Here is a 72,089-nt window from a genome sequence, read left to right on the forward strand (position 1 = left end):
GTCAGTCGAGTTGTCTGAATATGATATACAGTATGAGCCAAGGGGACAAGTTACAATCCAAAGCTTGATTGACTTTTTGGCGGAATTAACACCCACGGAAGGCGAGAAAACTCAGGGAGAGTGGGTCATGTCTGTTGATGGATCCTCCAACGACACGGGAAGTGGGGCAGGAATAACTATGGAAAGCCCGGATAAGATGGTCATCGAACAATCCTTGAAATTCGAGTTTAAGGCGAGCAACAACCAATCAGAAAACGAGGCACTAATCGCCGGATTAAGGCTCGCAATTGAATTAGGCGTTCCGAAATTGTTCATCAAAGGCGACTCACAGCTGGTTGTTAAACAGGTAAAAGGCGAATATCAAGTGAAAGATCCACAACTTTCTAAATACCTGGAAGTGGTACATAGATTAATGATGGAGATAGAGAAGATCAGAATAGAACATGTTCCAAGAAGTCAAAATGAAAGGGCTGACGTACTAGCAAAATTGGCCAGTACGGGGCGATTGGGTAATTATCAAACAGTCATACAGGAAACCCTTCCTCGCCCCAGTATTGACTTGGTGGAAGTTAAGTTAAAAGCAGTAAAGTCAGTGATTGAAGGTGAGTCTTCGTGGATGGAGTCAATCAAGACTTTCCTAAAAAATCCTTCGAAGGATAATGATCTGAACACAAAAGAAAAGCGTAGGGAGGCTAGTTTTTACACGCTGGTAGACGGTGAGCTATATCGGCGGGGAATTATGTCTCCTATGCTCAAATGTGTTGACACAAGAGATGCCCTGGAAATCATGGCGGAAGTTCACGAAGGAGTATGCTCTAGTCACATAGGTGGGCGATCATTGGCAGTAAAGGTATTGAGGGTAGGATTTTACTGGCCGACGATGAAGAAGGACTGTCTGGAATACGTCAAGAAGTGTGAAAAGTGTCAAGTTTTTTCTGACTTACATAAAGCCCCGCCTGAAGAGTTAACAACCATGATGGCACCTTGGCCATTTGCTATGTGGGGGACTGACATCTTAGGACCATTCCCAATAGCAAAGGCAAAAATGAAGTATATCATTGTGGCGGTTGATTATTTCACTAAATGGATTGAAGCGGAAGCAGTGGCGACTATTACAGCCGCCAAAGTCAGGAACTTTCTATGGCGACGAATTGTGTGCAGGTTTGGGGTCCCCATGGCCTTGGTAATGGACAATGTGACTCAATTCACAAGCAATGTCACTAGAGAATTTTGTGCGGAGATGGAATTGAAATGCGATTTGCATCAGTGGAACATCCCCAGACTAACGGACAGGCAGAATCAGCCAACAAGGTTATTTTGAAGGGCTTAAAGAAAAAATTGGATGAGGCAAAAGGTCTTTGGGCGGAGGAGCTCCCAGGCGTCGTATGAGCATATAACACGACTGAACAGACAAGCACGAAGGAAACCCCATATCGTCTAACTTATGGAACTGATGCCATGCTCCCTGTGGAAGTTGAAAACCAAAGTTTGCGAGTAACCCGATTTAATGAGGACGACAATGGGGAGAACTTGATAGCAAATCTAATCATGTTGCCTGAGGAACAACGGGAGGCACACTTAAGGAATGAGGCGGGAAAGGTGAAGGTGGCAAGGAAGTTTGCAACAAAAGTGGTCCCAAGAACTATGAGGGTAGGAGACTTAGTGCTTCGAAGGAAGACTATACCTGACAAGCATAGCAAACTTTCGCCCAATTGGGGCGGGCCATACAGGATAATTGGCGATGTTGGAGGTGGAGCTTATATACTGGAACAACTTAATGGTCAAAAGATTCCACGAACATGGAACGCCTCACATTTGAAGCAGTACTTTAGTTAAGTGGAACAACAAAAATGAATGAAGCCGCACTCTTTTTCCCTTTCTTTAAAAAGGTTTTTAATGAGGCGGCATATGTAAAAGAATGAAGGGACAATAGTTCCCATGTATGGAAAGTAATGAAAATATTATTTCAAGAGATTGTCTATTTTTTGATTTATACTACGAATTTATGCGGCGTAATTCGTATCAGGGTATAAAATACCGCGAATAATCCTTTCGGAATAAGAAAGTATCGCCATCAAGTATCAAAAGCCTTGGCAATTCCAGTGGCCACTAGAAACCAAGCCTCGTTGAAAAATCGACTAAGGTATATCAACCTAAACGTTAACAATTCAGTAAATAACAACTTCAAGGTCACAACAGTTAAACTAAAAAGAACTTCATTAAAGATAAGAAAAGGGCGTAGCCCATACATGTTTTAAGCAACAACAAACAAAAGGGCGCAGCCCAAAACAAAGCTTGACTTAAACAAAATAAAACAACAAAATAAATCAAGCTAGGTTCTCATTGTTGGCATTATTGTCTTGGCTTGCGGCGGCTTTTGGGTCCTTCTCCCCGTCATCCCCATTCTTGTCCTCGCCACGATCATCTTCACCATTTTCTTCCTCAGGTTCACTCTCAGAATCGAATTGAGGAAGGAGGTCAATATCAACATCATCATCGCCGACTACCTGCCCATCCTTAATCTCCTTCAAAAACCCGATACGGGAAAGGTCAAAGCCTGGTTCAACAACACTGATTTGCTCTTTAGCCTTGAGAAAGCCTTGAGCAAATTGAATGGATGCACGCCCTAGAATGGAGGCATTCAGGCGTTCATATTTTTCTTCCATCTTTCGGCACTTAGCCTGAGCAGCAGTGTGTTTGACATTAATGGCTGATGAGCAATATTTTACCCATTTTATATAGCCTTAATTTGTCATTATTAATGATTATTCGTAATTAATTGACCTTGCTTGACAGAGATTTCTATTATTTGGTCTAATTACGTTTATTCTTATTTTCAGGTTTTATTTGACATCAAGGGCATTTTGGAGAATTGCGGAATGAAGATTTGATTGTGCTGGAGTGAAGATTGTATTTTAGGAAATATTAGGATTTAATTTCGGAATAAATTAAGTTTGATATCTTTCAGATTCAAACTTATTTAGGTTGTTATTTTAAAACTCTATCTTTAGGATTTGTTAGGATTTATTGTTATCTTTTAGGATTTGATTTTGATTAGGGTTTGTGATCTCAGCTCCTATTTAAGGGTTTGTGTTGAGAGAAACAAGGACCTTTTGCCTTCTGCTATTATTTAATATAATTTTCATTTTTCAGTAATTATTAGAGCTCTGCTAGGGTTTATGCTTTTATTCCCTGCTTCCTCCAAATTAATTGCTGAATTCGCCCCATCCATGGAAGGCTAATTTCCTTCGAACGAATTCCTTTGCAAAGTATATCGCGCTCTTGAGGTATAGTGCTTAATAGAATTCGCCTGATTAGTTTTTTTCATCTCTACTTCTGACTTAGATTTGCTTAATTCCTTATGATTAGAAATAGAAGATGATGTATGTTCGCTTAGTTCATATTAGGGCGTAAAAGATTCTTAATCGCTTAGTTTAGGAATCTGTGAATTAGTTATCGCTTAGTTAATTAATTCTCACGAACTAGGAAACTAATAACAAGAATTGATCTTTAGATACCCGTGATTGAGCAGCGATATACTGAACAAAGGGATTCGTCCGTCTTTACGTATCATATTAATCTGTTTTTTACTTTCTGCTAATCTTTTGAGCTGAATCACAAAACCCCCCAGTGTGTGTGCGTTGTGCGTTCTTAATACTGAGTCTTTGTTGAAACGATAATCCTTGGGAAACGACCTAGGAGTCACTTCCTAGTTACTACAGTTTTCAAAATTAATTATTTGTATCGGGTACGGCCTCGATCAAATTTGGCGCCGTTGCCGGGGACTATCGTCTTTACCAAAGGTTCAATAGAGTTAGTATTAGTAGTATTAGTATTATTAGTAGTAGTATTAACAAGTTCGATCTCTGACGCAGGTACTGGATTTGTTGGTGAAGGTAAGGATTGGTTATTTTTGAAGGATAATTAGGCTGTAACTTCAAACGGCCATATCTTTTGCTCCAAAACTCGGAATTGAACATATTATATATGCTTTTGGGGTAGAAAAAAATTTTCCAATTCATCTATGACGGCTATGCCGTGAGATCGATTCTTAAAAACGCAAAAAGAGGCCTTCCGCCAAAAGTTTTTTTTAGGGTTTCGAAAAAAAAAAATTACTTTCAAGTGATTCTTATTCTATTTGGGATACTTAGTGTTGCATGACTAGGGCTAATCCTGGGTTTTTGCATCCATTTATTTCTGAAATAGATCGAGAATTTCATAGGTTAATTAGAGCACGTAGAGCTTTTGTTACTGATCCTCATTCAAGTGATTCTGATTCTGACCTTGATTTTGATTCTGATTTTGTTGCAGTTTCTGATAACATGGCTGAAGAAGGACCGCGAGAGAGAACATTAAGGGAGCTGGCTGCACCTGATTTCACCTACGAAAGCTTGTGTATCCAGTATCCTGAGGATGTACCATGTGTACTCAAAACTGGACTAATCCATTTATTGCCTAAGTTTGGTGGTCTTGCAGGTGAAGATCCTCATATGCATATCAAGGAGTTTCGTACTGTGATATCCACCATGAAGCCTCCTGAAGTTGACAAAGATCATATCTGTTTGAAGGCTTTTCCTCATTCCCTTCAGGGAACTGCAGAGACTTGGTTGTATAACCTGCCCCCTTCATCCATTGCAAGCTGGGACGACCTGAAAAGAAAGTTTCTTGAGAAGTTCTTCCCTGCCTCTAGGACAACTTCAATCAGAAAAGACATCTCCGGAATCAGGCAGCTACATGGAGAGACTCTACATGAATACTGGGAAAGATTCAAGACACTATGTGTGAGCTGTCCCCATCACCAGATTTCCGAGCAGCTCCTAGTTCAGTATTTCTATGAGGGTTTGCTCAACATGGAGAGACATCTCATTGATGCTGCTTGTGGAGGTGCATTGAATGACATGACTCCTACTGAAGCCAGGCAGTTGTTTGAGAAGATGGCTGCTAATTCTCAGCAGTTTCAAACAAGGAGTAATGATGTTGTTAAACCTGTTAATGAGATTGGGACAGATCCAAGGATGGACAAGCTTGAGAAGAGGATGGAAACCATTGCCAGCTTGGTTACTCAATTGGCCATGAACCAGAATAAACCTTCACAACAGGCAAAGGTTTGTGGCATTTGCACTAAAGACCATAATACTGATGTTTGTCCTTCTCTGCAGGAACCTACAGATGAGAATCCTGAAGCATATGCTGCCAACATTTTCAATAATCGACCTCAGCAAAATTATGATCTGTCATCTAACAGATATAATCCTGGCTGGAGAAATCATCCAAATCTTAGATGGTCTGATCAGTCACAACCTGCCCAAGCACCGTTTCAGAATAATGCTAGACCATATGTTCCTCCTCCAATGCAACAACAGGCTAACAACCCTGCTGCACCGCAATCTAAAGAATCTTCATTGGAGGATATGTTGAAGCAGATGACAGCCCAAAACATGCAGTTCCAACAAGACACCAGATCCTCTATTCAGAATCTGACAACCCAGATAGGACAGATGGCTACTTCAATAAACCAGCTACAGTCCCAGAATTCTGATAAGCTGCCCTCTCAGACGGTTGTCAATCCAAGAAATGTGAGCGCCATCACCTTACGGTCGGGGAAGCAAATTGATGCAGATCATGGACCAGAGCCAGAGCCTGAACCTGAAAAGGAGACAGAGACCACTGCCACAAGAACCTTCCAAGTACAACCACCTTCCATTCCTCTTCCATTCCCTCCGAAAGCTATGCCAAGCAAAAAGAAGGAAGAGACAGATAAGGGAATCTTGGAGATATTCAAGAAAGTGGAGGTGAACATACCTCTACTTGATGCACTCAAGCAAATTCCAAGATATGCAAAGTTTCTGAAAGAATTATGCACTCAGAAAAGGAAGCTGAAAGGAAATGAAAGAGTTCGCATGGGGAGAAACGTTTCTGCAATCATAGGTAAAGCTGGTAAACCTGCTCCTGTTTTTGATGTTCCTGAAAAGTGTGAGGATCCAGGTACGTTTTCTGTTCCTTGTGTCATAGGTGATACTAAATTTGAAAATGCCATGCTAGATCTAGGAGCTTCAATTAATGTGATGCCTATGTCTATTTTTAAATCACTTTCACTTGGACCTTTGAAACCTACGGGTGTTGTCATCCAATTAGCAAATAGGAGCACGGAACACCCTGTTGGATGGGTAGAGGATGTTTTGGTTAGGGTTGGTGAACTTGTTTTCCCTGCTGATTTTTATGTGCTTGAAATGGAAAAAAGATCTTCCCGTAATACAGTTCCTATCATTTTGGGGAGACCATTTTTAAAGACAGCCCGAACCAAGATAGATGTTTATGCTGGTACACTGACTATGGAATTCGGTGATATTGTGGTTAGGATAAACATTTTTGATGCTATGAAACATCCACCTGAAGACTATTCTGTGTTTTATATTGATTTGCTTGATGATATGCTTGATGAACATGAATCTGATTTCCTACATGATTCTGATTATCCTCCCCTAACTGGGTCATACACTTGTCATACATGTACTGCTACTGAAATGTGTGATTCTTGCATTGGTCAATTTTTGGACACTGTTGTTGTTGACTCAGATGTTAAGAAATCTGATTGCACTAACCCAGTTGTTGAAGTGCAGGCCGCAGAAACTATATCTGCTAGTTTGGTTCCATCTGTTTTGCAGGCACCCGTATTGGAGCTTAAGCCCTTACCAGATAACCTCAAGTATGCTTACTTGGAGGATGATAAGAAGCTCCCTGTCATTGTTTCCTCAACCCTTCATGAAAATCAAGAGGAAACGTTGTTGCAAGTACTAAAGAAGCACAAGAAAGCTATTGGTTGGACCTTAGCTGACATTCCTGGGATTAGTCCATCCATGTGCATGCATAGAATACTCTTGGAAGAAGGAGCGAAGCCAGTAAGACAACCACAAAGGAGACTCAACCCAGTGATACTTGATGTTGTGAAGAAGGAGATCACCAAGCTGCTACAAGCTGGAATTATATATCCGATCTCTGACCGCCCTTGGGTGAGCCCAGATCAAGTGGTACCTAAGAAGACAGGACTTACCGTAGTGAAGAATGAGAGGAACGAGCTTATCCCTACTCGAGTGCAAAACAGTTGGAGAGTCTGCATTGATTATCAGAGGCTCAATCAAGCAACTAGAAAGGATCACTTTCCTTTGCCCTTCATTGATCAAATGCTTGAGCGCTTAGTAGGTAAAAGTCACTACTGTTTTCTTGATGGTTTTTCTGGGTACTTTCAAATTCACATTGCTCCTGAGGACCAAGAAAAGACCACATTCACTTGTCCCTTTGGCACTTTTGCCTATAGGAGGATGCCCTTTGGCCTATGCAATGCCCCTGGTACATTCCAGCGGTGCATGGTAAGTATTTTTAGTGATTTCTTAGAGAGTTGCATCGAGGTATTTATGGATGATTTCACTGTTTACGGATCTTCATTTGATACATGTTTAGATAATCTGGATAAAGTTTTGCATAGGTGCATTGAAACTAACCTTGTTTTGAATTATGAGAAGTGTCATTTTATGGTAGAGCAAGGCATAGTTCTAGGTCATGTGATTTCTAACAAAGGTATAGAGGTGGATCCCGCCAAGATAGATGGTATTTCACATTTGCCTTACCCCTCTTGCGTGCGAGAGGTGCGTTCTTTTCTTGGCCATGCAGGTTTTTATCGCAGGTTCATTCAGGATTTCAGCAAGAAAGCCCTTCATCTCTCTAACTTGCTGCAAAAGGACGTAGCGTTTGATTTTGATGAGAAATGCAGAGAGGCGTTCGATTGCCTAAAGAAAGCCTTGACCACCACTCCTATCATTCAGGCACCTGATTGGACAGCCCCTTTTGAGCTCATGTGTGATGCCTCTAATTACGCATTGGGTGCTGTCCTTGCTCAAAAAGTGGATAAGTTACCTAGGGTAATATATTATGCTTCCAGGACTTTAGATTCTGCACAAGCGAATTACACAACCACTGAAAAAGAACTTCTAGCTATTGTGTTTGCTCTATATAAATTCAGATCATATTTGCTAGGTTCTAGGATTATTGTTTATACTGACCATGCAGCTCTAAAGTTCCTGTTGAAGAAGGCTGAATCAAAACCTAGGTTGATCCGATGGATGCTCTTGCTCCAAGAGTTTGACTTGGAGATTAGAGATAGAAGTGGAGCACAGAATTTGGTGGCCGATCACTTGAGTCGGATAGAGAGGGATGCTGATACTCTACCCATTAGAGATGACTTTCCGGATGAGCGGCTCTTTAATATTTTAGTTTCTTTTCCAGCACCCTGGTTTGCTAATATTGTTAATTATTTAGTTGCTTCTGTTTTCCCTCCATTTGCATCTCGAGCCCAGATTGCTAAGCTTAAGAGTGATGCTAAATATTATTGTTGGGATGACCCCTATTTGTGGAAGTTTTGCACTGACCAGGTTATTAGGAGGTGCATTCCAGATCATGAGATTGAATCAGTCCTTCAGTTTTGCCATGCTTCTGCAGTGGGCGGTCACTTTGGACCCCAAAGGACAGCACGCAAGGTGCTTGATTCTGGATTTTACTGGCCCACCATCTTCAAAGATGCGTCAAGGATTTGCAGCACTTGTGAGCCATGTCAGAGAGCAGGCGGTACCATTTCTTGGAGAAAAGAGATGCCTCAACAGCCCATGTTGTTTTGTGAGGTCTTTGATGTCTGGGGTATCGATTTTATGGATCCTTTTCCTGTTTCTTTTGGTTTTTATTATATTTTGCTTGCTGTTGATTATGTTTCTAAATGGGTGGAAGCTAAGGCCACCCGGACTAATGATTCTCGAGTTGTTGTGGATTTTGTTAGGTCTAACATCTTTTGCAGGTTTGGCATTCCTAGAGCAATCATTAGTGACCAAGGCACTCATTTCTGCAATAGGTCCATGCAAGCTTTTCTCAAGAAATATGGGGTTGTTCATAGAATTTCCACACCATATCATCCTCAAACAAATGGGCAAGCTGAGAATTCCAACAGAGAGATAAAGAGGATCTTGGAGAAGACGGTCCAGCCTAACAGGAAGGATTGGAGCAATAGACTTGAGGATGCTCTTTGGGCCCACCGTACTGCTTACAAAGCACCCATCGGAATGTCCCCTTACCGCGTTGTCTTTGGTAAGGCATGTCATCTTCCAGTTGAGATAGAGCATAGGGCTTATTGGGCTGTGAAGACTTGCAACTTGGCTCTTGATCAAGCTGGTGGCGAAAGGAAGCTTCAATTGAGTGAGTTAGATGAGATCCGCTTGGAAGCCTATGAGAACTCTAAGTTCTACAAAGAGAAGACCAAAATATTCCATGATAGCTTGATTTCCAGAAAAGACTTTTTGGTTGGACAACAAGTGTTGTTGTATAACTCTAGGCTTGGCCTAATGAGCGGTAAGCTTCGTTCTAAGTGGATTGGTCCTTTTGTTGTTACTAATGTGTTTCCTTATGGTATTGTAGAGATCAAAAGTGAATCCACAGATAAGAGCTTCAAAGTTAATGGTCATCGCCTCAAGCATTTCCTCACTAATCCTTCTCTTGTGGATGCTACCATGAACGATGTTTCCTTGGTTGTTTCCACCCTCCTCCCGCCATGAATCAGGGAGTTTTCTTTCTCCTTCTTTACTTTTATTGCACTTGTTCAATTCCATATTTGTTATGCTTCATTGGGACAATGTGTAGTTTAAGTGTGGGGGGGAGATTAGCTTAGGTAGAATAAATTAGATGAATAAATTGATGCATGCTTCTCTTTGAATTCTTAGGTCTTGTTTAGATTATGGGCATTTTCTTTCTTTGAACTGAGTCATGATATCTTGTGATGTGAATCCATGCGTTCTTGTTGTCAAGTTACTTTTGAAAATTGAGGGGTTGAAACAATTATGATAGACTTAATTCCCCTGTGAGAGTTTTTGAGCCTTAACTGTAGGTGGTCAACTGTATGCCATCTTTAATCTTTTTCTTGTATTATTGCACTCTTGATTACTTGCACTCTAGAACTTGACTTGACGCTTGTTTCTACTTGATATTCACATGCACATATTGAGGTGATTTTAGGCATTTTCTTCTTTTAATTAATAAGCCACTAGCCATATAAGCTTACCTTGAATGAATTATCCTTTGATAGCCACTTTGAGCCTTTTTACCCTTCTTTTCTTTAGCTCATTACAAGCTTATAAGTGAAAAACCATGATTGACCTAATCTTAGGGAATTTTGGAGCTTTGGAATTGTTTTGGGAGTAAGTACTAAGTGGGTAAGGGTGCATTGTTCTTTAATTCTTCCAATTCTCGGTTATGCTTAGTTGGTTGTTGTAAATAGTATGGTGGTGCTGTTTTTCTTACTAGTTTTGTTATTCAGTAAAAAAAAAACGAAAAAAACGAAAAAAAAAAAAGAAAAAAAAAAAAAGAAGGCCAAAGGGGAAAAAAATGAATGAAAGGATGAAGGATGAAAAGTTGAAGTGTGGAATTGGAGGAAGAATTGCAAATCTTATGCTATGAAATTGGGTTGATTTTGACTTACTTCTTACTTATTCCCCATTGCTCCTCTATTTCTTAAGGTTTTAGCTACTTATCCCATATTCTATCCTACCTTGTCCTTGGCCCCATTACAACCTTTAAAAGTCCTTTTTGATCTTTATGTGCATGTGTTTTTGATTGTTGATGTTAGCGTCTTGTCAAGCCTATGGTAGTGTTTGTTCTCATGAAGTGCCTTGAGCGTAAACACAAACCTTAAACACTTGAGTGTAAACACTTTGAGAGCATAACTTGTGAGGTTCTATCATCTTTGTTCTCACCTTTTGGTTTGATTGGTTACTTTACATGCTTGGATGTTTGGATGATATTCATGGATTTCTTGTCTCTTTGATTCTTCACTTTATTTTGCCCATTTCTCTACATTACCTAGGATTCATTGTTAAGTATGTGATCTTTTAGGTTCTTGCATGATTCACTTCCAGTTACAAATTGGTTTTCATGTTCTTAATTCTTTATTTTGGCCAGGAGTGCAAAAGGCTAAGTGTGGGGGTATTTGATGAGCAATATTTTACCCATTTTATATAGCCTTAATTTGTCATTATTAATGATTATTCGTAATTAATTGACCTTGCTTGACAGAGATTTCTATTATTTGGTCTAATTACGTTTATTCTTATTTTCAGGTTTTATTTGACATCAAGGGCATTTTGGAGAATTGCGGAATGAAGATTTGATTGTGCTGGAGTGAAGATTGTATTTTAGGAAATATTAGGATTTAATTTCAGAATAAATTAAGTTTGATATCTTTCAGATTCAAACTTATTTAGGTTGTTATTTTAAAACTCTATCTTTAGGATTTGTTAGGATTTATTGTTATCTTTTAGGATTTGATTTTGATTAGGGTTTGTGATCTCAGCTCCTATTTAAGGGTTTGTGTTGAGAGAAACAAGGACCTTTTGCCTTCTGCTATTATTTAATATAATTTTCGTTTTTCAGTAATTATTAGAGCTCTGCTAGGGTTTATGCTTTTATTCTCTGCTTCCTCCAAATTAATTGCTGAATTCGCCCCATCCATGGAAGGCTAATTTCCTTCGAACGAATTCCTTTGCAAAGTATATCGCGCTCTTGAGGTATAGTGCTTAATAGAATTCGCCTGATTAGTTTTTTATCTCTACTTCTGACTTAGGTTTGCTTAATTCCTTATGATTAGAAATAGAAGATGATGTATGTTCGCTTAGTTCATATTAGGGCGTAAAAGATTCTTAATCGCTTAGTTTAGGAATCTGTGAATTAGTTATCGCTTAGTTAATTAATTCTCACGAACTAGGAAACTAATAACAAGAATTGATCTTTAGATACCCGTGATTGAGCAGCGATATACTGAACAAAGGGATTCGTCCGTCTTTACGTATCATATTAATCTGTTTTTTACTTTCTGCTAATCTTTTGAGCTGAATCACAAAACCCCCCAGTGTGTGTGCGTTGTGCGTTCTTAATACTGAGTCTTTGTTGAAACGATAATCCTTGGGAAACGACCTAGGAGTCACTTCCTAGTTACTACAGTTTTCAAAATTAATTATTTGTTACGGGTACGACCTCGATCAATGGCTTCCTTCAAAGATTTAGTCTTTTGAAGGAGCAGGTCAGAAGTCGCCAAGTCTTCAGTTAACTTAGCACATTTCTCCTCGGAAGACTTCAGGTGCTTGTTGGCGGTTTCAGCGTCAACCTTTGCTCGCTCATATGCAGCCTTATAGTCAGCTGCCTTCTTCTCAAGACGATTCTTGGCCGCATGCAAATCCTTCACATAGTGAGCCATACCCGCCACGGTACTGGCGGCAGAAAGAGCATGGTGAATGGCCATGGAAGCAATTTTCGGAGGACCTTGACCGGAAATGTCTTTGTGGAGCCTGTTGTCAAAGGTTCGATTCATAAAGTCCAAACCGTTGAAGTGAGGATCGGACAAGCTTAGCAAGGTAGGGAGAGCCTCGCCTCTGATGGCTGAACTAGAGCCAGCACGACCAAATGGAGTTGGTGGGCGGTTGATTATTGCATTTGGATATTCCCGGGATGGCGGGACATTATCATTTCCCTTCTTTTTCTCCGCCGGTTTACCTCTGGAGGCTAAACCGGAGGGATTGAGAGTCGTCTGGTGTGAGGGTTTATCACCAGCAGTTCTTTCAGTGGCGCCTGAATTTTTCTGGCGCTTAGGATCCCTGATGTTGTCAGAATCCGAACCACCTTCAAGTTTTTTCTTTTGCTCAGCTTCCGCAGCTCTTTTTCTCGCCGCCTCAACATATTGGGCGAGATACTCTTTCATCTTCAGCGGGCTGGCGTCGACCTTGCCTTTACTCATCGTGGCTACACAGGAAATTATCATAGTTAGAAGTGAGGCATGAATAAAAAAGCAAGTTATGTGTGAGGATTATAAACTTACTAAAAAATTGATTTAAAGTGCCAGTTTTCGACGCCTCGATCAAATCATGACCAAAGACTACCGGCAATGAGCGAAGATAATCGGCGACCCCTCGATCAGAATCATCCAAGGCGTCATATGAAACAGAGATTTTTCGACGAGGATTTTTCGTCCAATAAAAGGGGAAGAGAGGATTATTGTCAGAATCTCGGAACAAATTCTTTATTTCAGGCGACTCAACAACTTTAAAATATTTTTTCTACCACACTTTGTAATGGCTCTTAAGGGCGGTAAACCGGCTCATTTTCTTGCGGGCTAAAAGAGGGACCCACTTCACGGAAGTAGGTTTCTTGGTAACAGACTTATAGAAAAGAAAAAACAAAGGGTAGGTGGGCGTGAAGCTCAAATAGTCACATAGAATTTCGAAGCAACGGATAAAACCCCAGGCGTTGGGCTGGAGTTGACAAGGCGCCACATTCAGAAAGGATAGAACATGACATATGAAAGGCGAAAAAGGAAGTTTAATGTTCAAATCAGTGAAAAAGTAACCATAAACGAAGAAGAAGTCGGGCGATTCATCTGATGATTCTTTACGTAAAAGAACACAATCATCCTCGTCGCATGGAAGAACGTTTAGTTGAAGGTCTTCGTTATGAGAAGTGGCGGGATTTACCTTCGTAAAACCTTGGGCAGATATCCGAAGCGAATTAATGCTCCCAATACTACCCCAGATGGAACGCTACATACATTTATCTTCAACCAAATGTACGTTTGTACGCCATTCGGGCGAAGATAAATCCCCATTAGAAGAAAGGACAGAATCAACAGAACCGGCTGGTCCAGAATCCTCGTGAATGGAAGGCGAGGATTGGATTTCAATAACAGAGGGGGCAGAAATTTCCCCCTCCGTGAAAGGTGATGAAAGTTCTATGGAAGAAACGCTAACACTATTCAATGACATGCTGGGTAATTTCATGAAAGTTAAAAAAGGAAGATGAACAGTGTCAAGAAAGAGAAAGAAAACAAAATGAGAAGAAAGGATGTAAAGAACTCACCGGAGGAAGAGATGAGAGATTGGGTAAGGAGAACGTTGGCTAAAGGAGAACACCGCGCAATGACGACGGCCTGAGTAAACGAAGGTATGCCGGAGTTCAAAGAAGAGAAAGTGAGAGAATTTCAGAGAAGTTTCAGAAAGTAAAAAAGAGAGTTTCAGAAAGTAAAGAAGTGAAAGGTTAAAATAGGTTTATAGGGGAAAAAGAGGAGAGAGAATGAGTGGGATAGGTAGCAAAGAGTCGTGGGATTTGAAATTCAAAAAGGTGTGAGGTGAAAAGGCATAACTCCTCGAGACGCACAAATGGAAACTGCATTCATGGCAAATGATGACGAATCCCGGAAAACAAGGATTGCGTGTGTCAGTCGAAAAGACGTGATTGACGGTTATGACAATGGCAGCGTAACAACAAACATAAAAGTGGCGGCGTAACAACAAACATAAAAGTGGCGGCGTAACAATAAAATATAAAAGTGGCGGCATATCAACAATTACGAAGAATGGCGATATAATAACAAAAGTGAAAGGGGGAGTGAAGAACAACCAACAGTCACAAATAACTCCACCAAAAATCACTCAGTGAATGGTGAAGGCAGGCGACAAAATAGCATATTGAAGACATTTCGACTCAACCTACCTGAGCCTCATGTCTTGGGGGCATGTGGACTGGGCGGGTATAAAGACTCCCATGCCCGCCCGAAACAAGCGCCCAGCCAGACGAAGGAAGACATGGCGAGAACTAGTGAAACACTGAAGATTCTCGCCCTCCCCTTTAGACGGACCCGCGAGCCAGCTGGAAGATTCTTCTGGATTTGTCTTATATGCATAGGGATTTGGGCCCTGGTTGTCAGGCCCAAATGTAGGAAAAGTCCATATCATGACCATACCTTCTATAAAAGGGAAGGTCATCACCTTGTACTAGAGACTTTTGAACAATTAATGAGAATATACCCTTTTTATTACATCTTTACTATTTTAGTGCTCTGCTAGGGTTTGCTTTTCTTTCCTCTTCTTACGTAAGCTTACCTTAAGACAGAACAAAACACAACTATTAGAAACATGAATTGAGTGAGAATGAACCAGTAAGATGAAGGGAAAATTTAAGTATCATTCATCAATTAAAGTTTTCAGATACAAACCAACAATTTATACACTTATAAATTATGATTTCTTAAAACTAATAGAGAACAAGGGAAAGAATGTAATAACAACAACAAAGTCATCTATCCTCGGGCATGAGTAAAACATCTACACATTGAAAAAAAACATAAGATAATCTGATAATGTCACCACACCTAAGCTCTACTCGAAAGGCTATAGGGAAATCAACAAGCATGAGCAGTGGGTTAGCTCAAGTGGTAAGAGCTAGGGACATAAGGATTAAGGAGGGAAAGATCCAGGGTTCGAATCCTGGAAGAGAAATTTGAAGATATTTTCAAACTTACTAACAACTAACCACTAACATTTGTCTATAAAAAAAAAAAACAAGCATGAGCAATGGCCACAACATGAAAACAAAACATCCAAAATTCTTAAATCAAAAATGAAAAATAAATAAATTATGAGGATTGATTGATCAAATAAGAGCCAACAATCCTAATAACCATAGAAGCTTTGATGAATCCATAACGATATGCGATATAGAAAAAAAAATCATTGAAGGGGAAAAAGCTTACCAAATGAAGACAACCCAGATGAAGAAATTGATGAAATATAAGGTCTGAGAGAAGGCGTAATAGGGAGAGAGAGAGAGAGAGGACGAGAGGTCGTAACCGTCTTGTTCGCTGTCGTCTCGCTCGCCGCCGTCTCACTCGCCGCCGTCGCTGCCCGTTCAGTGTAGGTCTCGCTCGTTCTAAAATCTAGATGTGATCTCATAATACGTTTTATTATCTTTTATTTAAAAATGGACCGGACCGGTTTTTAAACCAAATAGAATGGATTTTTTGGAAAATAGTTTGAATCGGTTCCGGTTTGGTTCTCCAGAACCGATTTTTTTTGCACACCCCAAATTCAGGCCTTCAGGGGGGGGGGGAGGTGAGTGAGAAAGTGAGACAGAAGAGAAGGATGGACAATGGAATCAGAAGCTTACCTGAGAAATCAAGGCATGATGGCGGCAGAACAGCGTGACGACGGCAACGAAGGAGGCTGCGGTGACCAAATGAGCAAGGAAAACTTGGACCTTAGATCGTTAAGACTTTGTGTAGTTTGTATGTGTGCTTGATAAGGATCGAAGCATACCTTGGTTGTGGAAGCAGAAGCTCGGAAGGAAAGCGTTCGAGGTAAGGGCACTTTGAATTTCTAGACTTTAGCGTGCAACTTGTTTGGTAGTTTGTGTGAATCTTGAGTTGATTTGATGATATTGAGCATGAGACTAAGTTGTGAACCAATGATTGAAACTATGAAATGATATATGAGATTGTGGTATATGAATATACATGAATTATACTTCAATGATACGAGAATTATGTTATGATGTCATAATTGAGAACATAACTGTTGAATCATGACTACATGTATGGGATTGATGCTATGGTTGTATGCTATAGATTGGTAAGAATCACATGATGATCGATGACATATTACATTCATTGAGTTATATGAATAACATGATGATATTGTGATGATCACATTATTATACGTTGAGCTTTCCTTATTGCATTATACTATCGAATGTGTTCGAGCGCAAAGCTGATACGAGGAAGCTATTTTTGCTATGAGAAGCTATGGATACCCATGAGCCGGTGATCCTGACCACTCATGCCAGAGTGTGCAACAATTTGTTTCCCAATGGAGAGATGTGAACACTAGATTAGATGTTCTTGTTGGTCTGCCTTACTGTGACTACATCATGCACACGTACATTATGTGGGATGGTGGAGTGACCATACCTACTTTAGGAGGGCAACTGAGTGATTGTACCTCTAAAGCTTGATAATGGAGCGATTATTGACCAAGTGGCATTCATTAGTCAGACAATTATAACGGAGTGAGTATCCGACCGATGAAGTGTTTTCCCGCCTACGTATTATGGATGTTGGTGTATATTACTATCAAGATCATTTTGAGACTACATTTAGCATGTGACATACGCTGAAAATAGAGACTAATAGGTTTTCCCCGATAATGTTGACATTGACATGTGTTTGTGACTGAATCATGTTGTTGGGTGTGTGTATATGTATTATGCTTGTTTGTTAACTATGTGGAAAGAAGTTGACCTTTGCACTCTTTTTTTATTGTAGATGTAGGGCATCTCCACCCGACGATGACAAACAACCTTCGTATTTGGGATATGCTCTCTGGAGTCAATTCCAAGTGTTGTAGACGTAATTATGATGAAGAGAGAAATCTACTGGTGATGTTGACGGTGTGACATAATCAGTGTGTTTACGAACGCTTGTATTGTTATTATGTTATTTAATCTTATAAAAGGTGTTTGCGGGTAAGATATTTATTGTGAAAAGAAAACTGTCTTTTGGAAGTAAAAGTGGTTTTATCTGCATTATTGACTATTAGTCTAACTCAGAAATATTTTTACTAGTAGATAAATGACTTATGACTTATGATTACTTTCCTATTTACAATGGTTATGGATGGGTTATTACGTATGCATCACGTAGAACATCTCTCTTGAAAAGCAAAAAAAAATACAAACCTACTGTTTTTTTTAAAACAAAATTTGCGTACACTAAAACTACCTAAAGCTTTATTGTCTATTTTAAAATATTTTGAGGGCTAATGATGAATTAAAGTGTAATCTAAATTTTTAACTATAAGATTTTGTAGGCATGCGAGGTTAGAATTTATGGAGGGAAAATTTTGATTATTTTTTAATTTTTTATAGATAAATTTAATAATATTTTGTTTGTTGAGTTTTGAGTTTAAGAATGTTTACAATGATTTAATAAAATTATTTTATGAATATTTAGCATAGAAAATAATAAATTAATAATATAAAGTAGAACACAATGTTTGGGGGACTTAATTTAAAAAAAAAATTAAAAATTCAGAGACTAAGGTGTTGTGGTTTTCATTTTGACGGATGTCGCCACCATTTAAGAAACGGTTACATATCTCACCTAACGTGTCCGTTTAAATAAAATATTTTTAAACTTGAATAAAAACTAAATAAATTTAAAGAGATATTTTGAAAAACAATTATCGATTTAAGTTTATATACAAATATAAAAATTTATTTTCACTTTAAAAAGCTACTACAAATAATTGACTATTTTAAAAAAATACTAGAAATAGCTTAAGGAAATAATATTTTTTCAAATTCTACTTTTTTATCATAAAAATACAATAACAACTTAAAAAAAGTACATAAGTGATTATTTTTTAAATTTAATATTTGTGTATTGTTAGTGTAATTTTTTTTATGTAGTCGTCCATTAATTGAACGCAACTTATTCAAAGGAAATTACTTTCTTTTTCATTTTAATTAAATTAAAAGTTTATTTTCTTATTAAGCAGTCCATCATAAGATATATGTGTAAAAAGAAGTTTACACCAACCGTTCACAATCATTAATTTCTTAAATTTTTTTAAAAAATCATTACTTCAAATATGTAAAGATAAAAAGGCCCTAGATTTTTACTAATAAAACAGTGTAATAAGAGACAAAAACAGTGTAAAAAGGGCGAGTGAAACACACAGACACAAGATAGCGAGTGAAAGCAGGTAGTCTCTGACATTGGCAATAGGGAGCTTAATGGAATTATTCTTTTCTCTTCCATTACTCCTTCCTTTCCTATGCTTGTGTTCTTCTTACATCCCACACCATCTTTCTCTCTCTAAAACCCCCACTCTCTCTCTCTCTCTTCCTCTGCAACAACGATTTAAGGTTCGTTTCCTAATTCTCACCAATTCAGTTGTTGTTGTCGTTGTTCATTGTCTTCTTCCTACAAGCTTCCATTTCACTGTTTTTTTTCAACCTCGTAAAACATTGCTTGTTCCGCCACTGAAGTTTTGCACCTCAATTGGTAACTGTTTTTGTTTGTTTTCCCTATTTCGTGTTGCATTTTTCTTAGTTGCTTTGTTTTTATTCCGTTGCGTGTGCTTCTTCAATTGGAGCTCCGTGTGGAGCACCAATTAGGGTTCCTGGTGGTGTTACTGTCACGATTGGCAATTTGAATTGGTTTGTTATGAGTTATATTGCTGCCTGCTACCTAATTGTAACGAATTGTGGAGTTTTATTAATGAAAATTTGGTACATTGAAATTACAAGCTCATGTTCTGTATTTGGGACTTGTTTGTGTTTTGGCGGTTGAATTTAGGGCCGGGGTGATTTGGAGCAAGTTTGAGGCATTGAGTGATTGTGTTGCAAAGGGTGGAGTTTCGATTATTTTTTGAAAGCTTTCCGTTTAGTTCGGGGTGTTTTTGCTTACATGTCTATTTTTGCTTCATAAAATGCTGCAGGGCTTTCGAGAAGAGTATTTGCGACATTGTCGATGAATTGACGGCAAAGATTCTGTTTTAGTCTGTTGATTGTATTGTATATGGGAGATTAGGCTGTTCGAATGCTGTTGATTTTGTATGTCACTAATACAGTCTAATTTTATGTCCTGATAGATTTGTGGTATAGGACAGTGACTGCTGAGTGGTTTTTGTAGAGGATGGTTTGTTACTATTGTTGTCGCTGTTGTGTTATTTTACCTTGGTGAAGAATTCAAAACATAGTCATTAGACAAGAAGAACTGAAGTTTGTTGGATGGGTAATAAACTCGGGAGGAGGAGACAAGTGGTAGATGAAAAATTTACAAGGCCGCAAGGGTTGTACAATCATAAAGATGTGGATCATAAGAAGCTGCGGAAGCTAATCCTCGAATCAAAGCTTGCACCTTGCTATCCTGGAGATGAAGAAAGCGCCTATGATCGTGAAGAGTGCCCAATTTGCTTTCTGGTCTGATTTCTATCACATTCACATTTATGAAATATTTGTTTCTTCCCATGTACTCTGTTACAATATGTTTTTGAAAAATGAACAAATGATTCAACTGACAATACTTATTTCAAACTGTAGATTTTATCTGTGGTTTACCTTTATTGGGTTTCACTTATTGACTTTTCTTTGAACCAAACTGATGTAGGATGTAACTTTAAGTTCTCTTTATTAAACCTTTTGAGCTGCTTTTCATCTTGTTTCCTTTAAGTCTCTTCTACCTATGGCTTTTCTAATCATCCCATTTCATTTTGCTTTATGTTTTTGCCTGAATTTAGTACTATCCAAGTCTAAATCGATCAAGATGTTGCACAAAGAGCATATGTACAGGTAATTATTTGTTTATCTTCACTGGTTACGTTCAATACAGACATTTTTATGCAATCTGATTAATTCCCTTTTATCAGAGTGCTTTTTGCAGATGAAAGTTCCAAATTCAACTCGGCCTACACAGTATCCTATATTTGTTTGTGTTCAATATGAAGACGTAACTCTTAGTTGTTTGTCAACTTGCATCTTTTTTTGCTTTAATATTGGAATAATTGCTTTCCTTAACAACATTAGATGTCCCTTCTGTAAAACGGCAAATTATGCTGTGGAGTATCGTGGTGTGAAATCTAAAGAAGAGAAGGGATTGGAACAGATTGTAAGCAATATCTGCTACAATTTTTGTCTTTAAAATGTTTTTTTGAATTGAGTTTCACTTGCATACTCACCATTATTCAGGAAGAGCAACGTGTTATAGAAGCAAAAATAAGGATGCGGCAGCAGGAACTCCAGGATGAAGAAGAAAGAGTGCACAAAAGACTAGAGATAAGCTCTGCAAGTGCGAATGTGGAAGTTGCAGATGTTGAATACAGTTCAAATGCAGGTAGTCTTTCATCACAAGTTCTGGTTGTTCGTCAATGTGACTATCCTAATTGCATAAATTATTCTTTTGATTCAATTTTCATAGGGGCTACATCTTCAGTTTCTGTTGTTGAACGTGATGAAATTGTTTCTTCTCAAGACTCTTGTGCCACGCCAGTGGTTAGATCTCATGCAGCTGTGAGGACCAATAGGTATGCTAGTCTTCATTCCTTTTCTATTCTGACTCCCTATTTTTTGTATTGTTTCTTAGTGTTTCTGTGTAAAACGTTGTCTCACTAACTTATGGCATTAAATGTTAAAAAAATTACATTGGGGGAAGTAAATGAGTTGGTATGTCTAATTGTTGTGTGATGATCTAACATTGCCTCATACTTATCATGATTCCTTTGAGTTATGTTTTCCCATGAATATATGACCCTTTTGATTGTACTATCTCCATCATCGTTGAGGTCCTTGATACGAGACCCCTCTCCCACTTATCCTTTCCTCGTACTTATAAGCAATATGCCTTATACATTAATCCACTAACTAACAATCTACTAGCTAACTAACTCCCATTCTGTTACTATTATATGGGCTATTAACTCACTACCCCAATACTGCAATGTGAGTGTGACTATAAGTTCGCAAGTTCAAGGTGTGGAATTAGCCTCTAGTAAATGCAAGGTATGACTGCCTACAATAGTCCCTCCCAAATAAGTGTATGCCTTCCCTGGACATTGCTATAACTGGAGCTTTATTGCTCTGGTTGCCCTGTTTTTTAGTGACAGTTCTAATGCAACATCAGAAGTTCTGTCCGATTTGAAGAGCTCTGCAGATGAATTCATAATTAAACTCGGCAGCTCCAAAATAGCTTAATTTCAAATCCAACAATAACTTAATTGATTATTTTGTTATGCAAGTTTAATTTCTTCAATGCTTACCCAGTGAAGTGGATGAAGAGGGCAGTTGATGTAGTTAGTTATAATTTGACTACTTGGCTTTGATTCAGTAGCTAATCTTGAGCTGATGCTCCTTGGAGTTTTGATTCTGTGGATGGATATGGGTAGACATGCAAAAAAGGTTGAGTTGCACAGATGGACAAATGTTACCAGTAACTAGCATTTTGAAAGAAAGGTTCAAGATGCAGACCAATATGTGGCAAATCCGAGATTTATTCTTTTGAATTAGTACTTAATCAACTTGGAATGATGCTTTTGTTTGTGAATACACTTGTGAGTTTGGTAGATTCACCAAATTTATTTATGTAAGAGATTGAAAAAGCTCCTTAAACTTACTTACATATCCCGGGTACGAAAGAGGAAACAAAGGGTAAAAGATAGATAAAGCCTCTTATTAGTTATTAAATATATTTAATGTTATACTTGTCAATGTTTTGGATTTATTGCAGCTCATATATGCATAATTTGAATTGAAAAATTAAATGAAGAAGACTAATTAAGAGGTGGAACATTTTATACATTTGTGCTATATTTAAGTTATGCTATCACTATCATTAAACCAGTTTTAAACAGATTTTGTGAGCTACACTATGCTTATGTTATGGTCTGATTTGACGAGTGGATTTTAAAATTTTATTAAAAAAAACTAGGGGGACAATGTAGACACGTTAGGGGTGTTTATTGATATACTGAAAATAAAAATAATACATGATGTATCTTCTTTTTAAATGGTAAAAAAGTTGATGTGTTCAAATGTTATAGTGTTTTGTAGATAAGTTTTATTGATTTTATCATACCCTGGGTTCAGGTGCATTATAAGCCTTGGGATACCAACTACCTACTGTTACAACTCTGTCAACCCTCACGTTCACTCACTATTTTACCTTTTCCTTTCCCTCACTGTGTCCTTGTTCATTGAGAACTTCATTTCAATCATTTGCATTTGTAGCACATAGTCGCGTCCAATGTCCTCGAGAGACCGTCAAATGGTCTATCCTATGCTTTGGTACCATGTCATGAACCAACTATCCAAAAAGTTTAAGATGTTGATTGAAGACATACGAGTGGTTTTATATTAAATTTCTAACACTCAGCATCATATGCTGAGGTTATTTTTGCCCCCTCCAACTCATTGTCAAATGGTTGTGATGTGGAATCCCTACTGTTTGCATAAAGAGGCAGTTTCAGTAAAAACAGAATCCTTGTTCATTAGGATTATTTGAATTGCAAGATGCTTAGTGGAATGGATGTGGCATTATCTATCACGGGTGATGTCACAACAATAAATGGCCAATTCAAGGAATCTAAGACTTGGGTACAATACAATTTTAATTTTCCTAGGGCTCAGATGCGGTATACAATTTCATGTTTCTAATCGAACAAAAGAGAAAACAGACAGGATATGCTGTGCTTTGGAGCTGAATTTCCTCAAAAAGACTCAGTACTGTGTTAGTTCAAGTTGGGTGTGTATCAGCTTGATTTGAGCCATATGTCTAAAAAAACATTGAGAGAGAGAGAGAGAGCTTCTGTATCATAGGGGTAACTGAGTAAGGTAGTTCCCCCCCCCCCCCCCCCCTTTCAGAATCCATATATTTTTGCTTATGGTAGATCATAAGTAGAATTCATGAGTAAAGAAGTACAATATGCAATAAATTTATGTTGACACTCCAATTCCACATACACTTAAGAGAGAAAGGAAAAAGAGAGAAATGAGAGATATGATGGTTGATGTGATAGGAAAAGGAGAGAGAGATAGGAAGAGTAAGTGAGTGGAAATGGGATGGAAGAGAAAGATGAGTGTGAATGAATCAAAACTCTACAATATGCTTCTGTTTGGTAGTATTTTATACGTATTGGTATCGAGTGTAGGCTCTGACTGGAACACCTGTTGACATGTGTGGTCCAACAACAGTAAAATCCAAGGAAGCAGGATACTTTAAATTGGTTGTTGTATTGGTTACAGATACTTCTAACCTGCATGGCTGCATCCTCTAGTTTCTTTTTAACGTCTATGTTCTCTTGTATCCTTGTTTTGTAATAGTGCTGCTGCATCTGATACCCGTACCTACTTTGCATCATAGGTGGAGACCTATCTCTATATTTGGCTATTTAGGATGGTGTTATTAAGTAGTCAATATTTGTATTTGGTTATGGCCATAAATACATGAGTTCTTTCATATATATTGCATTTGGAAATGTTTCTTTTTTGACAGACCTTTTTTATTTTCCCCTAATTGTTGAAAAAACTGCAGAGAGGATGAATTTGACGTTGATCTTGAGGACATTATGGTCATGGAAGCAATCTGGCTTTCCATTCAGGTGAAGACTTTTGTTTTAATATGCTTACCTATAAGTTATCAGTGATTGAATTTATCATTAAATTTGATGATTTCCGCTTCCCTGCAAAGTGGTTCACAACTTGTTTTATAATCTTTTAATGGCATACTATTAATTTCTTGTTTGGTACCTAATTGGTGGTAAATTTTGAAATCATTCAGTTTTAGTTTATTTTGCTCAAGTTGTCAAACCTCATTTTTTAGCGCTTCAGAAAAGCGACTTTGAGATGAAAGAAATATTTTCATATTCAGAATAGCATTTGGACCACCGTTTTTGGGTCTAAATATAAACGATAACTCCTAAATAACTGTGAAGAAAAACCTTTACATTTGTATTTCCTTACTAGGTAGCATCATTCATACTTACATCTACTAATTATGCAATTAAAGAAATTTTCAATATATGTACGTGGTGAGGCATATGTGTTGGCTTGTTGAGTTGCTGTGTGACTGTGTCCATTGCATGCCTCATTTGTTAATCAGAATCGGAGATCACTACTCCCCGTCAATATTTCACAACTTGATAAAAAGATATAGAGCCTTTTCATGGATGTGTACCTAATTTTGATCTTAATTACTCTGTTTTTTAAATTGAATCTCATCATCATAATCATTCAGCAATAAGATACAAATATGAGATACCCACACATCTAGTTTCTATATATAGTGATATGCCTAGCTCAAAGAGGTAACTCATGCTTAATCTATAAGGAAAAATAATAAAATACTTGCGTATTTTTATTTTTTATCCACGACGTTTGAATTCAAATTGCAATCTTTTTGGCTTGCACAAGCACTCTAAAGTCCAAGTTGAAAGCCCATCTTTCATTATAATGTAATTTTGGGTAACCTTTAGATTTCTTGGAAAAACAACCATACTGTGCAATCCAGATTTTTTCTATCTGTTTAAAGGTCGGCTTGTTTCACTGTAAATTCTATATATGGGAGCATATCCACCTGTCAAAACATAATTTAAATTTATAAAGATCTCCATGTTATGAAATTTAACAATGGACATACTGCCATGTACAAGTGTCAGTGAATGAGTCTATATCAGCCCTACTCTATGGTTTGTGCTGTCCTGTTTCTTTTGATGGTTGTGATTGATTCAAAATATGCCCTAAAACTACAGGAGAATGGCAGGCAGAGAGATTTATCTTTTGCTGATGCTAGTTCTGGCCACTTTGCGGCCAATGATCGCTATGCTTCATCTGTCACGGTTCCTCAGACAGGATCTTCTTCATCGCCCTCTGGGGGCCTTGCCTGTGCCATTGCAGCTCTTGCTGAGCGTCAGCAAATGGCTGGAGAAACATCTATGAGTTCCACCAATGAAAGTATGCCCTCATTCAATATGCTACAGGGTTCCAGAAGGTTTTACAACAGGCTTGGTAGAGATGTGGTTAGTTATCCACCTACAGACAACCACAATGATGTACCACCCGATGATGATGGCGCGATGACTAGGGGTCATAGTGAATGGGACATAGACCATGGGCCACAGGTGGTTGAAACAGCAACTAGTTATGCAAACTCTGTTGCAGCAGAAGATCGCGGTGAACTATCTTTACCACGGTCTGATGACATTGATGGCAGCCTTCAAAATGCCACTGCCACAGACCCCATTGTTCCTGAGAGTTATGAGGAGCAGATGATGCTAGCTATGGCTGTCTCTTTAGCTGAAGCTCGAGCCATGTCAAGTGGACACAGTGCTTCTTGGCAGTAGTTTTCGGTTGAGGGGCTGGTTTTATCTTCTTAAATAGGTGAAGCTTGCCTTGGCTGTTTGACTAGCCAAGTCCTGAGTTGGGAGTCTGAGCAAAATTCACATGTGTGCAATTTATTCAAAGATCAGGTAGTGATTCTCTTCTTACACGAATTTATATATATAGATGTCAAAGGAAAACATGATTCAAGTTAGTGAAAGGTTGTTGCTTAATGCCATTTTTACTCATGTTTGTGTCCTCTCCCTGCCTCATTGGTTTTATGTAAATAGTTTTAGTCTTTGATAAATGTCTTTTCATTCTTACAACAATATAAGGCGCATTTTAGACATGTACTGAAAAAGAAAGGAAACTAATTTTCCTTCTCAGTTTAATTCATCTCTGGTTCTATTCATTGAGATCTGAGTATTAAGTTGTGCTTATAGGGCATGGCACTTGAAATATCTGGGAAATTTTGCTGGAATTATCTCATTGAATGACATAGGAAAAACCTTTTGTTTGCGTGTATGTGTGTTTTTCTTTTTTACAATGTTTATTTGAACTTAAATATGTTTAAAAGATTTGTAACAGGTGTGTAAGTCCCGATAAAAAGCGAAAACAAAGATGCAATTTTCATTGAGGTTAATGTTAGTGTGTGTGTGTATGGGTGGATTTGGTAGCTTTTTGCACATAGAATACATCAGTAAAGGATTATTTAAGATGAGGATTCTTAATAAAGCCTCTGTTGAGAAGTTCTATATTGGCTAGAGATATGCCCTAATAAGTATTATATATGGGAAGATGATCCAATTTCTAAGCTAGATTTTGGTGTAGAATTAGGCCTAATCCAATTTCTAAATGCCTCCCCAGCACTTCCTGCATATTGTTCTTTTCATTTGCTTTACACTCAGGTGAATGCAAAGGCAGCTTTATTTCCCATTAGACTAATTTATGGTAGGCTGTAAAACATCCTTGTGATGTAGTTCTTGTGTGAAATTTTTACCCTCAAGATTTGTGACTTTAATTAAATTTGAGACACCTTGTAACAATCATGTTATTTATACAGATGATTCCTCTCATATTTGGAGACTATCCATCCATATGTTTTCTCCTTTCTTTCTGAGTTTTTATCATCATCAATGGTTAGTTATGTTTCATTTTCTGTAAATTTTGTGTTGATCTGTTCTATCTTTTCCCTTCTTGTTATTATCCGTGGGTGACAGTGGTCAGATTTGGCTTGTGTAATTGGCACTGCCAGAGTCCGCAACAATACGAATGGATTCACTCACATGAAAATTTCACATGTGAAATTTGTGTATTCATCACTTTGTAAATTTTATGAAATCTATGGAAAATGAGATATAAAAGTTATGTTGATAAGATTATATGAAATTTTAAGGGGATTCATTCTCTGCGATTTTGTAATAGGTGTTGCACAGGAATTTCCTCTTCATTATTTTAAAATTTCCATGGTTCTAGCTTGAATGAGTAGAATTCCTCCACATTTTTTGTGCAATTTTTTGTTTGTTTATACTTTCTAGAGGAGTTTCATTGTTGTTTCGTAAACACTAAACTCAATTTGATATGAATTCATAATTTCTCATATTGTTCGAAATGAAGTTGAACTCAAAATTCAAAGAGAAGTAAGAAAGTGGAGAGCCAAAAGGAGAGGTAAGCACCACAAATTTTTGTTGAGGGAGTTTGATAAGTTTGATTGATGAGAAGTCACTTATTCATGGAACTAGATGATCCTCAAGATACAAGTTCATAAAGAGAGACTCAAAAGAGACATTACTCTTACAAGAATATGAAATTCTTCTATATGACATAAAATGTCTCCTTTGAACGATTACATCTCTATATAAAGAGATCTCCATATAAAATGGTTTATAAGTTCGAGAGTTGTAATCCTAATTACCTGGATTTGGAGCAAGCTTCTCCTCCAGCAATTAGCCACTCTCCTGCCTATTGCAGTAGTTTAGGCCACACACACTTAAACCCAACAAAGTTCAAGCAACAAAATATCCCAAAAACTTACATTGTTGGGTAAGGGCAACATGAATGGTTTATATTATCTATCTTACACGTCCTTTTAAACAAGAGTCAACTGGGGCTGAAGCATGGATAATGCACATGTCCACCTATCATGTGCTGAAATTTCACATTTTATTAGAAAATGAGGGCGACAAAGATCGAACTTTAGGTATTTTAGTCATAGAGACTCTAATACCATGTCAAGTAACCAATTAAACTGAAAGCTTATGTCAAACATAATCTAATTCCTTGCTTCTCACCGTTAAAGCACTAAGCGGCAAGATACTAAGTAATGAGTTTTTTTCATTTGGAAATCGAACCCGAACTATTTTCTTTTAAGACGAAGTACTCAAGCAAAATGTGCTGTTTTATTAGCAGTTTCTACATGATATCTATGCACAAGTAAAACAACATCATTTCTGCAATACAAAAAGGGCAACAATATATGTACCTAATTCGTAGTATAATTAATATAAAATGTACAAAATGTGCATAACCCAACCACACTATTGTTAGCTTAAGTAGATGATTCTGATGTCAGGCACGTGGACAATTTGGTTTTGTGACTTTGTCCACTCTTACAAAATCGAACACTTCCCAAACGGCGAAGCAAAATCCAATCCTTATTATATGTAACATTACATTATTTTCTACTCCAGCATTAAATTTTCACACAACCAATTAATGGTTTTCAAATCAAGAGCTCAAAGCACGCACGCAGTGTTGGAACAAAACAAGAGGAAAATGTTAAAATACATAGCAAAGTTTTTGAATGTGGAGAGAAACTGACAAAAAAAGACAAGAAACTCTAGAGCGTAGGATACAAGTGGGTTTTCCAAGAGGGGGCAAAGACTCATAACATTAAATTATTGGGTACCTGTTTTCCCAAAATGACCCTCTTGTTTTTGTACTCTTCCTCCTCCCTTTGTTTGAAAGTTGAAACTCATAAATAAACACTACTAGCTACTGGCTAGTGCCACAGTTCCTAACAGCTTTAATTCAAATTTTCAAAACACCATTTCTCTCCACTCTCCTTAATTCTCCTTTCTAGTTTCTTCAACTTCCTGGTTTTCTGGTTCTGGCTTCTGGGTATGTTTTTTCCTACCTCATTTTTTCATTTTCTCTCAAATAGAAGCACTCCTAAACTGTTTTTAGTCTTTTCTGAGAAATTTCTCTCTTTTCATTTGCAGTAGACTTCTCTCTTCCACACTACAAGATGCAATAGCTGAATAAGAGTGTGATGAAGGTGAGTGCTTCCCACTAGCCAATGTTTGTAGCTTCTATGATTTTTCTTTATCTTTTGTGTTTTTGCCTACCAAATACACCAATATTGAACACACATTTGGAGAATCATCATCTGTATTGCCATTATAATCTTAGTGGTTCCTCTGCAATATGCAGTGAGTGACCATTGACACTTGTCTTTTGAATGCCTTTTGTTTATAGAATTTTTTCAACTGGTCAAATCATTTCATTTATATATCTTTTAAAGAAAGTTTTTATGAGACCTAATAAATGTTACTTTTAAATCTTTGATTATACTATCACTGTAAAGCTTTTATTTATGATACTACTTTTTAAAATTCTGAAACTGGTATGATAATGTAACAATCACTGATTATTAGTGTCTGGAGCAACAATACCACTTTTTTCAAATTTTATTTTTGTCTAGAGCTGGGATAAAATCTTCTCATGTGGTAATTTTTTTTTAATCTTTGTCCACTCTCTTTGAGAGTACTGTAGCTTTGGAAAGTTGCCTCTCTCCTGTCTCCACCAACCATAACTTTATCTTCATATGTATAGAGATTCACAACTTAATCCTATAGAAATAACTTTTCCCATAAACATATCCAAACATAAATTATTTCATTTTCAACTCATTTTTACTATAATCAATTTTATCCAAATCAATTGTGATAAACACTGATCCAAACACGCACTTAGACTACAAAGCAGAGGCCAAGGTGAAAAGCATTGATATATCTACTATTGCAGTTGTATCTCTGTCTACTGCACTTTGCAAATGCAACCACTTGAATTTCTGGTGGGCCTAGTGTAATTAATAGGAAAGTGAAGCAGTTACTTCTTTGCTAGCAGTATCAGGTTTCTCATATGCATAGGCTCACATCAATTATTTTTTCCATTCTTGGGGTGACAATAGTATTAATTTACTCCTTATTCCTCTGTAACACATACAACATTTACAGCACTTACTTGCTTTTAACCAAAGCAAAAAGCACTGGATAAAGTGCTCTCTGACTCTGCATGCTTTTCTCTTGGGGTGGTAGTAAAGACATGCTCGTTTTAGCATGTCATTGTTTGAACTTTGAACACAGAACCTGTGTGATATGTGGGGCATTTTTATTCACCTTTTCATTATTTTCTCTTCTTGTTTTTTTCTGAAAGTTCCATATCTACCTTTCTAGTTTGTACTGGAAGATAATTCTTAGTATCTTCGGTTTAAATCAATTGCCTTTTAGTTTAATAGTCACGGTTGTAGTGAGTTGTCTCCTTTATGTGGGTTCAAGGCCATAAATATTCATAGCCATTGATGTTTTTCTTTGTCCTTCAATCTCTTACCTAATTATGGTTTCTTGGAGGTTGAGGCCAGATCCCAGATGGCAGAATATGAAAGCCTAACCACTATTAACTTGAAAATAGTCCATTTTGCTTAATGGTGTCTTTAAAGAAGGCCAGTGAAATCTGGAACTGGAAGGCCATTTTCTCATTATCCTTTCTCTTCTGTTAAAAGAATGGTGGTGAATGTCAATACAAAATTGCTGAGTTCAATGCTCCCCACTCTACCTCTTTTATTATAAATGATGGTACATTGTTTCTTGTGTCAGGTTCTGCCCATGGGCCTTAATTCTTGATTTTCTATTTTGAAAAAATAAATATATTTCTATTATGTATACTGCATATTTATCTCTAGTTTGTGCTATATTGGATGGAGTTAGTTGGTCATACATTTTATTCATTTGAACTTTCATCTTTGTTACTTTTAGCAGGTGAGACACATTTAGCTAACAAATTTTTGAAGTGCTGATCTACTAATTGCTAATCAAATCAAGCATATAAAATGCCAAGATCAAGGTATGATTAGCTTACCCATCAGCTATATAATGCTGTGCTTCCTAATTCTAGTTTCTCTATCTCTATGTTCTCTGTTTTCCTTTTTCATATACAAAGCAATGCATGTCATACTTGGTGCTGATTGTTGTTGGTATCTCTTCTGCATCTTTAGATTTGGTTTTTCCCTGATTCTAATTTTCTCCTTTTGTGAAGCATAACATGTTTATGATGATAGGAAATATCATAACTGTTAATAATGAAAACTACTTTTTAGCCAGCACTAAATTCAACATAAGTCTTGGCTTTTTGATCAAGATGTTGGGAGTGAGATTCTTGTGACATTGATAATAGGAAATTTTGTTCAACTTAATGATGCACATCCGATAACATCCTAAGTTTCTATTAGTGTTTGGTTCTCCAGTAGAAAACTCCATAATTGTTTATGGGGAAAAGCAACAGAGTGTTGTTTTTTTGGAGTTATCATGCCTTGGATTGTATGCTCACTATCAACCTAAACACACTATAATTTGATTTAGTTTGTTAAGAACATCAATAGATAATCCCTATAAGGATGGAATTCAAGATCACCACTGTGAAGATGGAACCATGGTCTCTCTGCTTCTGCTTTTTGTCTATGTTGTTATTTGATCTTTGTGCTACTAATCATGTAATGAAAAATTTAGTGAAATTGAGTTATCAAACTACAATCATGATATGGAACATGTAAGTTTCTATGTTGTGTCCAATGATGAGAAGGGCCAATTCAAATATCTGTTTCTGTATGTAGTTTTTGAAGAACCTCTCTTTAATTTGTTTTTTCTTGTATAGGGGATCTGATTTGCCTCAGAGGCAGTCTCCACGAGGTCCTCATCAACTTCGCACATCGAGTTCTGATTCAGATCCGTTACATCATCGACCGATTGCCGACCGAAGTCCAAAGGTTGGAGACCGGCGTTCGCCAAGAAGTACAACTACTCAATCTGATAATACTCTAAATCAGAAAAAGCTAGGAACCCGCATTGCGGATTTGGAATCTCAGCTTGGCCAAGCACAGAAAGAGTTGAAAAACTTGAAGGACCAGCTAGCTTCTGCTGAAGCTGCAAAGAAAGAAGCGCAAGAAAAACTAGTTAAGAAAGCTGATCAATCAGTAGTAGTGCCAGTAGTGGAGAAGTTCCAAGAGAAGCGTGCTTCCGAGAACGCTCGAGAATTTAATGAAACTGAAAACAAGCCCCAAGATATCATCATTCCTGATAATGACATTGAAAACCATCAAGAAACTGATGTGTTTGAAGTTGTTCCAATTGAGAAGGTGGCAATTGAATTCACAAAACCTGCAACAACAGATCAAATTGAAAAGGAAACTCAACCATCTGAAGACTCAACAACTCCACCAGATGCACCGAAGCCGGAAATACCTTGTGTGGATGAAATGACCCTGAAGAATGACGAGATAGCATTGCTGAAGTGTAATTTGGAAGAGAAAGTGACGGAGCTAGAGTCAATGAGTAAGGAAAATGAGAATCTGAAACAACAGCTTAATGAAGCAGTTTCAAAAGTTTCAGAAGCTGAAACCAAGGAAGAAGGAATGAAGTTGCAGCTGAAAGAACTAGGTGAAGAGTTGGAAGCTGCTAGTAAACTGAATGCAGAGAAGTTGAAATGTGTGGAAGCAGAAAAGGAGGTTATGGAATCAGAGATGAAGAAGCTGAGGGTGCAGACTGAGCAGTGGAGAAAAGCAGCCGATGCAGCAGCAGCAGTGCTTGCAGGGGATGTGGATATGAGGATTCCTGAACGGTGTGGCTCCATGGATAAGCACTTTGAGACACCTGTTGTTGGTAGGTACAATGGATATGTTGGGTCTCCTGGTGTGGCTGATGACTTTGACGATGGTTTTGGAGGCGGAAAAAAGAAGGGTTCTGGAATTAGAATGTTCGGCGATTTATGGAAGAAAAGGGGCCAAAAGTGATTGATTTCTGCTCCTATTATTCAGTGAATGAAGTAGTAGTAGTACTTTAGTCATGTTTTTGGTGGTAGAAGAAGGTGCAATAGCAGTTGCTTACTGTGGTGCATCTTCTTCATACATATTGTTGTCATTTCTGGTATGAAGGCCATTAAGCGGGTAGTGTTGTTGCTATTGTATGATCTGTGAATGTGAACTTGTGAAAGATGGTTTATATCCCTTCTCTTAGGGAGAGATGAAGGCACTTTTTCTTGGAAGGCCTGTTTTTAATCAAATTCTTCATTCTGCACTCAGTTACAGTAATAATATATTTAGAGTTCGTTTGTATGAGGGTTCACATCGCCTTAAACACACGTATTTTCTGAATTGACAATGTATAGCTGTTGGAGCAACGCACGTATGGGTGGTTCAAACGCCTATACAAACAGGCACTTATTATAACATGTATCGTTTTTCTTAGCTTCTGGTTGATTCTGAAATTCAACCTTCAAAATGTCTAAAAATATAAGTAATGTTTGAAAATAGTGGGAGAAGTAAAGCTAGCTATTAGCAGGAAAAGAGATAGATCAAACCATGAAAAGTGACAGCCTTACTGCCTAGGTGATTTCCACTTAAGTTCTAGATAAACGATTCATGTACCAACAGGGAAGCTACAAAATTGATGTTATGTTCCACTTCATTTATATTGAATTTGCTCAGTTGGTTTCAGACCTCTAACCAATGTTAGTTCCAACAATTAATAACTAATATGTAATCTAATCTAATCTTTTCTGTAAATAACCAACAGATGGTATAATGTGTTAAATTCCCAAGTATTGTTTTCTTAAACATCCCCTCCAAGAAAAATAATCAAATAATTCAATAAATCCAATTATAGCCAACCTGCCTAAAACCAAAATGAAACGATGCAGATGGTGTGTAACTATCAAGTGGAGGTGCATGTATTAGTCAAATTTGACTAATACATGGTGAGAGTGAGACCTTGACTAATAGAGGTTATAGCAAAGCAATAATTGAGATTCTTTGTTGTTGATTCATTGTCAATGGAAATGACTTCACTGAGCAGCAATAACATGGCTGAATACTTCATGTGCATAATGGATCAATAAAGTTTGATGTATATCCAGCTGCTCTGACTGAAAACAAATGGCACATACACTACAGTATTTGCCAGAATCATCCAAACTGGCTTCAGAGCATCAGTTGCATTGCCTGGAAGATCCTCAGAAAAGTTTGGCCCCTGCAAACAGATATGTTAAAAAATCCGATAATCATTGTTATACCTTTTAGCTTGTATATATTTTCAGTCATTTTTAAAGACGTTGTATCATTAATTTAAATTTGATTTAACAAAGAAGTAAGAAAATTAATAAATAGGAAAGGCATTCCCATAGAGTAAGACCATGTTTAGATCTAAGTACAACATTAACAAGGAGGCAAGAAATTTAGCAGGGGTATAAATCCAAACAAGTCTCAGATAATTTTTTGTAACAAAGAACTGGCATAGAGGATGTTTTTGTTGTGACAAAGAACTTCCATGTTTTTAGGTTAATGTTTGTTGAGTATTGGGCTTGCCCCAACATGTTTAGTGTGTGTTATCACTTCATTGTATAGTATGTATTGTTTGGACTGCTTTATTTTAGTTTATATCTCTTGTTCGGGACCCATTATCAAAACTGGTTTGAATTTTAATTATTTTTGTTTGCTGTATTGTAAAGAGAATGTGAAACTCTTTTAAACACCCTCCAAAGTCCAAACACACACACCTCACTGTATTTGGTTTAAATTTTTTTTTTATAGCAAAGATGGTAGAACGGAGAGAAAACACCTCCAGACTATCGGGCAGGGCGTCAGTGGCATGCTAGGGAGGCCAGTAGAGGCTCACTCCTGAAAGGAGCGCCGGGGGATCTCCCCAAGAAGGGTTGCCCACCAACTAGAATTTTACTTACCTAAGGGAGATTCGAACCCTCGACCTCTGGGGAGGTGAGAGCTAAACTCGGAACCTGAAGCCAGTTGTACCAATCCATGTTAACATAAAGTAGTAAATGTGAGAAATATGTTGATTATCTTGATCATAAAGAATGTTCGAGTGTGTTTTCCGATGTATCAAAAAAAAAATATTCGAGTGTATATTTAAAAGAGTGTTATTAACACTCCTTATACTCTAAATATTTTTTTATGCGTCTTGTAAATATTTGTGTTTAACTTTTCATGGTAAAAATTCAAAAAAAGTGTTATCATTTAGATGTAAAAAATGCAAAAATATATATTTCAAAATTTCTTTATCTGTCTTCTTAAAAATCCTAATATATGCTTTAAAGTTCAAAGTAAAAATCTCTGAAAAAAACTATCATCTTCAATTGCCAAAATTTCTCAAATAATCACAAAATATAGAATTGAAAATATCTTCTACATATCTAGTACTATTTAATCCTTCAGTCATTTTTATAAATGTATGTAGGAGTGGTAACATCTCTCGTCACATGCCCCAAATTAAAATCTTCTTAATCAATTTAAATTCAGACCTATGTGGCTTTGATTTTTCTTTTGTGTCGGAAAATATGTAAGACCAAGGTTTATACATTGTCAAGTCAAATTTGTAAATAAATCTTTTTCTCTTCTTTCAAATTATAAAAATATTAACATAAAATCTTTTCTTTTGGGGTAAGACATATATATTTAAAGTTATTGAGTTTTGCACATTCCTTACGCATAACACATTCCCTACGCATAACCGACTCACAAATTTAGAAGACTGGTTGCAGAACAATTTTCTCTTCATTTTAACGGTAATAATACTTGATATAATTTATGTAGTTTTGCTCTTAAGAAGATTCATGGATGGTACACCTTCATGGATTTAGCAAGACAATCCCATTGGTAAACTGCAAAGCGAGTTTTGAGGTATGTTAAAGGTTCAACTGATGAATTCATCTTTTATTCAAGATTTAACCAGTCAGAGTTGATGGATACATAGACAATGGTTAGGCATGCGAAACTGATATTCAAAAAATAATTCCGGCTTATGTTTTTCATCTTAGCATAGGTGTTTCTTCTTGGTCCTCTAAGACACAACATGTAGTTGCTCTTTCAACAGTTGAGACTTGAGACAGGCTATGTTTGGCATGCCATTTCAGCTAGCTTATAGCTTGTTTGACTAGCTTAAAGATTATTTGACTAGCTTAAAAGCTCTATAAAAATGTTTGGTGAAGGAGCTTATTTCAGTAGTCTAAAGCTTTAAGCTATAAGCTATCTGAGGTAGCTTATGGCTATGTTTGACACGTTTAGCTGATAAGCTAGCTGAAATGTGAAAAGCTAGTTGAAAGCTGAAAGTTGATAAACTAGCTGAAAGCTGAAAGTTGATAAGCTAGCTGAAAGTTGATAGCTGATAGCTGAAAAACTACGTAATTTGAACAAACGTTTTGGTAAAACTAGTTGTTGAACAAGCTGAAATTGTAAAATGACATAAAAGGACATACTTGTATAATTTTTTTTATATTTAACATTACTTTATTTTCACATTAATACCTATATGATATTAATATTAAAATTATTATAAATATTTTAATTTCACTCAAATTATTTATCATCTTAAAAATATAATATTAATTTTTACTTATTTAATTTTCTATATTTTTATTACATTAAATAGAATAAAACAAATAATTTGTAATTTGTAATATAAAATTATTTATTTTATTCTGAAGTAGTAATTATTTCTGTGTGGGAACGATGTACATATGAGACAAGTGTGATAACTGATAAATAAATAATTTTTTTTTGGTATATCGGAAAATGAGTAGGTAAATAAGTTTAGTAAAAAACATATAAGGCTAAAGGTGAAATTTTGATAAAATAATAAGGATAAAAATGAGAATAAATTTAATAAGCAATAAGCTTTAAGCTATAAGCTACCTGAGATAGCTTATAGCTTAAAGCTTTAAGCTACTGAAATAAGCTCATTCACCAAACACTTTTAAAGAGCTTTTAAGCTAGTCAAATAAGTTTTAAGCTAGTCAAATAAGCTATAAGCTAGCTGAAATGGCATGCCAAACATAGCCTATGGCTATGAAATTGTAAAATGACATAAAAGGACATACTTGTATAATTTTTTTTATATTTAACATTACTTTATTTTCACATTAATACCTATATGATATTAATATTAAAATTATTATAAATATTTTAATTTCACTCAAATTATTTATCATCTTAAAAATATAATATTAATTTTTACTTATTTAATTTTCTATATTTTTATTACATTAAATAAAATAAAACAAATAATTTGTAATTTGTAATATAAAATTATTTATTTTATTCTGAAGTAGTTATGGCTATGTTTGGCATGCCATTTCAGCTAGCTTATAGCTTATTTGACTAGCTTAAAACTTATTTGACTAGCTTAAAAGCTCTTTAAAAGTGTTTGGTGAATGAGCTTATTTCAGTAGCTTAAAGCTTTAAGCTATAAGCTATCTCAGGTAGCTTATAGCTTAAAGCTTATTGCTTATTAAATTTATTCTCATTTTTATCCTTATTATTTTATTAAAATTCCACCATTACCCTTATATATTTATTAAAACACTAAACATATTTTTCCCTCACACTTACGTATGCAGTTCCCGCCACACCTATGCGCACCATAAGTATTAAAAATATTATATTAATAAAAATAAGTAAAAATTAATATTATATTTTTAAGATGATAAATAACTTGAGTTAATAAAAATATTTAAAATGATAATAATTTAATATTAATATCATATAGGTATTAATGTGAAAATAAAGTAATGTTAAATATAAAAATAATTATACAAGTATGTCCTTTTATGTCATTTTACAATTTCAGCTTGTTAAACAGCTAGTTTTACCAAACACTTTTATTCCAATCACGTAGCTTTTCAGCTTTCAGCTATCAGCTTTCAGCTAGCTTATCAGCTTTCAGCTATCAGCTAGCTTTTCAGCTTTCAGCTAGCTTATCAGCTAAACATGCCAAATATAACCTATAGCTCATTGAATTTATTGTCTTTTTTATCCTTATTATTTTATTAAAATTCCACCTTATAAGTATTGATGTTTAAATAAAATAAGTAAAAATTAATATTATATTTTTAAGATGATTTTTATTGTTTCTTCGGAAAACCTATTTTTAAGATGATAAATAAATTGAGTCAAATTAAAATATTTAAATTTATAATAGTTTTAATATTAATATCTTATAGGTATTAATGTGAAAATAAAGTAATGCTAAATATAAAAATAATTATACAAGTATGTCCTTTTATGTCATTTTACAATTTTATATTTAACATTACTTTATTATCACATTAATACCTGTATGATATTAATATTAAAATTATTATAAATATTTTAATTTCACTCAAATTATTTATCATCTTAAAAATATAATATTAATTTTTACTTATTTAATTTTCTATATTTTTATTACATTAAATAGAATAAAACAAATAATTTGTAATTTGTAATATAAAATTATTTATTTTATTCTGAAGTAGTAATTATTTCTGTGTGGGAACGATGTACATATGAGACAAGTGTGATAACTGATAAATAAATAATTTTTTTTTTGGTATATCGAAAAATGAGTAGGTAAATAAGTTTAGTAAAAAACATATAAGGTTAAAGGTGAAATTTTGATAAAATAATAAGGATAAAAATGAGAATATATTTAATAAGTTATAAGCTTAAAGCTTTAAGCTACCTGAGATAGCTTATAGCTTAAAGCTTTAAGCTACTGAAATAAGCTCATTCACCAAACATTTTTATAGAGCTTTTAAGCTAGTAAAATAAGCTTTAAGCTAGTCAAATAAGCTATAAGCTAGCTGAAATGGCATGTCAAACATAGCCTATAGCTCATTGAATTTATTGTCTTTCTTATCCTTATTATTTTATTAAAATTCCACCTTATAAGTATTAATGTTTAAATAAAATAAGTAAAAATTAATATTATATTTTTAAGATGATTTTTATTGTTTCTTCGGAAAACCTATTTTTAAGATGATAAATAAATTGAGTCAAATTAAAATATTTAAAGTTATAATAGTTTTAATATTAATATCCTATAGGTATTAATGTGAAAATAAAGTAATGTTAAATATAAAAATAATTATACAAGTATGTCCTTTTATGTCATTTTACAATTTCATCTTGTTCAACAGCTAGTTTTACCAAACACTTTTGTTACAATTACGTAGCTTTTCAGCTTTCAGCTATCAGCTTTCAGTTAGCTTATCAACTTTCAGCTATCAGCTAGCTTTTCAGCTTTCAGCTAGCTTATCAGCTAAACGTGTCAAACATAGCCAAAGTATATTGTGGCAACAAACTGTGCTACTCAACTCAAGCATTTTTGTTGTGTTAGAATATAAAAAAGATATTTATATCTTTATCATATCTTAAAACATCTCATCTTATATTTTAGGTGATTTAGATTATGTCCTAAATTGATTTAGTTTCCTTATTTAATTAGGATTAAGAGTCTATCCATTACTATAAATATGGATAAGTGTTTTACTTTTTAATTATTCAATCGTTCACAATGTAAACCCAACGCATATATATTTCTTGTTCTCTTTTTCTTCTTCCTCGTTTCGTTACATGAATATCAAGAGGAGGTCCGATCACGGACACGTGTCATTAACATTCCAATAATGAGTTCCTCAAAATTTGGAACTTCATTTTGTTTCTTATTTACTCACCAGAAACAACCACTACTGCACGTGAGCTCGAGCACTGCAACTCGCCTCCGCGTGCGGTCGTCCCACGCATCGTCGTCCTCCGCGCGTGACATTCTGAAAAAGCAAGTCACACAGACCCGTGAGACTCAAAAAAACGAGTAGGAGTATAGCAACTGATGACGTTCCACTTGAGTACAAGCCTCAACAAAAGACCTAGACAGAAGGAGCATGCATAAGTCTAACAACTAATGATGTTTCCTTCGAGGACAAGCCCAGGAAAAGATAGTCGGGTCACCAGTAATCGTCATCCTCTTTATGCGTTAATCACACACGTGTCCTTCTCCCTTCCTCTACTCACAACAACACTAGACCACCAGGGGCGGAACTTAGTGGTGACATATGGGAGCCATGGCTCCCTCAAAATTTGAGAAAAATCCTATATAATGAATGGCAATTACGAAATGTTATATATAAATTTTAGTGCACTTTATTTGTAGATTTAAACCTCGTCCCAGCGGTCCGTGTCTTTTGATATTTGCATGAGGTAAGGGGTTCAACTCCCACTTACCCATTTTTTGAGTTATATTTCACATAATTATATTTCTTAACTAATTGATATAATCAATGGTAAAAGAATTCTTTTTTTCCAAATGAGAGAATTATAAACAACTACCATCCCATTTTTAATAAGTAACCGAAGTAAAAATAAAAAAATGCTACCTATAAGTAAAAAATATCAAGAATCCAAAAATTGAACAAAATAAAAAGACATATTTCCAAGATTATTATATAACTCAATTAATTTTTATTGTTTTGTAATATATATGTATGTATTTCTATGAAAATATATTTTAATTTATGTATTGAAATATTATATTGGCTCCCTCAATTTTTTCCTTCAAGTTCCGCCACTGTTAAGACCACATTTTTTCTCCGATGAACCACTGCACAGAGATTGCACCCCAACGATTTTTCAATGAGGATGAGCTCGCCTACTTCTCCCTCTCTTCTTTTCTCTTCTTCTTTTGCAATGGCAATAATCTCATATTTTCTCCTTTTCTCTAGGATGAGCTCGCCTACATGTTTTTTTAAAAGGTATTTGGGACAAGTTAAAAAGCTAAATTAGCTTACATTTAAGGCAGAGTGTTAGAACATGAAAAATATATCTTCTAATATTTTATCATATCTTAGAGCAATAATGTTTAGTTTACATCCAATTCCATCTCCATCTTATGAGATAAGGTAGAAATGAGTGATATGATTTGTGATGTGACAGAAAATGCAGGGAGAGATAGGAAGAAAAATGTGTGAAAATAAGACGAAAGAGAAAGCGAAGTGTGTATATATTATTACTCGATACTCTCTTAGAATATCTTATCTTATTTTAGGTAATTTAGATTATTTCATAAATTGATTTGCTTCCTTATTTTCTTATGTAATTAAGATTAGGAGCCTACCCATTAATATTAATTTGAATAAGTAGTTTATCTCTTAAGTTTTAATCATCCGATCATTCACAAAAGTAAACTCAAGCGCATTTCTGTTTCCTCTCCTCTTCCCTCTTCTTTCTCTTTTACTTTGCATTGCTTCTCTTTATAGGTTGCATAGAATATTGAGTGAGTTACAGCACCAACAAAATGGTCTGACAAAGACATTTTGCGATAATAAATCAACAATTGCTTCGTCAACGAATGTTGTCTTTATCATGAGAGCAACAAACATATTGATATCAAAGCATGCGGGACTTATCAATGAAAAAGAAACAATTGTGGAATATTGGCCATCAAAACATCAAATAATAAATATTTTAATTTAATAGAGTCAAAATCACGGTTCAAAGTCTCAAAAGCCAAATAATCATGACTATCCTTCCTAATATATATGTTGAGGTGGTTAATGTTCTACGTACACAACTCATGTGTACTACTACTAGCTAGGGAGATAGAATCTTATCAGTTATCATTGAGAGGTTGGTTTTTCCAAGAACTGGGGTTGATGAGGTCCTATCTAATCTACCTCTCTTTCTTCTCCAGCCAAATGTGTTTGTGTTGCCAAGAAATCGAACATGTCATCACTCTTGGAATGGTGGTGTTATGTCCCTCTCTTGTTACGCGTTTTGTTTTGGGCCTAACACTACAATGCCCATAGTTTTGATAAATTCCACTCGATTGGGAAATCAAAGCATGGTCCCTATGACGAGCCCACAAGATGTTCTGACCAACACCATGTGCTGTTTCTCTACTGTGTTTTCCGTACACTCAAGGAAAGTGTTCAAGCTCGGAGATTGTTCCTTCCTACTTCCTAGATCAAATCATGTTATAAATTAAGCTTTTTATTCTAAAATTTTCCCAACAATTTTGTTTTTTTTACCTCACCATACAAGAAATCAAGCTCTCCATTTGTGGGAAATGCATTTTGTAGGAAAAAGGTTAACATAATATATGAAGAGTATATATTGTTGAGAATTCAAGTGCGGAGTTGGAGTCACACATTAGTTAAGTTTGGGTGAGGAGAATACTTTATAAGAGATGTGACCCATAAACCTAATGCCTTAAGGTTTTGGGTTAAGATGTGGAGTCGATATCTCTTGGTGTGTTGCTCATCGGCCCATGGGCTCCCCCGTCTCCCCTAACAAGTGGTATCAGAGTCGATGGTTGATGTAGCCATGATCACGACTCCTTGTGTCGAAAGTCTTCCTAGCGGTGTGACTAGGCGGCGGGTTCCGTTGACGCAGTGAAGCGAACGACGGTACAAGGGTGGATATGCTTCCGCGCGGAGGGGGGCCATGATAATGTGGAGGTGACTCGCACTTGATCTCTTAGTGTCTTACTTCTCGACCTATAGGCTCCCCTGTCTGGTAAATTTTAGTAGTCATTCTGTCAATTATAAGAAGTAACTTCTATGAGATAAGAAATTACTTTAAAAGAGTGATAAATAGATCCAAACATGCTAAACGTATACTTTTCATAGAGTGAAAGTCATGATAATTATATATATTTTTTAATTATATGTCATATCAAATTTTTAAAAGTTTTTTTTTCTTGATAAAAATATCTCCACGGTAGATCTTATTCAAGTTTGGGAGACTCACATTCTTGTGGGACTCTCCTAACGTGGAGCTTTCCATAATGAATATGGACCTGAAATCTTAGTTAAGGAGAATCAAACATATTTACCATTTAATTCAGTCATCTTGTAGCACCTTTCAGTCATTTAGCATGTTCTATATATTTTATAGTTAAATATATTCTTTTCTCTAACTTATACACCATAATTTAAAATGGTCCCTATAAAATATTTGCATAGTTTTTAGTCCCTAAATAAGTTTGTTTATTTGAAAATAGTCCTTATGATGTCATAAAGTATTTTTGAAATATTTTTTATATATATCTAGTCACTAGCCCACATTTAACAATCCTAATAAGAAATAGGTGACTACGTGTAATTTTCACATCAGTTTTATTCGTTTGAAATTCTTTTTCCGTTCTTCTTCCACTTCCTCCACCCACCATACTCAAATAGTCTGCCGTTAATATGATTAGTCTTTCATTTTTGGTATTACCAAGGTATTCCCAGAACCGACGATCCTTGTGATTAATTTACTCGAGTCTCTGAGATCACATTAAGAGAATATGTCTTTCCGCCACAAATCAAACTATTGACTAAATACTTAAGAATTATATTAGAAATTTGGTAGACTCAATTGAACCAAAAAGCTAGCCCGTGATCCAAGGATTGCGTTTTTTATATAACGATTATCTTGGTTATATTTTTAGTTAATGTGACATATCTCATTACACCTCCTTACGGTTAGGGTTAGACATCTTGCAGGAATTAACATCTGTTGATGCCTCAAAATGGGTGGTCTCCACTGTAATCAATCTAGAATAAGCCTCAAACTAAATTAAAATTTGAAAACAACCTACTAACTTTTGAGTTGAGTTAGATCTCACACGTTCTAATATGGTATATAAGCTACCTTGCATTAGATCATTATAACTCATATCATAAAAAATAATAAGCCTCCACTGTTCTCAGAAACAGATGTCATTTTACTGGAAAAAGTACTTACATGAGTATCTGATCAAAAAGGAGAATAACACTACCCTATCTTATATGACGCATTCTGATTGATGATAACATAATCTTAAAGTAGCAAAATAGAAAAAAAGGAGAAGCCATTTATAGTATACAATGTATCCCCCCATATTTGTATTGACAAGTGCCCCCATAATATCAATCCTTTATGAGGCTGCAATTCTCTCGAAGTGTCCAAGCCTGTTGTCAGCTAATCTTGAACCGTAACTTGAATTCTTGTACTCAAACCATGTAAACTCCTTATACAAGCTCTCTTCTTTTCCTCCTTTCATGAGAGAAGGCAATGGTGCTATTTTCTCACTCAGTGGTGGGCCACCAAAGTAAATCATTGATAGCCTCGATTGGAACCCATTTGCCAAAACCCTGTGTTTCACACTCCGGAACCGCCCATTAGTCATAACCTATGTTGATGCACCGACCAAAACCAAGGGACAGAGAAAATCAAAAAACCACGTTAGTGTTCTAGTTACCAACAAAGATTATCACATTAACCCCACTTGAATATAATATTTAAAATCATTAGACACACCCCCACTTGAACATAATATTATACAATACCGTCATACCGACATAACGTGAGAGCAGAACTTTTTGCTCCTTTTAATTTTTAGAGATTTTCATTGGGTTTTTGAAAGGTCAGGTAGTTGAATGACCAGGTGTATACTTGATAATTAACAAGTCAACCAAAATTCAGTCACACATATTATCAAAAAGTGTTGAAATATCTAGTTTGAGTTAGATGGTAAAGAAATTGTTAAACAGTTTATAGTTTGTTGTATTAAAATATAAAGCATTAGATTGGAAATTATAAAATCTTATTAAAGAAAAAAACACAGCAAATTAAGGTAGAAAAGTATGGAACTACCACATTTTAAATGTATACAAAAGATATTAACTTAAAATTTGAAGAAAAATATGATTTTCAATCCAATTATGTTGTTTGCTCATAAACTCAATGTGCTTTTTTCTAAGAGTTTTATGCATTTTGTTGACCAAAAAGAGAGTTAAGGGAGTTAGATGTGAATATATCAATTTTCTTTTCTCATTGTTTCAATTTGGTAAATACAAACTAGCTAGTATGCTCTGTTTTGTACCTGAAGAGAATCACCAACATTGATGAAGAAGGAACTATAGTCAGGTGGAACTGAAATCCAGCTCCCATCTCTGAGAGAAATCTGAAGCCCTGAAGTGTTGTTTGACCTGAGCAGAGAAATGATTTGTGGGTCTGTGTGTTCTCCAAACCCAATCAAGTTCTCACCATCCAAACCCATTTCAGGGCAAGCAGGGTAGTGATTCACCCTGAAAACAGAGTCACTCTGTTTATCCATCAGAAGCTTGCTAAGCACATTCTTTGGTTGAATCTTCAACCCTTCTGCCATCAAATCTAGAATCTCACATCCCATGTTCCTCACAGCACACAAGTAATCATCTAACACACACCTACAATAGCAAAAAAATATATATTATATATATATATAAATCAGCACTTTTGAGCATAACTTTTTTTATGTTTAAGTTTGATTATTTTCCATATTGGGTACCTGAATTTCTCTGGGTTTTGGCTATGAACTGGGACATTGACTTCTTGGTTGGTTTTGAGAAGAAGGTATTCAACCCAACCAACATCACCGTTGTGTCCAATACGCTTGTTACCATAACCAAATGGATTTGCAAGCCCTGTTTTCTCTTTTTCAGTGACTGGCATAGAGAAAAAGTTTAAGGCTTCAGATTCCAACTGGGATATAGCTTCCATGGAAACTCCATGGTTGATGACTTTGAAGAATCCAAACTCCTCACAAGCCTTCACTATGATGCTCTTTGCATCAGGTTTGGATAGGTCCACCACAGGGATTGTAAAAGAACATGGTGTAGCCATGCAGTTCTTCACATAGGAGTATTGTTCTGTTGCTTGTTTGGACAACAGCACCATTTTTTCTCTATTGGTCTGTTTTTGGGTTAATGGAAGAAAGACGGTGAGAGAAGAAAGAAAATCTTGAAGGGGTTTTAGGGAGTGAATGGAAAAAAGAAAGATAGAGAAGAGAAGAGTTGATAAGGCTTGTGAGAAAACGGTTGAGTTCTTGGCTATTTATAACTAAAAATTGGTGGGGCAAAGGGAAGGAAGAAAAGGCGAAACTAGGATGATTCATTTTGAAATTTACAAGTAACAATATTTTATGAAATTGGTGAGTTTTTTATTTCTCTCTTTATTCATTTATTTGGTTTTTCCATTTTGAATTACCTTAAAAATGGGTGTCACAATCCTGCTGAAGTAGCAGTCCAGTCATCACCTACCTAAGCAGTATTTACTTGAGATTCATCCCACTAAGATGAACGTGACATATTTATCACGTTGAAAGGAAATAGTCACATCGTTGAGATTCCTTTGATAGATGTTCATTATGTTTAGTGCTGTTAACATGTTTGGTTAGTTCACATATTGGGTTAGTTTGGCACACAGATTATATTTTAGGAAATTTTTTTCTTAACCCCCTAGAGTACCAGTCATCTAATCAACGCATCATGCAGATTCTGATGATGTTTGAACAATCTGCAAAGTATATTAAAAATGAGAAAAAAAAATTGATTGTTCCAAACCCTTGCTTGTACCGCCACAAATATTACACATTTACTTTCTGAGGGTTTTAAAACCTCAGTTAAACATTTTTCTTTAATATTCTTGCTTAGTTGCGGTGGTGGTTAAACCGCCACTAAACGAGTATGTTGCGAATCCCAAGGGTTCAAATATCGAGACTATATATTTAATTGAGTGTTGATATACAAATATTCACTTTTCACTCGACATCTAACATACATTAACTTTAGTGACGGTCTTTAACCGGTGCAAACGTTAGTGTCGATTAAAACTCACCACAAAACTGTGTTTAAAATGGTGGTTGATGAAATGTGTATGTCCACACATCATTACATAAATTTTTGGTTGGTTTATTTTTTCTTTAAAATCATTCATAATTAAGTTCTTCGATCATGTAAATCACCAAAGATTTACTTGAGTAAAATCAACTTATCCTAGATGGTCTACTAATATTTGACATATGTCATAGAAATTTTTAGCTCATGATACATTTGAAAATATTTAGACCAGCTAAGACTAGGGCGATTTTACTCAATATTTATGAGAGTATCAAATCGTGACCATTAAATTTAATATGAATGGTCAAGATTAAAACATAAAGTCATACATGACTTTTTAAAAAAGTCACATGATCATTTAATGACATTAAATCTCAATCATCCATTTATAATGTATGGTCACGATTTGATGCTCTCATCTCTCACAATAAACATTGCTCTCACTTGATACACTCATATATATATATATATACACACACACATTATATATACATAAAGTTGAGAAACAACCCCTCTCAACATGGGTACACTAACCTAGTCAACAAAAATATGGTAAAAGCCAAGCCACTTTAGTAATAACCTCCCAAAGACCTTTAAAAACCCTCACAAGATGCTTTAACGCCAAACCAAAACCCCTACGTCTGTACAACCGGGAAAGACCCTCATTTGAAAGTCGAAAAACATCGATAAGACTAAATCCTATCAAACCGCACAACACCTACTATACAAAGACCTAGCCCGACCGAGAAAACAAAAGACCTGATAACCAAAATCCACCAAAGCGCCAAAGAGCTGAGACACAATCCAATACAGAACATAAACAAGGAACTAAAAAAACCTAGAAAAAGACAAGAAATTAGACAAAAAAACAACAAACAACAACGCCCACACAGACAACAGATCAACACTATTCCTACAGCAGCAGCCACCAAGAAAAGACATTGAGGCCGGAAGGGGATTGTAGCCTCAACACCCTTCACTTAGAGATGAGAAGCGGCGTCAGGAACGAAACCAAACAGCGCACCGCAGCCGCCATCAACCAACTCACACTACAACATTGCTCCTCGAACACCCATAATCCCGTCTGAAAGCAGCGTCCGTAGAATAAAACCTGAACCAAAACCACCTGAAAAACCCACCAGCCATACCCTCATATCTGAGCAAAGAGTGAAGCAAACGCCGAGGGAACGAACGCAGATGAACAAGGACTATCGGCCTAAGAAGCGAGAAGCCGGAGTTGAGGAAGGAGAAGAAAATGCCAACCATAGAAAGCCACAACTCTAGTGGAGAAGGGCCAAGGAGCACAACTAGAGCGACCCCGGTTGCACTCCTCTCACCAAATCTCCAACGTCGGCACACCTTCATCGTAATCGCACCACCATCAACTGTCACACGGATGAATCTCCTCAACGGAGACATGACGACGCCGCAACAGAGACGAAAGGGGAAGAAAACACAGAGCAGAGCATCAATGAACTGAGTTGAGAGAGCTAGAGATTTGTCACCGAGAAAAGAAAGAGGAGTAGCTAAAGGTAGAAGGATGAGTAGCCAAAGGTATGAGAAGGATATATATTATAAAAGTTTTATAAAATTTAAATATAATGTTATTATAAGAAAAAAAATATTCTTTATTGTTATATAATGATATTTGGACTTCAAATGTGGATATTAATTTTGAGCGTTAGTCCGGAACCTTTTTAAAATGTGAGAGTTTGTAATCTTTTTATTCATTATTTAGAGTATAAATGACTAAATTGTAAATTATAAATTTTTTATAGAAGAAATCATGAAAAATTAAGTCTAAAGGGTTTGAAACCCCTATAGTTTTAAATAGGTACTTGCCATAAATTTTAATTAATATTAATTTTTCTTAACACTTTTGGAATTCATAAAATTTTTTTTGGTAAAATATGATAGTAAAATTAAATAGTAAATAAATCAAAGATCTTTCGATGAAAAAAACACTAAAAAAATAAAATAAAAACTTAAAAAATTGATATAAATTCAAATGTGTTAAAATTTGAAATGATTAAATATAAAAAATTAATTGGGTAATAGGGTTGGTTTAGGTGTGTTCTGGTCGCACTAGGCTAAAAGACTTAATAGCATCTGAGTTGACCTAAAGAACTTGCACATGAGAAAATACAATAAGGGCAGACTAGATGACTTAGTGAAGGAATATCCCGTCTCAGCTAGTGTATGAGTGACTGCATGATCGCCAAGATATAACACTTAAGCAAGACAGCCAAATCCAACCTTGCACTCGGAAGTACCTTTATAAAGGCTTCCCTTGGCCATGCAGAGATGACGACAACGTTCCGAAGCGTATAAATACAAATGTATTCTTCATTTACTTAACATGCTATTCAAGCATATCTTTAAGTTATTTTAAGACTTTGAGATCCTCGCATTTCTCTCTCACTGACTTTAGCGTTGGAGTATTTTTTACATGTACCCCCCATGTAGGGGTCCAGTAGCTCCACCGTGCACTTGAGATCATTCTAGATCGTGCTCCTTCGCAGAGACAAAGAACCTCCAAGTCTTACTCTAGGAAGAACATTTGGTGTAATCTATTGGGAATGTGAACAAAATTTAGACTACGAGGATGAACTCTTTCTTCTTCATTTGAAGAATTCGCTATATGCTCCATTGGAGCAAAAGGATTTACAAGAAATAGCTTATCCTTCGCAATGGGGAAGATAGACATAAATCCTTTATGTGCCTTTCACTGGAGAAATTCAAGCCTTGGAAATACCGCCAGGATTACTCAAGAAAGTAGACGTCGATTTATTTCGTGGAATACTGATCCTAAACAAGCATGTGAATTCCTTTGTTGGACATATGGAGGCTATGGGAATCATGGGTTAGGATGGAGTAGATTCTTTGGTTTGTAGAGTTTTCTTTTCCACATTGAAAAAAGACACTCTAAGCTAGTTCAAATCCCTTGCGGCATCTTCAATGTGGACGAAATAAAGGAAAACAAACAAATTCCGAACATGCGCCGAAGAAACGTGCATTGATGAAACAACATCGATGAAGGAATTAAGTATAAGACGGGTGAAGCTTTGAGTGACTTCTTACAACGCTTTCATAAGGAAGTCATGGTATTTCCTGGCCTAGGAATGATGTAAATTATTGAATTGGTGCCCGATGCGGTCCTACATGCAATTTTTCCATGCATCCATGATAAGGAAGCCTCCTACCATCTTGATTGAATTCCAAGTGCGAGCGATGGATTATGAGGATGAAACTACTCCGCGTCAACATTAGAAGAGATCCATGTTTTAGGTCAGCCTAACCAACATAGCTCAGAGGTTATCATTTCAACCTGAAATCGTTGGCTGAGCTTCAGAAGTCGGAATGGAGTCTTGATGATGATACAAGCGGTTGATGGCAAAGAGATCATTTTCGCTGGAGAAAATATAGTCTAATGAAGGACATAGAGTTGAAACACGCTTGGTTCAAGATTGGAATATCCTAGAAAATATGTTGGTCATCTTGCTTCTTAGCTCACTCTTGAACCCTCTTTATGGAGTTTTCCCACGTCATTCTGTACGGTCTTTGATTTTTCATGAACTTCTTAAAATATCGCTTCCTCTAAGAATGATTTTTCATACTATTTATTTGAATTTCTACTCTGAAAATTTAAATTCAATAAAACTGATAAGAAATTACCGGAAGTTTCCTATGTCTCTTTATTGCATTTGCAGATAAAACTGTATAGGCACAAGAGATCCATTGAAGCAACATGACCCATCATGCGGGCAGAATAAATGTGATAAGCAATCAATTCAAGGAATGCGGACTTTACGTCTTGAAAAGACTGGACATAAGTGACGATTTAAGAAACCTAGTCCACCAACGTAAACAAGACAATCCACTCAAGAAATGCAGTCTCTTTGTCTCAGTGAAGACAAAGCATAAGCGATCAATTTAAGGAACACAATCTCGAGCAAGATAGACGTAATAAAAAATCCATTTAGGAATGCAGTATTTATTTCTTAGTCAAGACAGAGCATAAGCAATACATTCGAGGAACACAACCGACAAAGCGAAAAGCAAACAATCTCATTCAAGGAATGTAGTGTTTTCGTCTAGGCGAAGATTGGACATAACTGATACATTTAAGGAATTCATTCCCCAAAAGGAATACACACTATGGTAAATCTATTCAAGGAATTCATTCTATCAGTCTCGGTGAAGACTGAGCATAAGTGATCCATTCAAGGAATGTAATCCACCAGTTGAAAAGCAAGCAAACCTATTCAAAGAATGCAGGCTATCTGTCTCGGCAAAGATGGAATAGAAGCTATCCATTTAAGTAATACACTCCCAAGATGGAATAGAAAATATAAGAAATCCATTCAAAGAATGCAGACTATCTGTCTCGGCAAAGATTAAACATAAGTGATCCATTCAAGAAATGCAGTTCATCTAGAGAAAAGCAAGCAATCGTTTCAATTCATTCTTTTCGTCTCAAAGACTACACATAAGATATATGCTTAAAGAATGCATTACATTGAGCGAAAAGCAAGAAATTCATTCAAGGAATGTAGTCTATCTGTCTCGACAAAGAAAGAAAGAAGCAATCCATTTAAGGAACGCAACCTATTAACTGAGTAAAATTAGCGTTTGATTGGAGAAACACATTTGAAGTCTATAAGGTACAAACCTTTCATTTTCAATTTCAAATACTTTAATCTACTAGGAACACACCTAAATGTTTTGGATTATAACAAAAAAGTATTCCAATCCAAAACTTGGAAAAAGATGCATCTAACTCCATTTGAAAGGAAAAATGTCAAACAATGAATGGAAAAAGCATAACTAAAAATGATTACTAATTGCGAATATTCTCATTATAAGAACAAACAATTGCTTTCATGTTTGAAGCTTCATGTTTTTCTACTTCTCGGATTGTAGGAGAGAAAGCAGACTTCATCATTCTCGGAGGAGAGTTTGGAGAGCCCCTGAGATTGGGAATCTCGTTCTTGTTTAAGACAAGATAATTTGACGTCATGTTCCTTATGGACCTTTGATAGAGTTTTGACTTCTTCCTGGGCCTTAGAACGCTTGTCTCTGAACTCATCAATGAAAGATTTAAAGGGAATTACCTCATAACGTTTACTTTGAATCTCTGAGATCAAAATTTTATTTCCCTCCTCAAAATCATCATGTTTAAAGCTAAGCTTCTTTATATCTTCAGTATGATGAAGGTTCTTAGAAGCTTTTTCCATAAAGGTCTTGCTCAAATTGCAGGAGCACCCTTTGATGTATAAGGCGGGAAGTCATAACAGTCGTTAGAGCGTATTCTGCTACTTGGTTCAAGGTTGAGGTCAGATCAAGATCTTGTGGGATCTCGAAGTTAGGACTTTTCGAGAAAAGCTAGTCTATGGTATCGAAGTTAGCAATGCTTTGCAGGAAGTTAGGGTCCCATTCCTTCAAATCTTCCAATTGGGTAGCTTTGGTGTCAGAACCTTTAGCCTTCTTCCGTGGAGACACCTGAGAGGAATCCCTCGCCCTCTTAGAGGCCATGAAAGCAGAAGGGCAATAAGCACTTCAACCTGAAAATCTTCCATTGCGGATGGACCATGAGAGCCAATATCGAAGTTAGCAATGTTTTGCAGGAAGTTAGGGTCCCATTCCATCAAATCTTCCAATTGGGTAGCTTTGGTGTCTGAACCTTTAGCCTTCTTCTGTGGAGACACCTGAGAGGAATCTCTCGCCCTCTTAGAGGTCATGAGAGCAGAAGGGCAGTAAGCACTTCAACCTGAAAATCTTTCATTGCAGACAGATCACGAGAACCCACATTTTGAGTCTTCTGGTTTGAAGGGGGAACCAGTGGTGGAAGAACCCCCATGAGATACTTCTTTCTTTCAAACTCTCTCTGTTACTTAAGTGTTAGAGTGTTCTACAGGTACCCTCCCCCCATGTCGTGGTCCAACAACTTCGTCGTGCACCTAAGGCTACTTTAGGTTGTGCTTCGCCGCAGAGACTGACGAGAACCTCCAAGTCTTATTCCGGAAAAAAAAAGTTCAAGATATTAAAATTGAAAAGGTTCCGGTTTCTTGTAGTTTTTTTTTCTTTTCTGCTCAAACTGTAGCTTGGTTTCTCATCCAAAGTAGAATGGTTATGGAATCTTTTCCTGGAAACTTGAGATAAACATGAATCCTAAATCATAGTACTATGAGGATCAACTAGCATGCATGCTTTAGCACCAAAGAACTTGAGCCACAACCATATACCATGCATTTGAACATTCTACTCGTAGTAATTAAAAAGGAAGGACAATATTGCTGTATTAATCTCCATTCCTGGAATCATTAGCTATATTCCCTTGCATGTTCACCCAAGAAACTATATTCCTTCTTGTCCAAATCCATATATATTGAAGGTTTTCTATATATATGCGGTGACGTTTAGCATACAAATTAAATGCTAATTGGAAGTTCGAAATATTTTTTTTCATGCCCTCTCCCAATTGGCCTCTCGCTTACATGTTTTAAACTTTTAATGGATGGTTGAATTCCTTTCTAAAAAGTGAATGCTTGAAGGACCAAAATACAACTTTTAAATCTTCTAGTGAAGACAAATTTTATAAAGAATATGATCCCATTACCGGATAGCCGGAATTAATGTTAGCTCAAGTGGTAAGAGTTAGAAAACATAAGGGTTTAAGGAATGAAGGATAGAAGAGTCAGGATTCAAACTCTGGTGAAATTAAAAACTAAAAATAAAAGAAACTAATTAATGACATTTAAGTTTGGAGATCTATTTCAAAAAAAAAGTTTGGAGATCATATTCTTTTCCAACAAATCCTTCTTCAAATATATGTACCATCTAAAGGTTGAACTCATGACTACTTGCTTAAAAAAACCAACTATGATGTGATGATCAGAATAAACCATTAGATCGAATAGTGAATGACAACTTCTTAAAAGTTGACATTATATTTTTAAGTGATCATATACCATTATTATTTTTTAATCATGATCATTTGTATTTAAATTTAAAGGTCATAATTTATTTTCAAAATTCTAATATAAAAGCATATTACTCATAAGATACATCGCATAACTTGACATACTTAAAAATTAAATTACAAAACATAAACTTCCATTAAAGCATATCACAAATTTTTTAACAACGATCATTCAACATCTAAGTTTTTTATCAATATGTTCAAATTATTCGTATCAATTAATTTTATTTTTAATTATTTAATTTGATGTTTAGCTTTTTTCAATATTTATTAAATTAGTTTCAAAAAATTATTCATTAAATTAAATCCCTTACAATAATTAATTTTTCTAACAATTTCAAATTAAATAAATTTTTAAACTATATGATATATATTTTAAAATACTCGCATATTGCACGAGATATTTTTTCATGCATGCATGATAGAGTTTAGAGAATGTCTAACAAGCTAATGAAAAATCATCTCTTAACTTTAGCATTTTCTGTACCGCAATTTCTTAAATTAAACACGATGTTTCATTAATGCCTTTCTCCCTCGTGTCGTGAAACGTGGAGAAATTAATGGATTGCGATATATCCCCAAATGCAAAGTTCAAATTCGCTAAGAATATCAACGTACTAATCTTTTTATTCTTTGGAAAAAGAAATGTTGTAGAAACATTCCTTCTAGTCAAACAAATCTTATCATACATTAGAATGGACATTGAATTCATCCATTTCATAGCATCTCAAATTACATCCGATGCCTTTGTTTACCTGAACACATGTGCAGAGGAATATTATAAATATAAAGCATCGTCATTATCAATAATATTTTGAAGTCACCACTTGCCAGTATAGAACTTTTAAACTAATTAAATAAATTTTTAAACTAGTTAAATAAACTATATTAAACTAGTTGAAATTGACATATAAAACATAACTTTCTAAACTAAAATTCGATAACTCAAGAACACTCCGAATATGCGCTTAAATATTGACAAAATACAGAGGTGGTTACACGATAATACGATATAGAACCAAATTGTAGCTAGTATATATATATACTTTATATCACTTAGATAAAAATATTGCCAAAACTTGTATGATTTTTCTTCAAGTTTTAGAAAGAATCTTATCCCCTTAAATGTACATACCTACTCATCTGGAATTACACAAATTAAAAATTACTGGCATGAATAATGGTGTCATGGTGAAACCAAGATAGGGAGAAATACAACAGCATGTAAAAGCAATGAAATGCCATAGAATTAGAAAATATATAATAACAGAGTAGCAGGCTCCCGCGGCAGACGGAGTCTTTGTTGGGGGACCTGAGGTTATGACTCATATGGATGGGACCATGCCAATTCAATTTACTATTATTTACCACCAAACGCATAGATTAATTACCAACGGTGTGAAATTGTTTTAGCTTAAATAAAAAATTTAAATTTTGTTTCTGTGAATGCAATTTCGTTTAATATTTAATAAGAAGAATTTTATTATCTACAATATTAATATTGAACTCAAATTAAATTGTCTCGCTTGGATAAATTTGTTATTATTGTATTTCAATATTAATAATTTTCTGATTCAATATCAAATTCTGCCTTGACTAGCTTTTACAAGATACTAGACATCCTCCATCCTTCATATTTCTCTCTTCCACATTTCATAAATGGGGGACCATCTTTTTATTATTTTTTAAGTCAAACGTACGTCCCTTTACCTACTAATCAATTAATTTGGTTTATTCTTTCTTTGATTTATTTTTAGATATCTTGTTCGGTTGTTCCATATAGTTTCATTATTTAACTACCGGCAAAGGATTACCACATTGTACGTTTCTGGATTATTTAGTTCTTTAAGCAAAATTCATGCTTGAAAGTAATCCGCGAGTAATTAATTAATTACTTTATTAGAATAATAATTTTCTATTTCTTCCGTGTACAAACTATAATATTTTGGCCATAATTGAAAAGGACCGTCAGCGATGACTAGGTAAAATCGGGTGAAACATGTTGAATTTTTTTATTGATTAGAGATAAAGAGATTAATTTTTATGCACTGATATTGTAAAAAGTTTTACACAGTCATTCAATTACATTTCTTATTTTAAATATTATTAAATTTAAAATTAATTATAAACTAATAAAATGAAGAGTTGTGATTGAATGATTGTATAAAACTTATTTACACCGTCGGTACATAGAAATTAATTTCAATCATAATCACAATTGGGTTATGGATTAATTTCTATTCACTGACGGTGTAAATAAGTTTTACACAATTATTCAATCACAACCCTTCATTTTGTTAGCTTATAATTAATTTTAAATTTAATAATACATAAAATAGGAAATGAAAGATTGTGATTGAATGACCGTGTAAATTTTTTTACATTGTCAGTACATAGAAATTAATCTCTAAAAAAGATACGAGTCTTATAGGACCACCCGGATATATTCATCTCACATATTATATTCCACACTTTAGATACAACCCTTGACGTGAAGATGTGTGTCGAAAAAATCTCACATTAACTAGAGATATGTTAAAATAGCCCTTACATATATGAATACAATCATAGCTTCAAATTAGTTTTTGTTAAGAGTTAGACCCCATAAATTAATTCTAATAAAACTCATGCCATGAAAGTGTTAGAAAATGAACAGGCTTGATCGTGAAGGAAATCACTTTCCTTAAAGTATTTCAAGCACTCTCTGAATTTTGTCTTAGAGTTTGGATGCAAGAAAACCCAGGATAATCAGCCTTGATTCGAGTTTGCACAAGACTAATGAAAACTCGAAATGAAGCGAAGTGGTTTTCTGAAAATCAGAGGATATGATTGTGTAATTGAATTCTGAACATGCACTGTATTTATAGGCCAAACAGAACAATATATAAGGTTGCGACCCTTCATAAATTATGTCTGTTACCAACAGATATGTGAACAGTAGCAACCTTTCGTGAACAGTTGCAAAATTCAGATTCAAAAACGAGCAAAACAAACGGACGTTACGGCAAGCCGCCACTAGTGTCGTGCCGTCTACAAGCTGCCACTAGCGCCTCTATGCCCACGGCAACACCGGCGAGGGGTGGTGTGAGTGAAACATGTCACATAATGTTTGGGACCACCAAACCATGCACATTTGGCACTATATCCTCTCTTTGTCCCTTTGTTGAATGGTTGACATTTAATGATATATAAATGCTTTGAAAAGTTGCTCCACTTTCTATGTGGGACTTGTTTCAAATCCATTCAATGCAAAATCAACACACTTGTCATTTTGAAATACTATGTAATTATTACTACTTGAGTAATTATTACAACAGAAAGGAGTTTGAGGTTTTAGATTACCGTGGGAGATGAACATACGAAGAAATGGAAAATATGAGGTTAGATATGTATATCTTTGAAATTTGACAAGTAACATTAAGACCAACAATATTGGTGTGTTCTGCTAAGTTGTATCTCCATCGCAACCACCAACAATTCCAGTAGGGAGTGGGCGGCTTCTCTCTGCAAGGAAAGGGCGTCAATGTAGAACAATAGGAGGGAGACAATGATTCGATTTGTAAAGGAGGCTTGGGTTCTATTTTGGCTTTCTCCTCCGTCTTCGAAGGTTGCTCGACACAGTTTGTGCAGTGGTAGGACCAGCCAAAGGGTAAAGCCACCCAAGCAAGGGCTTTAGGTCCCCCAAAAAAATTTCCCAAATATTTTTTTTACCAAGTAAAACAAGACCCCCAAAATTAAAATCAATAAAATCTTATCATAGATCAACCATGTCTCAACAAAGATTAAATGGATTAAAGAAATATATTTTTTAGATAAAAAACTCTTACTTTAAAGTTCGCTTTATACCTCATTTAGTGTTGGGCCGGCGCTGCGCAGCGGCGTTTTCTCATGGTTGTCGTGGTGACTTTGTTCCAAGGAAGGGAAAGGAAGAAGTGTCTATCTAGCTCTTTCTCATTTTGCGTTGCGAGTTTAAGGTCGAAGGTCAATACTTTGAGCCTCGTTGGAGGATGGAGCTTTTCTCAATGGTTTGGCTTTTCGTGGTGGTGGTGGCCTTGTCTGAGATGGGTTTTGATTCTTGAAGGCGCTCGTGGGTCTAATGGAGCTCTTTAGCTCGAAAGATTTTTCAGTATGAGTTTTTTTTCACGGAGCTTCTATTTTGGATTTGATGTTTGGGTGAGGTTTCCCCTCTTGCGTAAAAAAGGTCCTGGTTATTTCTAGGTTATGTGCTTCAGACTCGGTTTTGATGCTAAACAACAGTTGTGGTTGTTCTCGACGGTTTGTTCTTTCAGGTTTGCACTACTAGGCCTATGTTTTTGGTAAGCTGTTGTGCGGCTCGATAGATCCTATTTGGTTGAACCTTTCATTGTTTTTCAGTCACAAGTGGAGATTCTTTTCCCAATGGCTCTTTAATTAATGATATATATTTTTGGTGTTGATCTCTAGTTTCATACATCCTTTGATAGATGTTTCAGCATGCGATTGGAGGAATTATTGTGATTGAGGTTCTTGCTTTGGTTTGTTTTTGTCTGGTTTTGGATTTTGTCGTGTCTTCGATTGAGACTGGTCTTTGGATTCTTGGCTAGATTTTGGTTTTCATCCATGGTTGATAGGACATGTTCTAACCACTCTTTTAATTCAATAGCATTTTGTTCTTTCTAAACAAATGTGATGCTAGGGTGTCAAATTTTTAAACTGAAAGGAGAAATTAATGAGTGATACTAATGAGTAATCTCGTCTCAAGTGACTGTTTGTTTTTCAAGGCTGATGACCAACCATAGGAGCCAAGTCATCAGCATCGATTCAAACAGGCAAGCTCAACTATACGGTTAAGTCATTGGTCAAATTAAGAATGTAAATCTAAAACAATGTTTTAATCGTTAGTACCGGTTTGCTTGACCAGTAGAACCGAGTGTTTAAACCCATGGTCAAATAAAGTCAATTAGTGTTAGAACTTGAATGTCCCCTAATTGACATATTAACAAATGGTTAACCGCTCATACCGTTTATCAGATACCAATGTATATACAAATGTTTGATTTATTGTTCTTCCCAAATTTAGAGATTATTTCTCTTATTTTGACATGACTTCAGTAGTGGTGTTTCATTTGCAAATATCTACCTACATATGCAGTGTCATGCACAATAGCAGAACCACCATGTTTATCATCGTGCTTGATTAGAGGTTGATCTTGATCAAATTATTGGAAGATCATTTGAGAACACTGTATTCACTTTATGATATGCTAAGTGATTTTACATACTTCTTTGGTTTTTACTTTAGGCATGGGAAGTAATTTTGGAATTGACTAATAGAAGTACATGTAAACTTAATCAAATGGGTCTTAATAGTTCATAGCTATCACACAATAAGAATGGTTGTGGGTACTAACCTCTATCCATGATGCATGAGATTGATCCTCTTTACGGACATTTTACCTCCAAAAAACGACATGTCAAGCTCTGCTAGGGTTTCTCCAACCCAAGCAGACCATGCGGCGGCTGGAGGCGGAAGGAGGCAAGGGCCGGTGGCGGAAGATGGCGAGGTGGAAGAGGATGAACCAGAGGAGGTATGGGGCAGTCCGTTACTGGCCCTAGACGCTGATTTTGCTGAGTCGGAAAAAGGGGGAACTGGGTGCGAGAAGGGGGTTTTGATTCCGAGAAATCACAGGTCAGGGAGCAGCGCTTCTACTCTCTTCGTCGATGGCATAGAAGACATCACATTCGGGGTCTTTTCTCTCTATTTGGAAGCATCTTGAGGGTTTTTGTTCAACGAAACCGCAAGAACGGGAGGCGATTTCGTTTCGGTTTCGTCAGTTTTGTCTCAGTGGAGCGTGCCTCTTCTGCTGCCTGTGCGATTGATGGTCTTAGGGTGGGTGGGGTGGCCCTGTCGGTGTCTCCGGCCAGGTTCCCCAGGGACGTGTTGAAGGCCCCTATTTCTGGCTGTGCTCACTGCATGGGCTCTCCTTGGCAGATGGCTTCTATAGGTAAGGTTCTTGAAGAAGAGGAGATGGGTCAAAGGCTCGTTAGGGGGTGCTTTTTGGGTGAAAGGGTTCCCGGCGTTTTCCTTTTCCCTGAGCTTGATCCTCTGTTTCTCAGTTCTCACGTGGTTGGGGTGATTGGAGAGGGCGAAGGTCTTGGGGAGGAGGTGCGTGTTGCTGTCGTTGGTCTTGGGTCTTCTTGCAAGGAGGGTTCGGGAGCCAACTTTTCCTCTTTGCCTCCCCCCTCTGCTAATCATTCTCTACCCATTGAGACTGTGAAAGTTTCCAAGCCAAGAGGAAGACCCAAGAAGGGTGGGGTTAAGGGTTTAGAGAAGACATATCTTCATCCGGTTCGATCGGCTACTTTGGCGGGCGGCGCAGAGGTGACTGAAGGCAAAGAGCCGATGGTTCTACCCCCGGAATTGTCAAATCCTTACGGCGTCTTGACTCGTGCGAGAAGTGTTATCTTAGTTGGTAAGCGTCTTGGCTTATCATATGATTGCTCTGATGTCGATGCCATCAATGCGATTGCGGCTCTAATTCTGGATCGTAGGCCTCCTTAGCTTGCTGGTTTATGTTTTTTTTTCCTGGTTTCTTGCTGGGGTTAGGTGGGCTTTTTTGTGGGCTTTATGTAGGTTTTGCGGGTTTGATAGTCATTGTGGTCTGATTGGGTCTGAAACAAGTACAACGTTGTCGCCATCAGAGTTTCCTCTTTCTCTTACTAAAGGATTGGATCGCAGCTGTTGATGCTACCAACCAACAAGATAAATTTTGTAGCAATTGGGTTCGGCAAAGGACACAGTGCATTTAATGCACTTGATAAGAAGACTGTTTGATCCAACGACTAGTACTTAAGAGGCTCTACACGCTCCAACGGCTCTCAACATATCCAAGAAGCAATTGCAGTATAAAAGGAGAACATGAAGATTTTCTAAAGACATGAAACTGAGCTATAACTTTTATCAAAATCAAAAAGCTTCTTCAAGCAAGAAAGAAGCAACAACAAAAGAAAGGTTAATAGTCAAACCTTTAGACATCGTCTGCTTCAAAGAGAGATATCCTTAAGAGTCAAATCTTCATATCCTCCTCTTTCTAGATCAAGAATACAAAGCCTACCTTAAAGTCAAATCCTCAAACACTTTGTAGTTCCCGAGCTTTGTAATTTCTATTATCCCTCATGTGAGAGGAGAACCTTGTAGAGTCAATCGAACTTGAAAAAGATCTTAGGAGAAGTCCTGAAAAATACTTGTTGAGGGAGGAGTCTTGTCTAATACTCGTTAGGAGAAGTCCTGTAGAATACTTGTTGGGAGAAGTTTTGTCTAATACTTGTTGGGAGAAGTCTTGTCGGATACTTTTTGTAGGAGAAGTCATTGATACTTGTTAGTGAAAATCTTGGTGAAGTCAATGACTGGACATAGCCCCATCGTTTCTGGGTGAACCAGGATATATCGTTGCATGCTTATCATTTACTCTTTCTCTTTGTATATCCGCTGCACTAAACGATTGCAAAAACATTTATTATAAAACTTATAATCGTTTGGAAAAACTCTGATTTTAACTGAACATAATTCAAACCCCCCTTTCTTGTGTTACTTTTCTGATATAGGTGTCATGAATTTGAGGCGATGGATGCTCAAAGGTGGAGGTGAAATCATGAGGACTGTATCGCGAGGAGTTACTTGTATGTGGTGATGTCGCAGGTTTTGACTTTGATCTGGATGGTGGCATCGTTGTGAAACAGAGGCGTAATCGTGAGGATCTTAACCACCCGTGAATTGCAAGCTTTCCTATGGTTGGAATTGTAAGATCTCCATGAGTTCTTCATCTAGAAGAACATATGTGTTTTAATGATGACTAAACAATGAAGATCAAGACCAAACAAATAAGACCAAGACAAAGAAACAAAGCTTTCATAGAAGATCAACATGAAGACTCGAGACCAAGACAAGCAACGAAGACCAATACAAAGCCTCATGACAAAGCAAGACAAGACAATGATGATCAAGACTATGCTCGAATGAAAGATCAACATGAAGAATAAAGAAGAACAAGAACAAGTAAGAAGCATCATAATTGAAGAGAAAAGTCAAGAATCAAAGTCAATGAAAGCTTTCAAGTTCAACTCAACAAAGGCTATCACACAACACCCCCACATGATGAACAATCTACCGTCCTCAAGCATCATTTGAAGACTCTAAAAATCTACAAGCAAAAATCAATGTCTGAATACAATGAGAATAATCTTATGCATCTTGGAATGGTCTATCCCATGCATCAATAGAAAAGCAACAAATAAACTCAATCAGTCATCATTACTTAAGCGTCAAATATATACTTTATGCCCAAAAGATCAAGAATGTTGAAGAAAGAAGAACGTTGCAAAAGAGTATCTATAAGACAATGCCAGTTCGACATGCATTATGATCTGGCATCATCTATACATTCATGGTCTAATCAACTAAAGCACACAAGGACAATTCAATATGTGTTAAGACCTTGCATTGTCTCTACAATGAATGTCTAATCTCTCCAGTCCAAGAAGCTAAAGCTCAAAGTTTAGACCGTCTAGAGTTTCAACGTCTCACTATCACAATGATCCAAGAAGTCTTTACCTAAGCTCCACTCCTATGCGAAATTATTCTATCTCAAGGAGAATCAAAGTCATGAAGACTCAAGCAACCAGAAGATAAATGATTCAATTGAAAAAGCAACTAAAACAAGCAACCAGAAGCCTGACAAATCAGTACAAATGAAAGCACAGAGTTGTCACATCAGTTGAAGCTGTGAAGTATGCCTATGCCGAAAGAAGAAATGTCTTATGAAGCACTAGCTTCAACTTCAACGATCGAGAGACTAACCAAATTCAAATTAAGCCTGAACGTGATAAGATGGATTTTAGAAACCAAGTACATCATACAAATATCATGGAAGATAAAGAGATGAATACTTGCTTAAAAGCATTTCTCAACAGCACAAAAGTCCTCATTCATCTGACACAAATCATAATATCTGCTATCAAGTACTTATGGTAAGAACGGCTAGTTTCAACTCTCTAATGCCCGCTATATACAGTAAGTCTCAAAGCTTGTAACAATCATATATTCAAGACTTAGTATACATATCATATGTTGTAGAAAGAGAGTGTTGTCGATGAAATGTTGTTGATCGGGGAGAAGCGATCATAATGGCCAAGGAGAGAAGAGCAAAGAGTGTGGCAATTGTCAAATTAGACAACAATCGAGGTTGTTGGTAGTTAAGAGAAGAGAATGAAGTGATAAAAGAAAGAAGAAGAGAAAATTATCTAAAGAGTCAAATTTAGAGAGATGAAAAGAAAGAATAAGATTATGGGCTAAAGAGTCAAATCTAGAGAGATGAAAGGAAAGAAGATCATGAGCTTAAGAGTACAATTCAGATATTAAGAAGAGATATTTTGCTACATAGTAAAATTCACATTGATGAGACGAAGAATATGAAGAGAAAGAAGAAGAAGAAGTTAAGTGCACTAATTGAGGGTGATTATTCTCAATTGGTCTTGAAGTGCATCTTCTACATGACTTCTCACAAAGTTGAAGTTTTTCATCAATTTGAGATCCATGGAGAAAGATGAAGAGAAGCAGTGCTCTGTTGAATCAATTGCAATATCAACACCTATGCCATAAGTGAAGATTGAAGAATTATATTGATCATGAATCTCTAACGTCTACTCAACAACATGATAAAGTCAATTGAAGAAAGGATTGAGAGCACCCAGTTCTCATCAGATTTATCCTATACAACTAGAGATGAATTTTTCTTAATATACATTTGTATACATCTCTCAAGTTTGTATGAACAACACGTCGAATGTAATATTTGCAAATCAATGTTCCCGAAGAGGCATGTCAAAAGAATACTAGCTTGTAGTGCTTGGAGATGCATGGGAAAGGATGTCCATTGTTCCTGGAGAGTCAAGTACGAGAATACTCATCATGTCTGGAGATGCAGGGGAAAAGAATACTCATTATGCCTGGAGAGGCAGGGGAAAGTAATACTCGTTGTGTCTGGAGAGGCATAGACAAGAATACTTGTTGTGCCTGGAGAGACACGTACAAGAATACTCGGTGTGCCTAGAGAGGCACGTACAACAATACTTGTTGTGCCTGGAGAGGCACATATAAGAATGCTCATGGAGTGGAACATACAAGAATACTCGCTATGCCTGAAGAGGCACTGATGACCCGGGAATATATGGTCTTTTTACTATGTTTTATCTTTCTTTTTAGTCTTTATTTTTGTCTTTTCGTGTCTCATTTAGTGTCTTTAGGCTTATTTGTGTCATTTTATGTTTTTAAGATCGTTATTTTCATTTTAGTCATTCTTATCTTTTTAGATTCTAGTCCTTGGTGTGGCATGATATAGGAATTAGGAGCATTATTGGAAAGAATCTTTAAGCTGAACATGAGCTGAATTCTCTTAAGCTTTATGTGTATAATTGGGTGTTTGTTATTGTAAGTGAGTTTTGATGAGTGTATTAAGTGTGCAACCCTAGTTAATGCTCATGATGGAGTGTTTTGAAATCTTTCTTTGATGATGAAGAGCAAGAGGTGATGAAGTTTATGGCTGAAGAAAGGTTTCATACTCACATTGAAGGGAATGTTTATGGTTGAAGAAAGGTTTCAGATTCACATTGAAGGAAATGAAGGCTCATGAAAGCCCTTAAATGCGTTAAAGACTAGAACTTGAGCTGATGGAAGTTGAAGAGCTGCTTAGTGCGTGGGATGTTTCTCATAGAACAGAAATTTACTTGACAATCCGACCGGTCAGGTTGAAGATCTATGTGTTTTGAATAACATATCAAAATTTCAGCTCAATCCGACGGTGAACGAATTCAGCCGGGTCACTTTACGAAAAGAGGTTGAAGTTGCCAACACATACGTGGCCAGTCAATAGCGTGGCCATTTTGCACGTGTGTACGTGCCAGAAGTGTACGCACATGCGTGGCTCATTAATTTTCTGTTATAAATACCTCATTTTGTAATCCTAGTTGATAGGGTTTGTTGGGAGGTACTTAGAATCATTTCTAAACCTCAACATCTTGTATTTCAAGTAAGAATTTTGTTTCCCTTAGCCATTCTTGGCTAAGTTTCTTTTAGCATTTGGGGATGTTAGTCATTTTCTTAGTTATGTTCTAGTTTCTAAGCTTGTATAAAAAAATGTTTTCTTCTATGGGTTCATGTTCTCTGTTTCAATATTAGCTTGAATGAATGTAAGTTGTTTTACTTATTCTTTGCATTAGTGGAAGTTTGGTTTAGTTTACTTATTCTTTGAATTATATTATTAAACAAATTTTTGTATCTTTATATTATTTTAACAAAAAAAAATTATCATATTTTCTCCCTCTATATATATATATATATATAAGAAAGGAAAAACTTATTTTTAATCAATAAAATTCAAAATAATTCAAATAATAATTTTTCTCTCCATAATCACGAAAGGAACACTAATTATAATTATTTTCATTTATCAAAATATACTCATCTAATAATAATATGTTCATGGATTATTATTATTTCAAAATCAAAATAACACTCATGAGCGCTTGATCATCAAGTCAACCACAAGTTAAAGTCAACACAACACAAAAGTCAACACAACACAAAAGTCAATACTCACCTAATTATTATAATTTTCACAAAATAGTATTAATATTATTAACTACTAAAATATAGGATCTTACGTACACACCGCACCTTGATCATCACTTGCGCCTGCACCATGCAACAGATCCAGAATGTTGCAAAGTCCTTGGCATCGTCCTCCCATAAGGCCAGATCTTCCACGAGCGCTTCCACCACCAGGAGGAAAAGAAACTACTACCACCGCATTAGACCATTGCACACCAAGAGAAAGACTGCGCATCAGATCCTCAACCCATCCTCTTGGTCCTCAACGACGCCCTCCCCCAAGACAAGATCACCACGAAAGGGTCCTAGAAGGTAACACATAACAGACCTGAAGTATCGCCACAGAGCAACGTCGTTGTCCTCATCACCACATACCTGCCATGCCCTAAGACGCCAACAACTTGGCTAGCCGCCATAGCACAAGTCAAAGGCGGCAAACCCTAGCCGAGAGCGCAATGAGATCTCTATTATTTTTTCTTTGTATATTTACATTAAAACGATATTTTTGAAAGCCAACAAAATAAATTTCTATGACGATACAATAAATCTTTTTTCATCTGAACCATTTTCGTACTGCTGACCAATCTTTCCTACTTTTCTACACACATATACGTATGTATAAGATAAGTTTTATTGGCTATATCTTTTTCCAAAGTAATTATTACTTTATATATGGGTTGTGATATTGAATTGTACCTTATTTGACATATCTTTTAAAATATAGACCAACCCCACGTATGGCTAACTCTAGTTATCTTCAATCCCTATCACTTTTATGTCAATATATACATTGTATTTGCATCATGCAGGAATCAACGAGCTAGGCCGCATGAACATGATGTCCACAAAGTAATAGACATATAGCTTCCTTATATGTTGAATCGTGAACACAGTTCATATAAGCTGGATATATATAATTATGCAACCCTTCTCCTAACTATTAGAACTTAGTAGTCATTTTCATATTCGCGTAGTATCTGTACGTTAAGCTCTTTATCATTAATTAGTCTTCCTTTTCTTGCTAATATTTAAGAATGGAAAATTATACATTTATAGGATGAGAGGGATGGTGTAAATAATAGCAACGGAAAATCTTTTAGATGCATGGTACGCCATCTCAATAATTAGTGGCACGTAACTAGAACTCATCCACTTGCCAGTTGGATACATTATTGGTTTCATCCTTGATGTTGACCCTTAAATTCAACGTCCTTCTAATTTCTCTTTCAAAAATCCTTTTCTAAATTTATCAACAACAAAAAAAAATCCTTTTCTAAGGAAGGGAGAAGAATTTTCTATGGTCCCGATAGATAACCAAGTTTACAATATGTTTGAGTCGTCTCACATTTGTCAAATTTAAGAACAGTGTACGCCTAGCCACGGGTAGGTTATAAACACCATCTTCAATGAAAACTTAATAATGTTTGCTTCACATTCAATTTTAATGTACACGAAGTTGACATATAAGAGAAAAAAAAAGAAAAAATGAGTGATATTATATGTGATGTGCTAGCTAGGAAAAGTAGAGAGATAAAGTGAAAATCAGTGAAAATGATATGGAAGAGTAGAGTAAATGTGAATAAATTATAACTCATGAAAACTAGATATGTAAATATAAGTTATGTGTGATTTGACTCCCTCATGTTTAAAATGAGCGATTTGTGTCCCTAAAGTTCTATTTTGTGCAAATTTGATCCGTCTGTCAATTTGTCATCCAATTTCTAATGGAAGTCGCTTAGCTGGCCTTCGTTAATGACATGACTCTAATAATTATGTCACTTGTATTCCAGTTCAATAAATAAATAAAATAAAAAAGAATATAAAACAAAAGATATAAACTAAAAAACGATTTTTTTTTTGAAAGAACCTTAAACTTTCTGGATTGTTCTTCTTCACCTTCTCTCTCCCTTTTAAGTTTTACCTGTCCTTCCTCTTCCTCCTGAATATTGGTGAGAGTTTTCACAAGATTGAAGGTTCTTCTTGACGAATGGAAGTTGTTCTTCATATTCCTACTTCCTCTTTCCCTCTTCTTCGTCGATACAAATTTAACCTTTACTCCCTCTTCTGTCTGAGAAAGAAGAAACGAAGACAAGAAAGGGACAGTGTTGAGAATTCAAGTGCGGAGTTGGAGTCCCACATTGGTTAAGTTTGGGTGAGGAGAAGACTTTGTAAGAGATGTGACCCATAAACCTAATGCCTTAAGGTTTTGGGTTAAGATGTGGCGTCAAGATCTCTTGGTGTCTTGCTCCTCGGCCCATGGGCTCCCTTGTCTCCCCCAACAAGTGGTATCAGAGCCGATGGTTGGTGTAGCAATGGTTACGGCTCCTTGTGTCGAAAGTCTTCCTAGCGGTGTGGCTAGGCGGCGGGTTCTGTTGACGCAGTGAAGCGAACGGCGGTGCAAGAGTGGATAAGCTTCCGCGGAGGGGGCCATGATAATGTGGAGGTGACTCGCACTTGAGGGGGAGATTGTTGAGAATTCAAGTGCGGAGTTGGAGTCCCACATTGGTTAAGTTTGGGTGAGGAGAAGACTTTATAAGAGATGTGACCCATAAACCTAATGCCTTAAGGTTTTGGGTTAAGATGTGCCGTCAAGATCTCTTGGTGTCTTGCTCCTCGGCCCATGGGCTCCCCTGTCTCCCCCAACAAGTTCAGCCTTCCACAACCTGAACTTCTCAAAGACTTCAGATTTATGCTTCATGAACCTAATGCCTTAAGGTTTTGGGTTAAGATGTGGTGTCCAAGATCTCCTTGGTGTTTCCCCTCGGCCTTGCCCCATGGGTCCTCGCCGTGACTCTCCCCAACAAGTGGTATCAGAGCGCCTGGTTCGCGGGACCGAGGCTGGTGTGCCGAAAGTATCCATTGACGATGTAGTCAGGTGGAGTGTTCCGTTTCTCACGGTGGAGCGAACGGCGGTGCAAGGTTGGATATCTTCCGCTACGGATAAAGGACATGAGGATTGCAGAGAGGAGAAACTGACGGATCTAACAGACACAAGATAAGGTGTTGAGCAAGGTGGAGTTCGAGTGCCAGAGTGCAACATACATGTTGACCAAGCCAGTCACCACCAATCCCGAAAATCGGAGTCAAGAAACTGAAGCAACAGATCATCACAAGGGAGTTTGGAATTCGCCAAGGTGGAGATTGTTGGGTATTGGCTCATTAGGAAAATCTGGGGCCCACAGATTTTATTTTGAGGCCAAATATTCAGTTTATTAGGATTTGATTTAATGGAGAACACAGTCCCGGAAATCAGGATTTAGAAGCTGAGAAGTTGATCTTCACGAGGGTTCGAGAATTTGCCAAGGTGGAGATTGTTGAGATTGACTCATTATCTTATCAGTTATTTGAATTTGATTTAAGGGTATTGTGATATGGGTGTAGATGGATTGTGTCTTATCTAATGGGTTTAGATAAGACTCTATCTTATCTTATCTTATGGGTTTAGATAAGATTATATCTTATCGGTTAAGATTATCTTATCTTGTAATACTAGAGTTAGTAGTGCCCTATAAATAGATAAAGTCCCTAACCCTAAAAGTGTGCTAGTGTGCACCAGGTGTGTGCGGAGTGCGCCACAATTGGGTGGTGTGCAAGTGCGCCGCAATTTGGCGGTGTGCGAGGGCACATAGCAATAGAAACTGCTATTGTAAACACAATTGATTATTGAGAATCAATAAAGGGAGCTATACCTACTCTATAGCCGCAGAGGTAGGCTTAATTGGCCGAACTGCGTGAACAAAGATTCTGTGTGGTTTATTCGTGCTTTCTCGCTCTATCGTACTGTCTGAATCAAGTAGTGCATTTTTTCTCCTCAACAATTGGTATCAGAGCGCTTGGTTCGCGGGACCGAGGCTGGTGTGCCGAAAGTATCCATTGACGGTGTAGTCAGGTGGAGTGTTCCGTTTCTCACGGTGGAGCGAACGGCGGTGCAAGGGTGGATAGCTTCCGCAGACGGGAGGACCATGGGTGATGTCGTTGAAGGACTCACATTTGAGGGGGAGATTGTTGGAATCAAGTGTTGGAGTCAAGTCCCACATCAGAGAAGTCAAGGTGAGAGGGAGAGTTTATAAGGAGATGGGCCCATAAACCTAATGCCTTAAGGTTTTGGGTTAAGATGTGGTCTCCAAGATCTCCTTGGTGTTTCCCCTCTGCCTTGCCCTATGGGTCCTCGCCGTGACTCTCCCCAACAGACAGAAAAAGATAAGGAGGAACAGAAAGAATGAGAACGAGAGGGTGAGAGTAGGGATGGCAATGGGTCGGGTAGGGTGCGGGTTTTGCCAAACCCAAACCCAAACCCGAAATCAAAAACCCACACCCGCACCCGCACCCGAACCCGAAATGGGTGGTGAACTTAAACCCACACCCGAACCCATTGGGTTTCGGGTTCACCCGACCCGTACCCACACCCGCACACAACCTCAAACAAACAGTTGAACCCGGAAACCCGACCTGAAAAAGACTGTGAAGAGAGCTATATTATGTAATGTAACATTGTAATTGCCATGTTACTGTTAAATTAATAAGCAAGATGCTGCATATATTGTACTGCACAAGCAGAATACTTAGGTTTCACTTATACAGATCCGGGTTCGGGTGCGGGTTTGGCCAAACCCAAACCCGAACCCGAAAGTGATCGGGTAAAACCCGAACCCGAACCCGAACCCATTTAACTCGGGTTTTCACCCAAGAAATCGGGTCGGGTCGGCTCGGGTGCCCATGGGTTCGGGCTTCTCTGCCATCCCTAGGTGAGAGTGTGCAGGATGCGTTCTTGTTCATGGGAACGATCGAAGAGCTCCAACAAGGAAGGGCCTGAAGAAGTCGCGACGAAGGGGGAAAACCGAGGAAAAGCCCGAACAACGGTCTGTCCAAGATTGCTGTCGCGATGGGGACGATGGAGAGGCTAGATCCAGGGTTGGGATTAAGACCTTTTAAGCAGATGCTTTCTGGGTTAAAAATCAATGGGTATGTGTGTATATATGTCGTTCAAAATCATGCTTTCTGGGTACAAAATCACTTATAGAAAATATGCTTATTCATTCAATTTTCTGGGTTTCATGCTTTCTGGGCTTCTAGATTTTTACTGCATCCCTCTTTCTGGATTTTTGGATTCCTTGTCAGTGCTTGTTCCTTTTATTCAGTGTGAACATATTTTGGGTTAGAGCTCCATTCTCACTTATCATTTGTTATACCTGGAGTTCGATTTTATGCCTCTAAAAAGCAAATGACAAGTGAGAACGCAACTCTAACCCAAAATACGTTGACAAGACTTTTCAGGTCGGGTCACTCGTTAAAAGGGGCCTCATTACTAATTTTGTTATGGGAAGAACTTCACAGTCTTCAATAAATCATGTTTGGTAAGAGAATCCGCTACTTGGAACAAGAAGTTCTCAGACCAGGAAGGAACTGAAGCTAGAAAATTGCCATATATCAGAGAGTATGCGCTTGTTTGAAATCATATGTAAGGATTTGGCCCCATCTCTTGGAAGTAAATCATGAGCCAATGTTGGAGGAACTACTTTGGATGATATGTTTCCCCTTATTACATAGTCTGGTGGTTATTGACATGCACCAATAAAAAATGAGAGAAATAACGAGGCATGAGACAACCTCGTACCCGAAGTAATAACAGCCACAAAATGGCTAATTTCATAAACAATGGCGGAAGACCCAATGCATATGAAGTACATGCAATACCAATAAAGAAGAAAAGCAGAACCTTCATCATCAGATACAAGCCATTTTGGGTTACAACCACAAAATGGCTAATTTCGTAAATGGCAAAAGACCCAATGCATATGAAGTACATGCAATACCAATAAAGAAGAAAAGCAGAACCTTCATCATCAGATATGGAGAAGTAGTGGCCGCCCTGAGTGTTGGGGTTGCTCTTGGTGTTGACTTTTGGCTTTGGTTTAGATATTTTTCTTTGGTTCCTTTGGTTTTTTCCTTTTTCATAGAGGTTCATGTTGTTTATAGGGTGATTAAGCCTTTGTGTATTCTTGAGGATAGTTGGGGGTTTTTTGTTTTTGTTATCCCCATTATCATTTTTTCCGAGCTTAGTCTCCTACCTCTTTATTAATATATTTGGACTTAAAAAAAAACTATTTTAAAAACTTACTTTTGCAATATGATTCATTTCTGTTTTTTTCTTCCATCCCACTTACACTCATTTTCTTTTTCTATCGCTCTCATATTTTTCTATTACATTATATTCATCTCATCTTTCTCATTTCTTTCATTAAATATTTCCCTTGATGAAAGTGTATAGTGAGTATAATATACACTTGATCTCCTTCTTTGATAGCGGTATCACTACCAAAGACAACAATTCCGACATTCTCATTCTCAAGATTCAACGTTATTCCTTTCACACCGCTGGCAAATTCAACCATTTCCCCAGCTTGAATCTCGTTCAATCCATAAACACGTGCAATCCTATCTCTAATTGAGACCACTCGACCGATCTCATCCACTTGAAAATTTGTGTAAAAGTTGGGGAAAGGGTCTTAAGGAGGGAGGGGAGACGATTCGGGCGCTTTTTAAAAAATCCTCTACTGCATCCAGGATCACAAGTGGTACGCTAAGCATGGGAGGGGAAAGGCGTCGGGCTAGGCCTACCTATCTGATAGGACCTCATAAAGGAACGGGAGCTGTTCCTGACGGACACTGAAATGCTAACCTAGGGCTCGGACTGGTTACTACATAGCCCTTTCACCAATAAGCGATTGGCCGTAAGAATTCAAAGTTTATTATTGAATTTAATTATAATAAATAATAAGTTTAAGTTTTAAAATAAAGGTGCCCACTAGGGTGGACCATTTATATTTTGGTCCACCGGTGCACCAGGGGCATATTTGACTTTGCATCAAGGATATTTTAGTCATTTTCACTCTTTTTCTTTCACCCTCTCCTTCCCTGCAAGCCGGCCAACCCCTGAGATGCAAAATCCAAAATCCACTATCCTCAACCATAAACATCTACATCAAAGAAGGTATCGCCGGAGATACACACGCTTGC

At 36.6% G+C, this 72,089-nt stretch overlaps 4 protein-coding genes across 16 annotated transcripts; 3 read left to right on the forward strand and 1 right to left on the reverse strand.

The window, feature by feature from the left end:
* Positions 1-4,157: 4,157 nt before the first annotated feature.
* Positions 4,158-9,593, forward strand: LOC130743734 (uncharacterized). The gene is made up of 5 exons (XM_057595962.1): positions 4,158-5,284; positions 5,384-6,781; positions 7,208-7,483; positions 8,039-8,108; positions 8,490-9,593. The coding sequence occupies exons 1-5, from the start codon at positions 4,158-4,160 to the stop codon at positions 9,591-9,593; spliced, it is 3,975 nt and encodes a 1,324-aa protein (XP_057451945.1).
* A 9,025-nt stretch (positions 9,594-18,618) lies between these two features.
* Positions 18,619-27,104, forward strand: LOC130745136 (E3 ubiquitin-protein ligase DA2L-like). 7 transcript variants are annotated; one of them, XR_009021548.1, is made up of 10 exons: positions 18,619-18,777; positions 19,353-19,836; positions 20,154-20,205; positions 20,283-20,328; positions 20,440-20,521; positions 20,602-20,746; positions 20,831-20,936; positions 23,939-24,005; positions 25,155-25,871; positions 26,943-27,104. XR_009021548.1 is itself a non-coding variant. In XM_057597273.1 (9 exons), exons 2-9 carry the CDS (start codon positions 19,645-19,647, stop codon positions 25,743-25,745), a joined length of 1,281 nt encoding a protein of 426 aa, XP_057453256.1. In that variant the 5' UTR covers positions 18,619-18,777; positions 19,353-19,644; the 3' UTR covers positions 25,746-25,980. The 7 variants fall into 7 exon arrangements, 5 of the variants coding, with proteins under 5 accessions (XP_057453256.1, XP_057453261.1, XP_057453260.1 ...); XR_009021547.1 differs by lacking the exon at positions 26,943-27,104 and adding an exon at positions 26,786-26,936; XM_057597273.1 differs by lacking the exon at positions 26,943-27,104 and having other exon boundaries at positions 25,155-25,980.
* A 1,581-nt stretch (positions 27,105-28,685) lies between these two features.
* On the forward strand, positions 28,686-33,109 carry LOC130748469 (interactor of constitutive active ROPs 1-like). Of its 7 annotated transcripts, none has more exons than XM_057601689.1 (4): positions 28,686-28,842; positions 28,944-28,999; positions 30,759-30,846; positions 31,654-33,109. In XM_057601689.1, exons 3-4 carry the CDS (start codon positions 30,833-30,835, stop codon positions 32,786-32,788), a joined length of 1,149 nt encoding a protein of 382 aa, XP_057457672.1. In that variant the 5' UTR covers positions 28,686-28,842; positions 28,944-28,999; positions 30,759-30,832; the 3' UTR covers positions 32,789-33,109. The 7 variants fall into 7 exon arrangements, with proteins under 7 accessions (XP_057457672.1, XP_057457674.1, XP_057457673.1 ...); XM_057601691.1 differs by having other exon boundaries at positions 30,762-30,846; XM_057601690.1 differs by lacking the exons at positions 28,686-28,842; positions 28,944-28,999 and adding an exon at positions 29,672-29,856.
* A 10,376-nt stretch (positions 33,110-43,485) lies between these two features.
* On the reverse strand, positions 43,486-45,641 carry LOC130749269 (gibberellin 2-beta-dioxygenase 1-like). Its single transcript, XM_057602598.1, has 3 exons — positions 45,117-45,641; positions 44,670-45,015; positions 43,486-43,976 (listed from the first exon to the last, which is right to left on the reverse strand). The coding sequence occupies exons 1-3, from the start codon at positions 45,503-45,505 to the stop codon at positions 43,722-43,724; spliced, it is 990 nt and encodes a 329-aa protein (XP_057458581.1). The 5' UTR covers positions 45,506-45,641; the 3' UTR covers positions 43,486-43,721.
* Between the last annotated feature and the right edge of the window lie 26,448 nt (positions 45,642-72,089).

The sequence above is a fragment of the Lotus japonicus genome, chromosome 3 (assembly GCF_012489685.1).
Source record: "Lotus japonicus ecotype B-129 chromosome 3, LjGifu_v1.2".
NCBI lineage: Eukaryota > Viridiplantae > Streptophyta > Magnoliopsida > Fabales > Fabaceae > Lotus > Lotus japonicus.

Coding starts and splice junctions, on each gene's coding strand:
- LOC130743734 (XM_057595962.1), top strand. CDS start 4,158: ATGACTAGGGCTAATCCTGGGTTTTTGCATCCATTTATTTCTGAAATA. Junction 6,782..7,207: donor CATGAAAATCAAGAGGAAAC/GTTGTTGCAAGT, acceptor AGTAGGTAAAAG/TCACTACTGTTTTCTTGATG. Junction 8,109..8,489: donor CTGAATCAAAACCTAGGTTG/ATCCGATGGATG, acceptor TGCCATGCTTCT/GCAGTGGGCGGTCACTTTGG.
- LOC130745136 (XM_057597273.1), top strand. CDS start 19,645: ATGGGTAATAAACTCGGGAGGAGGAGACAAGTGGTAGATGAAAAATTT. Junction 20,522..20,601: donor AGAAGGGATTGGAACAGATT/GTAAGCAATATC, acceptor ACCATTATTCAG/GAAGAGCAACGTGTTATAGA. Junction 20,937..23,938: donor GCAGCTGTGAGGACCAATAG/GTATGCTAGTCT, acceptor AAAAAACTGCAG/AGAGGATGAATTTGACGTTG.
- LOC130749269 (XM_057602598.1), bottom strand. CDS start 45,505: ATGGTGCTGTTGTCCAAACAAGCAACAGAACAATACTCCTATGTGAAG. Junction 45,016..45,116: donor CAAAACCCAGAGAAATTCAG/GTACCCAATATG, acceptor TTGCTATTGTAG/GTGTGTGTTAGATGATTACT. Junction 43,977..44,669: donor ATGTTGGTGATTCTCTTCAG/GTACAAAACAGA, acceptor GCATCAACATAG/GTTATGACTAATGGGCGGTT.